Source organism: Peromyscus maniculatus, chromosome 7 (assembly GCF_049852395.1).
Source record: "Peromyscus maniculatus bairdii isolate BWxNUB_F1_BW_parent chromosome 7, HU_Pman_BW_mat_3.1, whole genome shotgun sequence".
In the NCBI taxonomy this organism is placed as follows: Eukaryota; Metazoa; Chordata; class Mammalia; order Rodentia; family Cricetidae; genus Peromyscus; species Peromyscus maniculatus.
In genome coordinates, this window is record NC_134858.1 from 13,304,539 (window position 1) to 13,376,627 (window position 72,089).

A 72,089-nucleotide genomic window follows, 5' to 3' on the forward strand; every position below is an offset into this window, starting at 1 on the left:
GTCCACAACTCAATCAGAACATTTCAAATAAACATTATTCTAACATAGTACAATCTAAAAATACACCAATTTGGTACATACAAGTTAAGGAACAATGGTAGAAAGATATTTCAAGTCTTTTTTGTCCATAATTCAGATATTATGTTTCTGTATAGCTGAAAATGTTTGCACAGTCTGGAACCTGAACCCAGGTATTAGGTAGGCATCTGTGGTGTTGCAGGTGTAGGGGCATGCGCAGTACAACGTGCACTAGAGAGGCTATGTTTTCAGAGCAAAGGCTGCAGTGAAGCCACAGTGCAGCCCGGGTGGATGTGGCAGAAGCTCCTTGGTAGTCATCTGATACTGAATTAATTTGGTTGTTTCCCAGTCAGAAGTTTGTTGTCTGTTTGCACAGACTTTCCACCAACTGTCCTGAGAACAACATTAAGTAACTGAAAAAACAGAGTTTGGAATACATTAACCCTGAATTCTACATTCTGGTTTCTTCAATTTCCTGTCTGCTTGCTGTTGGCTGAGTTATATGTCTTCTCAGAGTCCCACTTTCCTTATCTGTATAATGGTGATGACAATACTCCTCTTGCCAGGAGAAGATTGTGTGAGATAACTGTAGAAATACCTGGAAACAAAATGTATTAAAACAGTAACTTTCTTTTTCACAGGCCATTCTTATCTTCACTTTATAGAAACTTTTAGAAAGTGACAACTAAGGGCACTGTCTTTGCAGACAGATTGGTGAGTTCAAATTCTTGATCAGTATGCCTTTGTAGTAAGATTGTGATGTCTTTGTACCTCTGTTTCTTCCTCTGTAAAAGGGACAAACATGAATTCCAACCATAGAAAGATACTGTTTGAGGGACTACTAATATTTACAAGGTTCTTAGACCACTCCCAAGGGAAGGAGTCATATTAGTTGTCATTTCTAAGAATAGCAAGAAATATATTTTAGTAGCAGAATTTTAGTGTTATGAAGGCACGAACAAGTATAAAGCATTTTAAAGGAAATCCTCATGTAAGTTTCTAGGCTGATTAGAGGAAGGGCTGGTTTTGTGCTGGTCCCCCTGACTGAACTGTATTATAGCATATCTTCATCCTTGGTTTGAAGTTGGGATCTTCACCTCCTCCTCTAGTAGAATAGTTGGGATGCATGCATTACATCCCTATTAGTGGCTACTCTTCTAGCAGTTCCTGGTGTTAGGTCTCCAACTGAACCCTACTTCTGAGGTAATAAGTCAATGATCTATTTTCTGTGTTATGGATGCTAAGAATATATACAAGTACTAGACAAGAGACAAAAGTGTATGTGCATACCTGCGCATCTGGAAGCCACAGATTGATGGAGGATGTATTCCTTGATTACACTCTCACTTATATTTTGAGACAGAGTCTCATATGGACAAAGATATCTAAGATATTCCCATCCTGGAATTAGTCACTCACCTCTGTGCTCAGCCCTTTTACATGGATGCTAGAGATTGAATTTGGGTTTTTATGCTTGGAAAGGAAGCACTTTATATGTTGAACCTTTTCACCAGTTCTGACACAAAAGAATTTATTACTCATGGGACAAAAACCTCAAAAACATTATTCTGTGCCCCACCCCCATCTCCCACATGACACAAATGCAGTCATGGGCCACAGCAGGGCGCCTGTGAAGGCCATGCCTGTGGATTTCATTGCAGACATAAAGCATCAAGTCTGGGAGGCCCAGAGTCTTGCATTGCACAGTGATGGAGGCACTCAGTGCCTGTGGGACACATCCCGTCATCTTTCTAGGCTGGTTGCTGCAGAACAGCTCTGAGATGTTCAGGGTTCAGGACTCATTATTTGCCATAGCTTTGGCTTCTAGGACCTGATATATCTAACATATTATTTGATGATATTCCAGGTTCTTTTTTGCTCCTTGGGGCTTGTTAAGGTTGCAAGGAGAATTTCTCATAGTTGTCTCTAGGTGATACCATGGTGGGTACATTTTACTGCTGTACCCTTCTTTTATAATACAAGTCACTATTTTCCATGGACTATCTCTCCACGTTCAAGACTTGTATTATTACTTGCCCGAATCTGATATTTTTCTGCCCGTCATCTTGGTCCTCCTTATCCCATGTTCCAGCTCATTTCTTCCATTTTTCCTAAAACAACCCTTACCTCCTTTTCTTAGATTCGTCCTCCAGTATAAGACAGTCATTGAGAAGAAAATCAGAAGTGAAACAGGTTAATCTGTAGAAGAATAACTCTCTATAGAAAATAACACTTGATTTTAGGAAATATCTTTAGAAGACATGTTGTTTTAACTAAGGAAAAGCTGGAATGTTAGGAGTTGGGGGGTTCATGAAAACCTGTAGCTTCCTCTGTGTTTAGTCTAGGGAATAAATTCAGTTTTGGATAGAAAGCCATGGTTTCATGTTATTTGAACAGAAGAGAGATACTTTTAAGGACTGGCTATAAAGGTCATTTTCTTTCCTCTTCCCAGTACTCAGAGGCTTACAAGGTATAGTTTTTAGCTTACTAAATGCTAAGAGCAGCCTCAAGAGTGACTAACTCTTTAGGTCTCCCTAATATCAGAGGCTTTCCCCTACTAGTGAGCAAACCACTACCCCAGCCATACTTCCTGGTGGACTCACTGAGGGAGGGGAGAGCAAAATATTGAGACTTGGAAAGTAGAGCTTATGGAAGCCATTCAACAGCTTTCCTGTATCCCAACACTCATAAGGGCACCTGCACATTGGGTATCTTTGTTTGTCCAACTATATTCAAGGCCCAAGTGATTTAAAAAGAAATTGCTACATTCAAAAATGGAGAAAAAACTGTAAATGAGCACAAGTATCAGATTTCATGTTGATATTTGCATTCACCCCAAGGAGAGACTAAATTGTTATTAATGCCATTCAATATTTAGGATATAAATAGTTTGTTAACATTTGCAGATAAATAAATTAGACAAGTTTTGTTTTAAATGGTTAGAAATATCCTGGTTTCCCAAAGTGAGGCAAACAAGTTCTTCAGTAGGAAATGTTCCCTGCAGAATTCTTAATTGCTCTTACATGACAACAGTGCTACATTTTAACTACAAGTCTGTGAGGTTTTGAAGCATCTAAGAGGTTATAACCTAGTGATTAAAATTCATTCCTATTGACAATTTGGTCTGTAGAGTCTTTGCCCAAAAGAGCACATTTCTAATATTTATGTGACTTCCATTTTAACACAACCCATTTGAATAATCTCCACGCTGTCACTTTGTGCTGTTCTTTTTTTCTTACCCTCCCCCCTGCACAAGCTTTCCCTGTATATTATATATTAAGGGTGAAATTACCTGTAGTATGAGACTGTTCTTCTCTGCAATTCCTTTTTGCAAGGGCTCATGAAATCAAGGCACGTTCTTTAGCTTGATGGGGGATTGACACTTTATTATTCACAAGAAGGAAGCACAAGGGTAAGGTGTAAATCTAGGGCTTGCATTTACAGTGGGCATTTGGTAGAAGCCTAGTACTACTTATTCTTAGGTCCTTAAGAACTAATAGATCAGTTGTCAAGACTGGCTTAAAGAAAACCAGGCTGCCATTGCTCAGACGTTCATTTGTCTCTTCTTCCAGTTGACCCCTGACTCCTTTCCTTGAGTGGGACTTACCATTCCTATCTGTCTGACAGTCATCTCTGATAATTTCTCCTAGTAGTGGGAGCTGCTTAAGAATAGGATCCCGCCGCGATGGTGGCGCAAGCCTTTAATCCCAGCACTCGGGAGGCAGAGCCAGGCGGATCGCTGTGAGTTCGAGGCCAGCCTGGGCTACCAAGTGAGCTCCAGGAAAGGCGCAAAGCTACACAGAGAAACCCTGTCTCGAAAAACCAAAAAAAAAAAAAAAAAAAAAAGAATAGGATCCCTCCCTTCCTGGGTACCTGATCCAGCACCTCACATTTAACAGGCTCACAGTGATGTGCTGTAAAGTAGTGCTATTGTTGGTTTTGACCCAGGCAACTTTTGACACTCAATTCCAAATAGGGGACTGGATCTGGGGATTTCACGAATGTAGAATTGGCAGAAATGACCAAGAAGGAGTTTAGCCTGAATCTCATTGGGGCTGTAAGCCTCAGTAACAATGGTACCCAACAGAAATAGAGAAAGAAGGGTGGTGAGTGGGCAGGGGACAGGTGGAAGGTGGTGATATTCATTGCATGTCTGTGTCTGGTGTTTGAGATGCTGTGAAAGCCCAGGAAGCTGAGATAGAAGCAGATGAGGGAAACAGATGGTGGTAAGGGTCTTAAATGAAGAGCATTGTATTTTGTTTGTTCTCTGATGTAGGTGAAACCTCTATCAGATGGTATTTGATTTGTATTTTCTTTATCAGTACAAAAGAAAATTAATTTTGTAGGTATGGCCTGTCTTGACTCTTATGAAAGAGTTCTCATGGGCCAAAAGGATTGATCATTCCTGAATTATCTACTGAACATCACATGTTTATGTCATACTATGGTTTCTCCCAAACTGCAAAAAGATCTGTTGCCACTGGGACTATGGCACTTGACTATGGTGATGATCAGATGTCCCCAGGGCCTTTGATTCAGGGATCATGACTCTATAATGTAGAAAACTTCTGGAGAATACAGCATATCAACTTTCCCAAACTTGTTTTTGCACTCACACAGAAGAATCATTCCCACTCATTTTTGTCCTTTCTCACTGTCTGAGAAAAAAATAAGAATCCCCAACGGTCTTCCTTGATTTTGTTAAGTTCTTCACTGTAACGGTGGTGACTTCATTCTTCTCTCAGCCACCTCTCCAGCCATCTGTAACTATTTGCCTATGCAGAGGGCAGCTGGCTCCAGTGTCAGAACTTCACAAAGTACAGACAGACAGTGGCAGAAGTCTTACTTTGCTGATCCCCTTGTATCTGATGAAAATAAATTGACTTTCTGCTTGGGATGTTTTCTTATATAATTAGAACTGTAGAAGTTTGTTATTTACATCTGGGAATATTTCCCTGCTGGTTTTCAGTTCATTTTGTTTCTCATTAACCTTTATAAATATTCTAATCAGAAGTACTCTTTTATTTAAGAACAGTGCTTTCCTTTCCAAAGAAGAAAAGAATGTTTTCATATTGGTGTCATTTTCCTTCATCATACTTCCTAAGGGATACATTGGAAAGGGTGGTGTGACATTCTTGGAAAAAGAGTTGCATGGTGGACATGGGTCTTGCTAGCTTTGTGTCCTTGAGTAGATGGCTTCCCAGAATTTTCTGATTTTGTGCCTGCATATGCCAGAGCTGTTGAGAGGAACAAATGAGATCATTGAGTCATTGGTCTTATAGTCTTTAATATTAAATATACAGTGACTATCAGGTGCTTTTGACAGCCTATAGCAGGTGCTTAATAAACCTCTCTCTTTTCCATCCTTTATGTAGGCATTTTTAAAAGTGGTCCTCGTTAGTTTCCCCTCCATGTTTGAAGAAAAGCAACTCTTGGAATGTTGGAGGATACAACTATTTCATTTGTGCTACCTGTCTACAAAACAAAGGGTTACTTGCTGATTTTAATCATGGCCTTTCTATGAATGAGAAGCTTGGAAATGGGAAGGGTGAAGAAAAGTGCTGCTGTGTCCAGCTGTGTGTGTGTGTTAGTCTGCTGGGTATTGAAATGTTCTGCTGCCTTCCCCACTCCCAAACACTGACCCAAGCTTCAAACCCATTTTGAACAATACTCTCCCACATTGCCTTTTTTCTTACCTACTCCTCACCCTGTTTCTCACTCTCTTATGAGAAAATTCCTCAGGCTCCTTCAGGCACTGATTTCTCTTATGGCATCTTTGAAACTTGTGAGTTTATGAGACTTTTCTTTTTCTAAGAATGCCTCCAAACTTCAAGTCAAATAAACCCAGCTGTGAAGCTTCCTAAACTTCCCTAACCTAGACATGATATTGATAAAGCACAAAACAACAAATACTCTACAATATTCAAAACTGGGGTTAGTGAACTGTCTGAGCCACCAGCACAGGGCTGAGCTGTTCTATTTTTTCCGTGTGCTTAGTCTCTTATTACACAGCTACCCAGTGCTCAATGTAGTTAGATCCTTTTAGCAATAATAGAAATAGAGTCATAATGGTTACTTCAGGATGAATTATATCCCTCCTCCTCAAATTCGCCTATTGAAAACCTACCCAGAAATACCTCATGGTATGACTCCATTTGGAGACAGGCACAATAAAGCAGTGATTGAGTGATAGTGACGTGGTTAAGGTGGACACAACCCAAAGACTATGTCCATGTGAGGAGAGAAGGCTTGTACAGAGGCCTGAGGGTTGCACCTGCAGAGAGGAAAGAGTCTGTGACGACAATAGAGAAATCTCATTCCCTTGGCAGTCATGAAAGGCAACTTCAGAAGAAACCTGTCATTCAGCATCTGCACATTGGACTTCCATCCTTCAGAACTGTAGAAGTTCGTGCTTTTGTAGACTTCCTGGTCTTTCCACATGCTAGGTGTAACATACCATTCAGGGACTGTGACCCTGGAGCTTGGCTCTTATCTACTACCTCAGTCTTAGGCAAGCTCTACAAACTTTTTATGTCCCACCCTTGTGACCTGCCCCAAAACAAAAGAAGAAAAACAGAAAAAATAGAATGTCTGTTGTTTATGTACTCACTGGAGCGTGGTCAAATGCCCAGCACACAGCTCCTTAAATAGAACTGAGTCCTTCCTCACCCCAGCCAAGCCAGAAGCCATCAACTAAAGTTACACTCCAGCATCCCTACCACAATTTTTAAGAGTTCTTTCTCTTCAATGGCCTCCTATCTAGACTGTTTCTATGTCTCCCTCTCAACTGTGAGTCTGAAGTCATCAATACTACTGCAAAAGAAGCTTCCTTGCCCTTTGCAGTCAGTGACAGTGTGGATCTCGGGTATTTGGTACATGACATGTACAAAAACATATTTGTCTTAAAGATTTAGCTTTATTTTAGTTATGTGTATATTGGTATGTCTACATGTGTGGGCATGCACATGTGTATAGGTTCCCACAGAGGACAGAGCTCCTTGTACCCTGGAGCTTGAGTTATATAGGTAGTTGTGAACTATCCAACATGGGTGCCGGGAACTGAACCCAGGTCCTCTGGAAGAGCAGTATGTGCTATCAACAGGCAAATCATCTCCCTGACATGGGTAGTAGGAATTGAATATGGGACCTCTGGAAAAAAAAAAAAACAACATATGCCCTTAACTCCAGAATAATTTTTTATAGTTTTAAAATGAAGTGCATTGTATGCCATTTTTCCTAGTAAATCATGTGACCTAGGGAAGGGACGAAAAGTGTAGCATCATATCTAAGTCTTTGTGTCTGCAGGTATGAAGGCAACAAATTTCCAAGTACTCATTTGCATCCATGTTTTCATGGTGCTGAGAAATGACTTAGTTGTGACACTATCCATCTAGAATCAAAACATGTTTGTTGATCATCAAGCTTTTCTCCCTGGCCCAGTGTGGCATGTAAATAAAATGACAGGATGGTCATCAAGCTGAGCTTTGTTATCAGTACATGGACAACCAGAGAGATAGAATCAGTACCATAAGCATGCAGCTACACACACAAGATGAAGAGGATTGTTCACATGCAGATGCATCTTTTTCTTCTCCTTTCTCCTTTCCTCTGGTTTAACTTCTCTGCCAAGTGACTTTCACTTGATTAAGTAAGCCCCCAACATTCTCATAAAAGGTTCAACTGATAGTCAAGTGATTATAAACTTTCAGTACACTGGTGAGATACCTCTAGACAACACTTAGACTTTCAATAATTGATATACGGAACTTGCTTGTTAAACATAACGACTGATAAGGCTAAATTTAGGTATGTAAATAAATAAATATGTGTGTGTATACATGCATATATGTATGTAATAATGAAAAAGATGATGAATTTGAAAGATAGCAAGAAGAGGTGTATGGGAGGGTTTGGAGGTAGAAGAGAATGATGTAACTATAATCTCATAAATAGAAGAAAAAACAGTTAATACTTACCACCAGGTCTCTCAATTTGCAAGAGCCCTATAGCTCAGTATCTTGAGATGTATCAGAAAGAGAATTTTGAGGCACTTAGTTACTTTGCTTGAGTTGACATGGCAGGTGTTATCTTTTTCGGGATGATAGTCTATGGTGCTAAGAAATAGGGTCCGTTTTAAAGTGAACTTCTCACTTAGCCTTCACACTAAACCCTTGAGGCATCATTTCAAAAATGAGAAATGAAGTCTCAGTCACAAAGTAAGAAAGTGTGAGAATACAGGATGGGGTCTAAATGTTTAAGAAAAGGGCAAAACAATCTCCAGCTACCTTCTTAATTCCTACAGAAGCTTCAGGGAAGAAGTCAAACTGATGTTGCTGGGGTAGGTCAGCTGAATTGCGTGTTGGGCAAGTAAGAAGCGTGACTGGGCAGAAGGGAGTTCGAACTCTGGATCCTTTCACCATGACCTGCTCATAGTCTCTTAAGATTGTCTTCTGGAATATCTACACACATTCAGGAAATTAGGGATTACTATTCACAGGAGAGCACACACACACACACACACACACACACACACACACACACACACACACACGGCAGAGGGGATCCTTTGTAGAAATAAAATGTCTTTTGTATATATTAGATAAAATTTTAGTGAGCCAGGCATTGCCTTCCCAAGTTCTATGACAGATCTTGTGGCACTTTAACTAAGGCCACTTCTGAAATAAAATTAAAATGTGCATTTCTAATGATGGGTCAACTTTAAATTTATTGATAGAATAACCCCATTCTGAGCATTTTTGTTATTTTAAATTTTACTGCCTGCCGAGAACTCCGTTTAGAGTCCCGGACACCACTGTCCATTTCATCCTCGCATCAGCTGTAAGAAATGTATTGTTTATGCTGCATTCGTGAGAACATGGAGACTTCCAAAGAATTAGCAACCTGCTCCGAGTTTAAAACTTCATACACAGGAGAGTTTAAGTGCAGCCCAGGTCTGGCAAATTCCAGTGCCCAGACACTCAGTCACTAAGGAAACAAAACCCGCACAGAAGTTTCAGTGATACTCAATTTATTAAAGTTATAAATTTCTCCTAGCTCTTTTTATATGGGTTTTAAAAAAAATTAGTAAAAAAATTATTTTATTGATTTTAAGTCAAAGAATGTAAGCAAATATGAAATGTGAGTGACCTTTAATCTTTTGAAATATTATTCCAAACCTGAATAATATATATTATTATACTATATTAATTATTATAATTAATATTAATATAATGACTGGTTTTTGTGTGTGGCTGCTATTTGGTGGGAATAGTTCAGGCCTGAGGCTACAGATGACCATGAAAGAAAGCCATCATTGTTTGTGGTATTGTTGTCTTCCATTTTGCTCCAAAAAATTCTTTATGCAACAATCATTTTCAATAATCTTTTGTAACTGGTCAAAATTCATAAAAAAATACTTTTAATAAAATATTATCAGTGCACTGTAATAGCATCGTTTGATGACAATTGCAAATGTCAGTTACTTCAGTGTTAAGCATGTGACCCTTGTTACTCATTGCAAAATGTAGGTTCCTGTGCAAAAGGCACATCTGTTAACTTCTTGTTCTATAGTTAAAAATTAACTATTTGTCAAATTCAGTATAAGTATTCTTCCTAATGGCTATTTTAATATACATGAAAATACTGGGAACGTGATCTTCCTAGAGGAAATTAAACCTTGCATGATCTGTGTGCAAGGAATCCCAGCCTGTCATGTCTGTGATAGGCACTAATGACTGAAATAAGCCACTGAAACAGTGAGAAGGAGGGTTGAGTTTAAAGGTTATGTTGATTGATGGGAATGCCTCTAGTATTTTAAGTGTGTTCATTAAGTCCACTCCTACCTTACGAGGTTTTTCATCAGTTAAGAAATATCCAGAGGCCATGGCCATCGTACTTCATATCTGAAGACTATGCCAGGACAAGCCCAACTTTCTAAGTGCTAGAGCCTGAGGAATACTGAGTCTGACTATACAGTTATAAGGTCTTAAACTGTTGAAAAAAAGACACAGTTCAAATCCTGTAAGAAATAATAACTAAATGAAAAAGAAGAAAAAAATGAAGTTAGATTGTCAACTAGAAAACAAAATGTTAGCACAGCTTTCTATGTTTTTATAGAAATGATATTTTATTTTATTAATAAGCCTTTGTTTTTACTCATTCATAATAATATAAATAAAAATGTAGGTGTGTTTATGTGTGTGTGTGGGTTCAGCTTCAGCTCACGTGTGTGTGTGTGTGTGTGTGTGTGTGTGTGTGTGTGTGTGTGTGTGTGTGTGTGTGTAGGCCAGATGACAAACTCAATGTCTTTCCCCAGGTGCCATCGATCTACCTTTTGTTTTGAGACAGGGTCTCTCACTGGCCTGTAAATCATCAGTTAGGCTAGACTGGCTGTCAGCAAGCCTCCGGGATCCATTTGTCTCTGCCTCCCCAAAGCTGGGATTACAGGCACTCACTACTCTGCTAATATATTTGTACATTTATTGCAGGTATTGAACTCAGGTCCTAATTGTGTGCACCTAAGACAAGGACAGTACCCACTAAACCATCTCTCCAGACCAAAAATCTCTTTCATAGTGTAATATTTATACCTCTTTTAAAAAAGGAAAAATTTGTGTACTTAAATACCTCCTTCCAAATTAAAAGAGAATACAACAGATTGTAGCAAGAATACCTTCCCTTAAATGAAATCGACATAAGCTTCAGTGAGGTTGCACAGGCAGAGACATAAAATCATAAAGTACTGAGACTGTGTGTGCACTGGGCTTAGCTAGGAATGTGCTATGCTGAGAACACAGGCAGAGCGCTTGCCTTGTCATAAAGCTTTTTCATTGCAGTCAACTGACTGACAAGAAACACAGAGCTAGCTCCTAGAATGCGGTGGCTTACTGTCAATGGTGAGCCATTTAACAACGCCTGGGCCACTTCGGGGAGAGGGCATGGAGGAGAAGGAAGATGAAAAGGGGAGGTAACAAAACTAACAGCTCACACCGTATTTAAATTGCAATTTACTTCTGAACATGGAATTATAAACCAGAGCCCACATCAGCATCAAAGGGTTATGTGGACTTCTCCCCTTCATTATGGAGACTAGGTAGAAGTGAATTGAACATAAGAAACCTCATTGGGCTCTTTATTATCAAAGCCAGACTGCACTGAGACAAGAGTAATAACAAAGGACCAGCCTCGCCCGGGCTTCTCGGTGCACCTATCGCTCTGATTATTCAAAGCATAATGTACAGGGACGGGAGGGAGGAAGAGGACACCAAAATGACCTCCCTGCTCATAATAAATTATCAAGAATGAATAATATCTTCCAGGAAATGGTCACACCATTGTGAAAAGCAGGAATGAAATAAGGCATATGAGAAACTGTGTCTCCTTTTGGGATATCAGCCTGACCTCTAGCTCTACCACAGCTCATTTACTAGTCTCAGGTTTCCTTGCTCCACAGTCAGAAGGAAGAGAGGAATGAAAGCAACACATAGGACTGGGTCTCCAGAAGCACATTTCTCTCTTATCCTTCCTATTGTGAGATACACTTTACCTTATTTTAGTTGAAGCTGAAGTATATGGAGGGTTTACTATGGACCAAGTGCCATGCAACCTGTGTGACATGGATGAAGACAACTGATACAAAGTAGGGTACGAAGGTCAAAGCCCGACATTTGGGTTCCAGATCCCTTCCAGGTGGAGGGTTTTGAATTAATTTCTTGGTGTCCTTGAGTTTCAATTTTCTCATCTTGAAAACAGTACCAGGAAGCATTCACGTTAGTATTGCCCTCCTTTCCAATGGATCTTGAACAACTTAAAAGAAAGCACCTAAAGAGGTCTCACAATCTTTTTAATTTTAATAGGTAAATAAAATAATTTTTTATACATCCTGGATGCAGTTTCTCCTCCTTTCTCTCCCAGTTCCCCACTCCACCCCTTTCTGTTCCCACACCCTGATCGACTTCCCCTCTGTTTCTGTTTAGGAAAGGGCAGGTCTTCCAAGAGTATCAAAAAAAGCCCATGGTGTATGAACTTTCAGTAAGACTAAGCACCTCCCGATGTATCAAGGCTGGACAAGGCAACCCAGTACGAGGAGTAGAGTCCCAAAAGTCAGTAAAAGAGTTGGAGACAGCTCCTATTCCTACTGTTAGGAGTCCTACAAGAGGCTACGCAGCTGTTACAAATATAGAGAGGGCCTAGGTCAGTCCTATGCAGGCTCCCTGGTTGTTGGTTCAGTCTCTGAGCTCTGATGAGCCCAGGTTAGTTGATTTTGTGAGTTTTCTTGTGGTGTCCTTGACCCCTCTGGCTCGTACGATCCTTTCTCCCTGTCTTCTGCGGAATTCCCCGAATTCTACTTAATGTTTACGTGTTTCCATCAGTTGCTGGATGAAACCACTCTGAAGACAATTCAGCTAGGTGCCAATCTGGTCACAGGAGATGGCCTTTTAGGCTATATATCTGCTAATGCTAGGAGTCTTAATTGAGCCCATCCTTTTAGTCCTTAAAGATTCCTGGGCGATTCCCTTGTGCCAGGTTTTTATCTGACCCTGAGACGATTTTCTCTCTTTCCAGTAATCTCTTTCAGTACTCTTTCTTCTACCCACCACCCAACCTGATTGTTCATGTTTTTATCCTCACTGGCCCTCAATCTACTCACAAAATCTCTTCCATTTCCCCTTCCAAGGGAGATCCAGGCATCCCCCCAGAAATGTTCCTTGTTACCTAGTCTCTCTGGGTCTGTGGATTGCAGCATAGTTATCTTTTATTTTGTAGCTAATATCTACTTATGAGTGAGCACATACCATGTTTGTCTTTCTCAGTCCGAATTACCTCACTCAGGATGACTTTTTCTAGTTTCATTCATTTGCCTTCAAATTTCCTGGTGTTCTTGTATTTGACAGCTCAGTAATACTCCATTGTGTAAACGTAGCACATTTTCTTTATTCATTTCTGGGTTGAGGGGCCTCTAGGTTGTTTCTAGGTTCTGTTTATTACAAATAAGGTTCTATGAGCATTGTTGAGTAAGTGTCCATGCAGTAGGATAGAGCATCCTCTGGGTATATGTCCAAGAGTGATATCGCTGGGTCTTGTGGGAGAATGATTCATAGTTTTCTGAGAAACCTCCACCCTGACAACCAAAATAGCTGTACAAGTTTGCCCTCCCAGCAACAATGGAGGAGTGTTCCCCTTGCTACACATTCTCTCCAGCAAGAACTGCCACTTGTGTTTTTGATCTTAGCCATTCTGATAGGTGTAAGATGGAATCTCCTAGTCTTTTTTATTTTCATTTCCCTGATGGCTAAGGATGCTGAACACCTCCTTAAATGTTTCCCAACCATTTGATATTCTTCTGTTTGGAATTCTCTATTTTGATCTGTACCCCATTTTTAAATTGGATTATTTGCTTTGTTGACATCTAGTTTCTCAAGTTCTTTATGTGTTTTGGAAATCAGCCCTCTGTGGGGTTGGTGAAGATCTTCACATTCTGTAGGCTGCCATTTTGTCCTATTGATGGTATCCTTTGCCTTACAGAAGGTTTTCAATTTTATGAGGTCCCATTTATTAATTGTTGATCTTAGTGCCTGTGCTATTGATATTCTGTTCAGGAAGTTGTCTCTTGTGCCAGTGGGTTAAAGATTATCTCCTTTCTCTTCTATCAGGTTCAGTGTATCTGGATTTATGTTGGGGTCTTTGATCCACTTGAACTTGCGTTTTCTGCAGGGTGATATCTATTAATCTATTTTCTTTCTTCTACATGCTGACACCCAGTTGGACCAGAACCAATTGCTGAAGATGCTTTCTTTTTTCCATTGTATAATTTTTGCTTCTTTGTCGAAAGTCAGGTGTCCATAGGTCTGTGGATTTACATCTTCAATTCTATTCCTTTGACCCTGTGTCTATTTTTATGCCAATACCATGCTGTCTTTATCTATTGGTTAAAATATTAAGGCAACTCCATGTAGTTAAAAGGGAGGTTTATTTTGTGGGGTAACTTACAAGTGAAGGGATATGTTACAGGGTCTGGGAAAGGTGTAGCACAGTCTGGCGGTGTTCTCTGGAGAACTCTGCTTGGTCTACCTTCAGCATACAGGGTCCAGGAACCAAGAGAGCCAGCCCATCCAGATCTTGGGTCTTCAGGGGTCCTCTCTCGGTTCTGCCTTGTAGGTGTGACAGTTACTGAAGCCTCAATGGGGGTGTTTTTTTCCAGATCAAAGCTGGAATGGCTACCTACTACATCTCCCACTTTTGTCTAAATAAAAAGATTCTAACCTAATACAAGACTATATACAATAGGAATGATTATCAAATATTATCCAGGAGTAATAAGGGATAATGACCTAGATAAGCTGGAACTACAACCAATGTGAAAAATATCAAGCAAGAGACACATACTAAAATCCAGAGAAGTCTAGAGCATAGGTAAATGGCATGTTACAAAGATCATTCCTAAAGGTGTCCTATCCTAAAGAACCTGAATCTAATACTTAATATGTTCTATCTAAGACATTATATATACTAAGTTGTAACTATAACTGCTAGTCTTCAATCCCATCAAAGACCTGAGAAGGAATATAATGATACCTGAGAAATGGAAGATGGATGCAAGCAACTTTTGGGAATCTTGCAAGAGTAGACAGAGACAGCTGGCAGCCTGGACAGTCACCTAATGTTTATCAGCATTGTTGGTGCATTCAAACTGGCTACAGGCCTGGAGTATCTGACAGACCATTTTCAGAAGCAGGAATTCTGAAGGACCATCTTAACCTGTCTTGGCAGAGTCCAGAAGTCACTTTTCCTTGTGTCCTGCTTGTCCAGAAGGACAGCACTCATATTGTCAGCAGTTGAGGCAAGGACAGTTCTTTGCTCAATAGACCATTTTTTTGTTGTTTTGTTTTCAGGTTTATTGAAAATATGACAGAACCGATTCAAATGGCTCCATGTTATGTTTTGAAATTCATCCCAACTGTAAGCTGAGTGACCTACAGGTTAGAGAGGCTGCCAAAGTCCAGAAACTTCAGCATTTCCTTTGTGTCAGGATCTACCTCAATGATCTCCTGATCCAGGGCTGAGACCTCAGGAACATAATTATCTCTCCTTTCTCTCTCTTCTTTCTGCAACTTGATAGAGATGCCTCTCACAGCACCTCTCTGAATCCTCTCCCTCAGATGCGTGACATAGCCGGCTATCTAGTTGCGGAGTTTCTTGCTGGGGATAATGGCTATCTCCTCGCACACGCACTTGTTGGGTGCCAGATATTGGTTGAAATATTAAGGCAACTCCATGTAATTAAAAGGAGAGGTTTATTTTGTGGGGTAACTTACAAGTGAAGGGATAGTTTACAGGGTCTGGGAAAGGTGTAGCATAGTCCAGTGGTGTTCTCTGGAGAACTCTGCTCAGTCTACCTCCAGTGTCCAGGGTCCAGGAACCAAGAGAGCTGGTGCATCCGGATCTCTGATCTTCAGGGCCCTCTCTCGGCTCCACTTTGTAGGCGTGACAGTTGCCAAAGCCTCAGTGGGGGTTGAACTTCCAGACCAAAGCTGGACCAGCTACCCACTCCATTTGTCTCTATAGTTCTGTAGTTGTGCTTGAAACCAGGGGTGGTGATGCCTCTGGAGGTTCTTTTTTTATACAGGATTGTTTGGGCTATCCTGAGGTTTTTCTTTCTATATGTAGTTGAGTACTGCTCTTTCAAGATCTGTAAAGAACTGTGTTAGAGTTTTAATGGGAATTGCATTGAATCTGCAGATTGCTTTTGGTAGGATGGCCATTTTTGCTATGTTAATCCTACTGATCCATGAGCATAGGAGATCTTTCCATCTTCTGATACCTTCTCCAATTTCCTTCTTCTAAGATTTGAAATTCTTGTCATACAGGTCTTTCACTTGCATGGTTAGAGTTACACTAGGATAGTTTATATTATTTGAGACTATTGTAAAGGCTGTGGATTTTCTGATTTCTATCTCAGCTCATTTATTGTCTGTATATAGGAAAGCTACTGATTTTTTTTTGTTAGTCTTGCATCTACCACTTAACTAAAGGTGTGTATTAGCTGTAGAAGTTCTCTGGTAGATTTTTTTGTGGGTGGCTTATGTATTCTATCATATCATCTGTGAATAATGATAGTTTGACTTTTTTTTCCAGTTTGTATCCACTTGATTTCCTTTCATTGTCTTATTGCTGTAGCTAGAAATTCAAGTACTCTATTGAATAGATAGATATACAGAGAGCAGATAATACCACTGCCCTGAGGACCAGCCTCCAGCAAGGAAAGGTTTCATGGGGATCCATAGAGTTGTCAAACTAAGACTATTTTTTTTTTAATTCTGAGGGAGTAAGGGAAAAATACACAAACTCTCTTGATGGTTTCTTTCTGACTTTTTCTTTATTCTCCTTCTTAATTTTCCTCTACAGCTTTCCTAGTATTTTCCTTTTCTCATTCTTGATGTTTTCCTTCTGACTAACTTTATTTTTTCCCTTACAGCTTATATACCACAGCAAAATCTTTCAAGCAACCTAAAAATTACAATGTAGTTACACTGTATTTTTCAAGTGAATGGTTACAATGAATACAAGTTTTTTTAAAAGCATGTTTTCCATATCACTTACATGATTAAACATTTTGCATATTAAAGGTGAAAAACAAGTGTCCCAAGAACCCAAATGCATTCCTGTCCAAGCAATTTGTTATAGTTGAAGAGACTCTGATCAAACAAGGTATTTTTCTTAGCTAGTTCTTTTGCTGGCAGGCTACATTTGTGGTTACAAAGAAAGGACCAAATATTTTATTTTTTTGTCTCAAAGGTAATGTTATAAGAAATCTTAGAAGAATCATAAATCTAAACTTTTATATATGAAAACAAATCAGTCAGCTCTATTTTATATCCTCAGGGTGCATACCTACTCATCAACAGTTTTATATATAAATATATCAGGAAGCAGAGGGTAGAAATGAGTACAAGAAATTCTTCCTTGCTCTTGGTTACCAACCCATCCTAGAAAGAAAGACATGTCAGCTAATAATAATTGGGCTGCTTTGTTTTTGATCCCTAACCTTAATGAATCCATTGCTCGCCTATGTGTCCTTGTGAACTTTAGATTGATTTTAAGGATTTTTTTAACCTCAAAGCTATTATCAAAACATCTTAACATAACCATTTTAAACATTTAAAGTCATTTTAAGGCTTTGTTTCAGCTATGATGTACTCTGAAACCTGTGAACACATCCCCCAACATTAAGATTAAAAGAATGTAAGCTAGTTGGGCTACTGGGACTCAATTATTTTTCTTAATCATTAACCTAAGCCATAGTATATATGGTTCCTCAATAGAAACTCATGTGTTCTAGCTCTGTGACACTTCCTTGTTCTATTTTTTATCCTTTGCAACCTCTGCTTTATCAGAGGCAGGGGTAACATTTTGTTCTACCTTTACCTATGTTAATTTTCCCACTAAACTAATCTCTATTATCATCCCTTACTATGTTTACTAAAACCCCTCAATCATCAAAATCCTATTTAAATTAACATTATTATTGTATAAAATCATTGCTTCAGTTGAACAGTACAGCTTAGGAGGAAATCATCTTCATAATAACCCATAGGTAAAAATGCCCAGCTGAATGGGATAGTTCCATGAGATGATCATATTGCATTAATGGCAGTGGGGATCTCCTCACACCCATGCACACCATGACAGATATCAGAGAAAAATGGCAGTGACAAACGTATAAAAACATAGCAGTAGCAAGAGACACTCTGGGGCTGAGGCTCTTGGGACCTTGCCTATCTGAGATTCACCTATCAAGGTTTTGTTTCCTGGTGGCAGATCCTCTGAAGTCAATTGCCTTCTATTGCTTCTCTGACATGGCCACTGGCAGGACAACCTTATCTTATTCCTGATTTTGGTGGAATTTCTCTCCATTTAATTTGATGTTGGCTATCTGCTTGCTGTAAATTGTCTTTATTACATTTAGGTATGCCCCTTGTATCCCTGATCTCTCAAAGACTTTTATCAGGAAGTGGTGTTGGATTTTGTCAAAGGTTTTTTTCAGCATCTAATGAGATGATCATGTGTGTTTTTTTCTTTCAGTTTGTTTATATCATAGATTACGTTGACAGATTTTTTTGTATGTTGAACCATTCCTGCATCTATAGGATGAAGCCTACTTGGTCATGGTGTTCTTGGATTCAGTTTGCCAGTATTTTATTGAGTATTTCTGCATCAATGTTCATGAGGGAAACTGGTCTGTAATACTTTTTGTTGAGTCTTTGTGTGGTTTGGGTATCAGGGTGACTGTGGCCTCACAGAAAGAATTTGGCAATGTTCCTTCTGTTTCTATTTTGTGAGATAATTTGAGGAGTATTGGTTAATGTGAGAAATCCACAGGAGTCTGCTTAAGGAGTATTAGGGAATTCATTAGGATATAAATTGAGGAAATAAACTCACGAATACAGAACCAAGTAGACAGCTAAAGTTGTCCTCTGATCTGACCAAGAGTGAATCCACCTGGCAGCTCTATCACACCAGGAAGCAGGACACAGGGAGAAGGGACCTGGTGAACCCTCTCCCTTTCCTTTTAACAGGTCACATGCAGGGCAAGAAGCACTGCTCCCTTCAGGCTATATAGCCCAATGTCATGGGCAGAGCAAATCCCACTGCAGTTGATATTGGCTCTTCTTTGAAAGTAGAATTCTGTGTTAAAATCATCTGGGCCTTTGGATTTTTATTTTGGTTCGGAGACTTTTAATGACTGCTTCTATTTCCTTAAGGATTATTGGTATATTTACATTGTTTATCTGATCTTGATTTAGCCTTGGTAAGTAGTATCTACGAAGAAATTTGTTAATTTTTTTAGATTTTCCAATTTTGTGGAGTACAATTTTTTTTTCAGTATAACCAAATGATTATCTGGATTTCCTCAGAGTCAGTTGTGATGTCCTCCTTTTCATTTCTGATTTTGTTAATTTGGACATTCTCTCTCTGCCTTTTAGTTAGTTTGGATAAGGGTTTGTCTGTTTTGTTTATTTTATCAAAGAACCAGCTCTGTCACTGATTCTTTGTAATTTTCTTGTTGTTTCTATTTTATTAATTTCAGCCCTCAGTTTGATTATTCCCTGCTGTCTATTCTCCTTAGGTGTGTCTGCTTCTGTTTGTTTGAGAGCTTTCAGGCCTGCTATTAAGTCGCTAATATAAGATCTCTTCAAATTCTTCATCAAGGCACTTAGTGCTATCAGCTTTCCTCAGTGCTGTTTTCATTGTGTCCCATAGGTTTAGGTATGTTGTGAATTCATTTTCACTGGATTCTAAAAATTCTTCAACTTCTTTATTACTTCCTTGACCCAGTAGTAACTCAGATGAAAGTTATTCAATTTCCATGATTTTGTAGGTTTTTGTTGTTGAAATCCGGTTTTAACCTGTGGTGGTCTGATAAGATACAGGGGGGTTATTTCAATTTTTTTGTATCTGTTGAGATTTGCTTTTGGCTAAGTAGATGGTCAACTTTGGAGAAGGTCCCATACAGTGCTGAGAAGGTATATTTCTTTGTTCTTCAGGTGAAATGTTTCTCCTTTTTCTATTCTTATATTCTCATTATTGGTCTTGATATAGTGTCCCAGATTTTCTGGATGTTTTGTGTTAGGAATTTTGTAGATTTAACATTTTCTTTGACTGATATATATTCCCTGCTGTCTATTCTCCTTAGGTGTGTCTGCTTCTGTTTGTTTGAGAGCTTTCAGGCCTGCTATTAAGTCGCTAATATAAGATCTCTTCAAATTCTTCATCAAGGCACTTAGTGCTATCAGCTTTCCTCAGTGCTGTTTTCATTGTGTCCCATAGGTTTAGGTATGTTGTGAATTCATTTTCACTGGATTCTAAAAATTCTTCAACTTCTTTATTACTTCCTTGACCCAGTAGTAACTCAGATGAAAGTTATTCAATTTCCATGATTTTGTAGGTTTTTGTTGTTGAAATCCGGTTTTAACCTGTGGTGGTCTGATAAGATACAGGGGGGTTATTTCAATTTTTTTGTATCTGTTGAGATTTGCTTTTGGCTAAGTAGATGGTCAACTTTGGAGAAGGTCCCATACAGTGCTGAGAAGGTATATTTCTTTGTTCTTCAGGTGAAATGTTTCTCCTTTTTCTATTCTTATATTCTCATTATTGGTCTTGATATAGTGTCCCAGATTTTCTGGATGTTTTGTGTTAGGAATTTTGTAGATTTAACATTTTCTTTGACTGATATATAGCCAACATAGATGTGGTACCATCTGTATTATAAAGTGGTTCAACCAATAACTTTCCTTCTCCACTGGTCTGTATGACTATGCTCTGAGCTAAGACTTAGTTGCCAAGAGGTCTCTCTGTAGATCATGCAGAACTCACTGGTAATCATTGTGAGTGGCACAAGAGCCTTTCTGGTGAGAAAGCTGACTCTTTAGTCCGACAGCATGCCTTCCAGAAAGGGACTTGTTTAGGTCTGGTATTTCTTCTTCATCACTTTGTGTCTATGGAGTTTTAAATGTGCAGAAAGCACAGATTGATGAAGAAGTACCTGAAGATAGCATAATCTGTAGTGAAAGTGTTATTGATCAGGGCTAAGTAGATGGCCCAGCCTGTAAAGTACTCAAACCTGAGGACCTGAGTTCAATCTCTAGAACACACATTAAAAAGTTGACACAGAAGCACACCCCTGTAAGCTCAGTGCTAGGACCTGGAGACCAGCAAATCCCCACAGCTCACTGAGTACCCGATGCAGCCAATTTTTTTCCTTTTATTTTATTTTACAATACCATTCAGTTCTACATATCAGCCATGGATTCCCTTGTTCTCCCCCCTCCTGCCCCCCTCCCCTTCCCTCCAGCCCACCCCCCAGTCCCACCTCCTCCAGGGCAAAGCCTTCCCCAGGACTGAGATCAACCTGGTAGACTCAGTCCAGGCAGGTCCAGTCCCCTCCTCCCAGACTGAGCCAAGCGTCCCTGGATAAGCCCCAGGTTTCAAACAGCCAACTCATGCAATGAGCACAGGACTTGGTCCCACTGCCTAGATGCCTCCCAAACAGATCAAGCCAATCAACTGTCTCACCTATTCAGAGGGCCTGATCCAGTTGGGGGCCCCTCAGCCTTTGGTTCATAGTTCATGTGTTTCCATTCATTTGGCTATTTGTCCCTGTGCTTTATCCAACCTTGGTTTCAACAATTCTCACTCATATAAACCCTCCTCTTTCTAGCTAATTAGACTCCTGGAGCTCCACCCGGGGCCTAGCCGTGGATCTCTACATCCAGATCCCTCGGTCGTTGGATGGGGTTTCTGGCACGACTATTTTTTAAGCCCCAGATTCAGTGAGGATTGGGAACCACTTATCTCAGTGTTCTGGACAGATCTCTAATAAGGTGAAGTTTAAGGTATTGTCCAGGTTTGCAGGCATCTGGGAACATAATAGGGGCTGGAGAGCCCACCTGCAGGTTGGCTATTGCCGTGAGCCTCTACTCCTTGCTACAGGCAGAAAGCCTCTAAATCTCACTGCATGAATCTTGCCGCAGGACCACTTGATTGTCCTCAGGATATGGCAGCTGAGCTCACCAGAGCAAGAGAGACAATTTTCTCCAAAAACAAGTTGGAAAATAATTGAAAAATATATATAACAGCATAACAGCAGCCTCTTGCCTCCAAACATGTATATTTGTATATGCCCACTCAAATGTATACATAGGTTGGATGTGTACACACACACACACACACACACACACAACACTCATGCATTCATGTAAGATGTATGTGTGTATGCACACACATATAGCAGAGGGAGGAGATAAGAACATTGAGCAAGCTTATTTTTCTTATTTTGCTTTTAAGGTTATGAAACCTTAAGACTGCATCCTGTCCTTTGGGCTCCATACTAGGGCACACAACCCTGTCAACCTTATGGAAGGTCAGACTGGTCCTAGGAATCTCAGGAAAGACACTTGATTTTAATGTCATACTTTCCTATGCTTCCAATTCCTTCTTGTGTACATAGGCAATGCTCCTCAAAATGGAGAAGACAGGGTTCAGGGTCTAGACATTATGAAGCAGAAGTTACTGGACTATCATATATAGCCAAGGGAGAACCTGCATTGTACAAGGAAAGCAAATGACCTTCACCTCAAAGCTCTGAAAGGAAGCCAGCTTTTGTACCTGTGTACATGCATGTAGGGATGCCAAGTGAAACCAACCCAGAAAGACATGGACAAGAGAAGACCCTTTCAAAGACTACCAGTAGATTGAAACACATAATTATTTACTCTTTATTTAGCATTTAATTAAAGTTCTTAATTTCTGTGGGTGGATACAGGCTGCTGACATCATGGCATGAATAAGAGGTTTTCTTAGTTAAAAAAGGAAACTTGTCTTATAACATCTGAAGAAAATATGATGGTATTTAAAAATACCTTGAACCTGAGAAACAGAGGACTATTTATTTTTTAAACAAATATATAGACGCGCAAGTTACATCTTTTCAGTTGGAGCTAAATCTTGCTTGGTAGGGTCTACACTCATCCACAATTTTGTTGTACCAGTTGTCTTGAAGTATTTACCAGTCAATTCTGCCTTTGATTTTCTTTATTAATCTGTTACAAGCGAAGATGACATTTCTTCATTTTGAGCTGTGATTTGTATGAAGAAACTTAACAAGCAAGTCGAGAACCTAAGCAAGCCTTCTGTAATGAGAATAAGACACCAAGTACTCAAATAACTCTGTCAGAACATCCCAACACTTACCCGGTGTGTGCTCTGGAGGCCAGGAGCTTAGAAGAGCACACACGCATAGACTTCATCTCTTGTAACCATCTCCCAGCTGCAGCATTTTAATTAAATTACAGCCCATTTGTACTTCTATTTCCTCATTCATACAAACTTTGGGCTACGCTAAGGGTTGCAATCTGTAGAAAGCCCTACGACAATACCATAAATAGGTAACCAAGAACATACACATACAAAGTAAGCAAGACTTGAAATACAGGAAGAGATAAGCACATATAAACTTCAAATACATGATAGGGGTGGCTCAGTAGTTAAAAGAGCTTTCTGCTCTTGCAGAAGATTGGAGTTTGGTTTTAAGCATCCACACTGGAAGGCTCATAGCTGCTTATAATTCCAGCTCCAGAATGTAGACAAATTTCTAAACCATCTTATTAAATAAGAAACTTAGAGCCAAATACAGGGGTAAAAACCGAAGAGATCAGAGAAATAGCGAAGAGCCACTGACTGGCCTTAACTTACCACCATGCTGTAGCTTCCCCAGAGAGAGCTTCTTCATGTCTAACCTGCACTTTTATTGCTTTTCTATTCTGCCTTCTCATTGGCTCTAAGCCCAGCCATATCACTTCCTCATCACTGCTTGTCTCTACAGACCTGCAGGTCTCTATGGTTGGTACTGGGATGAAAGGCATGTGTCAGCACACTTGGCTGTATACTTGAACACACAGAGACTCTGCTTGCCATGTGATCAGATTAAGGGCATGTGCTACCACCACCTGACTTCTGTTTATGGCTCATTATAACCTCTGATCTCCAGGCAAACTTTATTTATTAACATACAAATAAAATATCACATTTCAGCACAAATAAAATATCACCACACCAGGAGATCTGCTCAACTCTTCTGGTTTCCGTGTACACTCACAGGCGTGTGTGTGTGTGTGTGTGTGTGTGTGTGTGTGTGTGTGTGTGTGTGTGTGTTTCATTTCACACAAATGAAAATAAAAATAAAATAAATATTTAAGACTCAACTAACATGCATACACTTCAGGGTTATAGAAGCTTGCACAAAATGCAATAGCCATGTCAAGGCAAAGAAAATCACTCCCAAATGGGACCACTGGGGTAAGCACCACAGAAGAGAAGGAATTTGAACTGAGTTTTAATCATGAATTCTTTAAAGCAAAGAGGAGGGAGAAAGTCACTCCAGAGAGAAGTAGCCGCCAAGACAAGGGAGGGGGTCCCATACGAGGTGAAGAGGACATGTATCAGACTGTGTGGGGGACAAGTTGGAAGGCCCCTAGGGGACCAAGGGGATGATGCTGGAGGTTAGAGCTCTGAATACTGCTATGGGCCTGTAGAGCCATGTGCATTTTTACTAGTAGTGTTTGAAAGGATAGTTTGCTTTTAAAAATTATTGTGTGAGCTTTGAAAATACTAAGAAAATGCTGTGTGGAAAACCATAGAGAGAGATGGTATCCATGGGACCATTAATCAGGGAGATGCTTAGGAACAAACTGTATAAAATAAAACTGCCTACTGTCTGGATTTGGGTTGATCATAAGCAGCTGTCTTGAGGCCCAAAGAACATATCAATAAAAGCAATGGGGTTTCCTGAAATGAGATTTTTCCCAAGATGGAGTTCTCAAACATGGGTGCTGAAGAAGTTAGAAGTTGGAAGACAGAGAGCACATACCAAATAGTTGTTATGCACCTAGACTTTGGGGAAAGGAAGACCTCATATTATAATACAAGCTTGGCCACTGCTGTCTGTGTGAATTTAAATAAAGTACTTGATCTCTTTAGAAGAATCTTCTTCTGTAGAGTTATAGTGACCACACCTTCATTATCATATTATTTGGGGAATTACGGACTTCACTTTTGCTATATGTTGTGTCTGACACAGTCATTGAAATCAGGACCCTATAGCAGCTGAGGTTGCCTCTACTGGGCCTACACAAGACTGGACAATCATCAGTCAATAATGGATTGGGTGCAGTCTGTGGCAGGTACGGTCATGGTCTTTAGTTGCATACTTAGTGAGTCTATGAGATTCCCATGGACAACTCCAACCTCATAGTCACACAGCCATCCCTAGTTATACTCAGTGCATCACAAAAATGTGTCCTGACACCCTCTGAAACCAAGCCCATTGTCAACTTATATATGAAGAGTGCATCAAGGGGTCTAGGCAAGGAACAATCAGAGCTGGATATCTGTGCTGGGTAGATCTCCTCCCGCTTTGGAAAGAAGTAAAGCAGAGGAGCCAGAAAAGCCAAAGAAAAAGACTAGAGAGAAGGAAGAGTATAGACAAGATGTTACCCATTTCAGTTTTCCAGGAAGCATTATAGAGGCCACAGAAGAGAGAAGCCTCAATGTGTTTAGTCTACCAGCCACTAGGGTGTTTGGAAATTATTGGTTCAATAAAGACTGTATGTATTTAAATTCTAGTAAGTCTGGCTAAAGCTGTGGTGTATGGATATATCTTATCTTTTGGGAAGATTCACAATATTTATTACTAACCCTAGGTCCAAAGTTGTCACAAAAACTGTGCATCAATTTTTCCTCTTTAAAACCCAAATTGAACATTTGAACATGCTATGGTATCCACTTAGATACTATTTGCTCAATTTAAATTTGGTTCTTCAGTCTTACATTTCAGTGTGTGGGCAGATGGGCAATGGGAGCTCCTTTATCTGTTCCCTGTCAGGATGTACTCAGTACAAACACATTCCTACCCACATTCCATCCCTCTAGCTTGTTCTTAGGCCCCTGCTGTCTAAGCCACTGGATGTTGTCTCTAACATTGTACATAATACCCAATTTGAGAAATAGAGACTTTCGAAAAGGAAAACTTTTAATGCACTTAAAAATAGATTAGAAGTGCCAGCTCAATAATCTCCAAAATGTGAGGCTTACAGTGTTGTTGGACGTGTCTTCCTTCAGGTGTGAGCTTCAAGTCTTCTAGGCTGGAAGGAATTGGGTGGGGCAGAGCTGGTGGGGCAGATCTGAGACTCCTTTCTTCTTCAGCTTTAGACATTGCTGAATTTCATGGTGTTTCACACACACATTTCCCTCCAGCAAAGGGAGGGTCCTGTTCCCAGTCTTCACCTTCAGCTGACTTCCAGATTCGTTTTATTTAATGATTTTTAAAATTATCACACAAAATAGTAAGCATATTTATGACTGTCACACATAAACCACTGTATCTTGTTCTTATTTGCCCCCACCCTGTGTTTCCTTTTATAATCTTTATTTGCTGTTGTTGTTGGATCTCTCCCCCTACAGAAAGAGACTCCTTTCCCCTCCAATCATCCTACACATAAATATATTTATTTCTAGGTCTGCATTTGAGAAGAAAAGTGCCATGTGTTTTCCTGAGCCTGGCTCATCTCATTTAGCACTATGATCTCTGGTTCCATCATCCATTTTCTAATGAACAACAATTTTATTGATAGAACTTGTAGTCATGTTGATTCACTTTTTTCTTTATTGATATTTATTGCCTTACTTTTGTTTTCTATACCCAGTATTTTTTCTTCACTTGATCTTTTCTGTCGATAATGCCGTTTGATCTGTCTTTTGATAGACTCTTCCATTTCCAGAATTTCTGTTTGTCTCTATTTCACAATTTCAGTTTCCTTCCTGAATTATACCCCCATCATGTAGAGTTACTCTCTCATACTACTGAATATCTCACAGATTTTGCCAGCATTCTTGTACTTACAGTGACTTCATTCTCCAGTTTGTTTGAGCCCTCTAAGGGGCCAATGAACAGCGGGATTCTGAAAACTCTCTGGCACTACACCTGTCCTCTTACATCTGACTCAGCTAAGGAAGAGTGTGGGCTTTGGAAGGTGCTATGTTGGACTACTTTCTTGTAACCCTTTGTGCTTCTCTGGTGTGTTTTGAACATCTGTCAGTCTTGATGTTCCATCCAGGTTATCTTTTTCTCCATATATTCCCTTTTCTTTTATGTTTTTCATTTTATAGGGGTGTTTTTGTATGCAGCCTTAGTGAAGGGCAAACAGGAGGCAGAAACAGAAACAATGACTTGATAAACACTGTCTTAGTCAGGGTTATATTGCTGTAATGAAACACCATGAGCAAAGATCAAGTTGGGGAGGAAGGGGTTTATTGGGCTTATACTTCCAGATTATAATCCATCACTGAAGGAAGCCAGGACAGGAACTCAAACGGCAGGAACCTGGAGGCAAACACTGGTGAAAAGGCTGTAGAGGCATTCTGCTTACTGGCTTGCTCCACATGCCTTGCTCAGCCAGCTTTCTTAGAGCTCAAGACCTCCAGCTATGTGGTGACACCACCTACAATGGGTTGGACTCTCCCCCATCAATCACTAGTTAAAAAATGCTCTACACTGTATATTACAGTATAGAGTCTACAGGCTGGCTTACAGCCCATTCTTATGGAGACTTTTTTTCAGTCAAGGTTTCTTCCTCTCAGATGAGTACAGTATATGTCAAGTTCACATAAATCTATCTATCTCAGATACCTTAGTATGAAAACATAGAAAAAAGGTACATGTGTGTCAGTTATAGCCCAATAAGATGAGAAGACAGAGCTAGGATCAATACAGCTGTAATATTTCAAGGCTAAGGTGTTAATTATTAAGAGGATAAAATCTAGGAAGAAGAAAATGATAATAGACAAAGTTGTCAGGATGAGAGGAAAGCCTGTGAGTTAGAGGTATCAGAAGTTGTACTAGGGTCTGAGAATAAGCTGTCAGAGTAGTCCACTCAGGGAAGATGAAGCTCAGACCACGACAGACTGCTAAAATACCAAAGCAAAATTAAATAAAAAATTAAGCTATGAAAGAAGGTTGAATAAAGATGGTTACATCCTCTTCAGCTTATATTTGTCCCTTGTTGACGAATATAGTTTCTTCTCCTCTGTCAGCTGTCATTTGGCACTCTACATTGGGAGTGTGGTTTTGAGTCTCTGTCTCATATAAGTTACTCCAGAAGTTACCTCTTGCTTGGGAGCCAGGCCTGGGTTGTGTTTTCTAGTCCTTGGTGTGTAGTGTGTCGTGCTCAGCCCCAGCTCGCTCCCTGGCTTCCTGTGCTGGGTGACTATATTCTCCAACACACAGTTTTCAATGTTGGAGGCTCCGAGATGGGAGGAGCTGCACATCAGGGTTTGTATTTATCTTTGCTGCTGGGTATTCTGCTTCCACCTGGACACAGCTCACTGACGGGCCAGTGACCCATAGTTCTTGTTTGAATTCATTTGTCTTTGAGTCTGTAAAAGCTTCAGGATTCATCTCAATGTTCATTTTCATGTGATTTGTAGACTGAGTAGTTGGTAAACATTGCGGGGCCCCTACGTTGGGCATGAAACAGTGGCAATTTCTCTGCTCCTCTGATTGAGCAATTAGCTGACATGGCCTATTTTAGGAATGGTTCCTTCCCAAGTCACAAGTACCTTCCAATCACCCAATCACCTGCCTCATGAGCTCAAAGCAACAAATTCTCCTTTTAAATTTTTTTCTAGAGTTAGTTTTGTTTTACTTTTCCTAGACAGCTTCATGTACCCCTTCTCTCATGGGGGAAAAGGGATGGGGGTCTTCTATCCTTCTCTTCTACTACATCCAGGGCTATAAGGTGGACTCTATTGCTTCCTTTATATATTTTTTTTCTGGATTTTTATATTCTCTCACTTTCCAGTGTCTACTGTGGCTCTCTTATGCATTTTTGTCCCCTCTCCTCTTCTTCCCACAACCAGTCAGAGACTCTGCAATTTTTCAGGGATTTGGACTGCTGCTGTTGGTCCCCTGCTGTGGATATTGTTCTGTATAAATAAAACACTGATTGGCCAGTGGCCAGGCAGGAAGTATAGGCAGGACAAGCAGAGAGGAGAATTCTGGGAAGTGGAAGGTGGAGGAAAGAGACACTGCCAGACACTGCCATGACAAGCAGCATGTGAAGATGTCGGTAAGCCACGAGCCACGTGGCAAGGTATAGATTTATGAAAATGGATTAATTTACACTATAGGAACAGTTAGCAAGAAGCCTGCCACAATCATACAGTTTGTAAGCAATATAAGTCTCTGTGTTTACTTGGTTGGGTCTGAGCAGCTGTGGGACTGGCAGTGACAGAGATTTGTTCTGACTGTGGGCCAGGCAAGAAAACTCTAGCTACAGTCCCCATTCTACTATCTTCTGATCTTGAGCTGGTTGGATGATGATAATTGGACAGATATGTAAAATACTTGCTTTTTAAAAACAATTATAGGCAGTTTTTCATATTCTTCATTTTAACAGGCCTACTTTGTGATTTTTCTATGTCATATCATTTGTCCATATCAAGCATCATTATGATTAAAAGCTCCTAATTGCTCTTGGGAGATCTTTGCTTCTAATTGTCCATGGCCTTAGAAGTTCTCTTCTTTTGTTTATGGAGTTCTCAAGTTGGTTGACAGAATATGATGCTATCGATGGCATGTGTCTCTAAACAATAATTGATTCCCTTTACACTCTTGTAGGTTATTCTCCAGGAAAAACTGTGTCAGCATTATGAAGATATTCAAGCAGCAATAGTGTGGCTCTTGAGTAAGGAAGGACCTCATTCCCCTGTTGATAATAAGGGGAACAAGCCACCTTGGAGGCCATCATGAAGGAGTCACTCACTATAGTCCAACAATATTCTAGGCAGTAAACTCCCCAAGAGGTTCTGAGGCAGACACTTCTGCTGCCCTGGGTCCCTGACACACAGAAACTGTGAAGTATCAGTTTCTCCCTGCTCAAGCTGCTAAGGTTAGGAGGGTTAATGTAGCAGAGGAAACTGATCGGATATTGACTTATACCATACCTCACATAAAAATTTTTTATCACTTTCTCATTTGTACATGCAAAATGTATTTCATTGTTGTCATTAGATTTGCTCTGACATTCTAATAGAGCAGATTTTGTCACGTTGAAACACTTGTTTCCTATGTGTTTTTCTAGTTGTTCCATCACTCCTCCTCACACTTACATGTTTCATTTGATTCTCTTCTTAGTGTTGTAAATGACAGACAGTTGGCTTGCTTAGTCCTGGTTTCAGACTAACTATCTAAGGCTGCACTCTCTTTTCATTTGCTTTGTCTACTTTTTTACTTGTTTTCTGTCTATCTCTGTTTCTTTGCTCATCTCTTCTCCTGAACAGACATTTTGGATTTTGCACCCTATTTCTCCTTATGGAACTTCTTCTCTGAATGTACATTTGCAAAATAATACCTAAACCAATATATCTTTAATTAGAATCAAGAAAACACAAGACCAGATTCACTTATTTTAAAACTGGGTATTAAAGCACAATAGTAGATCATAAAACTCATCTAATGCAATATACTCTAAGCCTTCTTTGCTATAAACCACATTAACCTACATTAAACACCATTTCCTTTCACAGTCCAATATCTACTACCTATCTGTCTATCAGCTATCAATTATCTATTTGGAGATCTATGTATTTGTCAGTCAATCATCTATAAGACTACATAAGCCAAGACGTTGGAAGGGAGATGTCTGTATTTGTACTGGAGAGCCATGAGAAAAATGTGCTAATTATTACTATGAATAATATTTAGAGCAATTTGACAAACATAGTTGATTTTTTTTCTACAAAATGTTTACACTTACATATGCCTACCACCATTTACATGCAACTACCAGATTTTATTACTAATAACAGAGGTTTTACAATACAGTGATTGTTAGCAGTTTATTGTTTGTATGTGGGGCATATTCTTATGGTGTTCATACATGTGTTTCCTCATTCTTTATACATCTCAGGGCTTCTCATTATCCTCCTATCTCTCCTCAAGTTCCCATCCCTCTGTTTTCTTCACATAACAGAATCCATTGTGTTTATCACTCTGAATTTAACCAGTTTCTCTTAATACTAAAAATTATGTGTGGTGGTATTATGTTCCCCAAAATATTGTGCACATTAATAAACTCATCTGGGGTCAGAGAAGAGAACAGCCATAATATTAAACAGAGGATAGGCAGTTATAGCACACGCCTTTAATCCTAGCATTCCAGAGGCAGAAATCCCTCTGGATCTCTGTGAGTGCAAGGCCACATTGGAAACAGCCAGGCATGGTGACTCACACCTTTAATCCTAGTAAGTGAGCCTTTAATCCTAGGGAGTGATGGCAAAAAGCAGAAAGATATATAAGGCGTGAGGACCAGAAACTAGAAGCTTTTAGCTGGTTAAGCTTTCAGGCTTTGGAGCAGCACAGTTCAGCTGAGATCTATTTGGATGAGGACTCAGAAGCTTCCAGTCTGAGGAAACAGGATCAGCTGAGGAATTGCTGAGGTGATGTAGCTGTGGCTTGTTCTGCTTCTCTGATCTTCCAGTGTTCACTCCAATAACTGGCACTGGGTTTGTTTTTATTAATAAGAACTTTTAAGATTCATGCTACAATTATGCAAAATCATTCTGGTTACAAGTGAGTAAAATTATACTTTGTATATATGTATATATACATGTATATACATAAATATATTTATATAGAGAGTATTTTATTTATCAATTCATTAATTTATTGATAGATATCTATGCTGTTTCTACCCATTTTATTAAATAAAAGGATTTCTTAAAACACCTCTCAGTATTTATACAACAAATGTTGGGTCTTGATTTCATAAAACACACAATAACAGACACAAAGACGCACATAAATCCTGACAGAATAATGGTGCAGGTTTTAGCATTTCAGTTTTATACTTACATGGGTCTTCTAAACTAAAAACAAAGAAAGTTCAGAGCTAAAATATACTATGAGAGTGACTGGACACATGTATCTTGTATATATTTGCCTCCCATGAGAGGGAATAGGATTTTTTCTTAGCAGCACATGAAACCTTTTCTAACATTGACTACTTCACAAGACAGAAATTAAGTTTCAACAAATACAAAAAAAAAAAAACTGTGATAAATCTTTGTTTCTGGTCAGACCATAATGCAATAAAACTAGAAAAAAAAACTACCTCTCAATATGCAAGATATTTTAGGAATACCAGCAACTTTGCAGACATGACTACAGACTCTGAGAATTCCTTCAGGTGATTCAGTGAAGCTAGGTGTAGAATAAGAATGAACAGTGATCAAGGGGAGGAGCTACTTGATGTACTTTTTTGCTGTTCTGTGTTAGGCATGGTGGTTTGGATGGCCCCGATAGGCTCATATGTTTGAATGATTGCTTTCCTGTTAGTGGAACTGTGTGAGAGGGATTAGGATGTGTGGTCTTGTTAGAGGAGGTGTGTCACTGGAGGTGAGTTTTGAGGTTTCAAAAGCACATACCAGACCCAGTTGCTTGCTCTCTCTGTTGCCTGCAGATTAGAATTTGAAGCTCTCAGATACTCTTCTAACATAATGCCCGTCTGCTTCCTGCCATTATGATCATGGACTAACCCTTGAAAACTATAATCAATCCTCCAATTAAATCCTTTCTTGTTGTAAGTGTTGCCTTGGTCATGGGGTCCCCTCATAGCAACAGAACAATAATTAGGATAGAAGTTGGTACCAGGGGCACGAGATTGATGTGGCAAGCCTGGCTTTGCTGTTGTTTGGAGGAATATGGAAAACTTTGGGACTTTGTAGTAGAAAAGTGGTTGAACCCCTTAATCAAGTCTTAATGAACCATCCTAGTAGGAGCATGGGAAACAGTAGTACTGAGGGTGATGTGGACTATGCAAGCCTGACTCAAGAGGTTTCACAGTGGAATAACATTAGCAAGTGGCCTAAAAACTCTTCTTGTAGTATTTTGCCAAGCAATGTGGCTGCATTTAGCATTTGTTTTAAAATTCCCCTAGAGGCTAAATTGAAGAGTTGTGGACTAATGGCACTAGCAGGTGAAATTTCCAGACATATGTTATGTGGTTATTATTGGCCACTCTTATGCAAATCTACAATGAAGTAAGGAAAGAGAAATATAAAATGTACAGTTTGGGAAGAAAAGCAGCACCTGGAAAGTTATATTGGAACCAAATCTTGTACTCAAAGAGAGGCAAAATTTAATGAAAGACCTGTTTTGAAATGGAATAAAGGGAGTGGTATCCTCAGGGCAAGACCCCCCTCAGCTAAGCTTCCAACTTACAAAAAATGAATTCAAGTAAAGCTTAAGCAGCAATGGAAACCATCAATAAAGGAAAGTGTATGCAGATGTAATTCAAGGAGGGGGCAGGCTATCGTACCCTCAAGCACAAGAACTTGGAATCTTTGGCCTTGTGATTCTGGACTTAGAGTCAAGAACACAGGGAATATCTTGAGGACTCTCTCTACAGGGTTAAAGAAAGCTGCTGAGGCAAGGTATGTGACAGAGAAGTCGCTGCATGGAGGCCCAGAGAGGCCATTGCATGAAGCTGTGAAGGTGAATCCTGCCTTAGAGACCCCAAGATGCCAGAGGTGCCAGAGCTGTGAAATTCTTGCCAAGGATAGCTTCAGACAGGTGTAGAGGCAGTCAGAAAGACAGAAGTGTGTTGAATCATCAAGGATGGAAGGGAAGAGTCATCTAAGCCCTCAGACATCAGACATAGAGCTGCAGAGAGTTTTCCCTGTTGGTTATCAGTCTTGATTTGGTCCAGTATTTCCTCACTATGCCCACTTTCTATCCTTTTGGAATGGTAATATATATTCTGTTCCAAGTATGTGATCTGCTTTTTTATTTTTATTTTTTAGGGGTTGCAGTTAAGAGATCGCCTTAAGTCTGAGAAGAGACTTTGGACTTTTAAACAGATTTGAGACTGTTATAGCTTATGGAAACTTTTGAGGTTGAACTGAATGAATTTTGCACTATGATGGCTAAAAGCCTATGGAGACTGTGGAGTGGAACGTGGTGGCTTGAATGAGGATGGCCCCCATAGGCTCATATGTTTGAATGCTAGTCAGTCAGCAGAACCATTTAAGAAGGATTAGAGCCGGGCGTGGTGGCGCATGCCTTTAATCCCAGCACTCAGGAGGCAGAGTCAGGCGGATCTCTGTGAGTTTGAGGACAGCCTGGGCTACCAAGTGAGTTTCAGGAAAGGTGCAAAGCTACACAAAGAAACCCTGTCTCAAAAAACCAAAAAAAAAAAAATGCTTAGGAAGTGTGGCTTTGTTGAAGAAAGTGTGTCACTGGGGGTGGGTTTTGTGGTTTCAAAAGCTCTTGCCAGACCTAGTCTCTCTCTCTCCCTCCCTCCCTCCTTCCCTCTACGCTGCCTTCAGATCAGGATGTACAGCTCTCAGCTACTGCTCCATCACCATTCCTTTCTGCTTCCTGTCATGTTGATCATGGACTAACCTAAAATTATAAGAAAGCTAGCGGTTAAATGATTTTTTTTTTTTATAAGATTTGCCCTGGTCCTGGTGTCTGCCTTGGTCCTGGTGTTTTCTCACAGCAAGGGAACATAACTCAGGCAGTGGGTGGATGAGTCACGTAGAGCTCCATGCTCCTTGTACTCTAGGCATTTTCATTATCCTCTCAGTCTAGATTGAGACACTTCAGTAATGTACTAAGCCTAATTGTGGAAGAATAAGAATTCAGTGGCAGGTAATATGCCTCCAGAGCTTGAATTTTAATTTATTCTAAATGTAATATTTATGATATTATTTTAAAGATATTTATAATTTATTTCTATGAATTTTAATTAAGGAAAAATAATAGAAGATGCTCTTTAATTCTAGCATAGAAGATTGAGCCAATAGAGACAAATGTTAATTAAAACATAATAACAAAACAGTATCTAGGTTTATAGGAAAAAGTTTCTCATGCTAGAAACGAAGAATTTAAAATAGAAAAATAGTGAAAGGGAGAATGTAGGGAACTGGGGGACTGTGCATAGGACAGAATCAACCCGGATCTTGGGTGGCTTTTTCATTAAGAGACACACAGACATGTACAAAGAGCACATGGTTCTGACCACATAGCCTGGCTTGGTTCATGGGACTTTGACAATTATTAATGAATCAATGTAAAGCATGACAAATGAGCATGGTGCTTTAATGACCATAAGTTGATGGCAGTGTTTCTGTTATTAAAAAGTCACCAGACAGTGATTTATCCAGCAGGACAGTCTGCTGAGTGATGTGTATGATGCTGTGAGGTATACTGGAAGAATCCATGCTTGTGAACAAATAGCATGGGTGACTTGTTCTCTCAGTTCTAGATGATCCTGAAGGACATGCACCATGTGACTACTTGACAGTAGAAATGACTATAGTGATTCTTACAGAAGGTTGAATGAACTCAGCCTTCAGATCACTTTCCACACTATTAAAGTCAGTGCTTGTGATGGAACCTTCTCTGCTTCCTCTTGGAAAACATCTACATCAGTGTTCCATCATCAGGTTTGGAAACCAAAATTACTGTCTCCCTACAGGGACCATGAGAATAGGCATGGAAGAATAGCTTTGAGATTGGATTGAATTCTGTCAGAAAAGGAAGATTAAAAATGCCCAACTTAAATTTTGGTTAAAATTCTGGAAAGCCACATTCTGATTCTTTCTTGATCAGCATTGGTTCAATGATTCCTTAAATAATATTCTTAGGCAGTTTAAAAAGATTCAGCTAAGAATAGATTACTATTTAGCACAAGATGGGTACATTATGCAAATATTAATAAATCATAAGCCTTTGAGAAATATGGAGAAAATCAGGTCTAAACTCTGACCGGTTTTTAGGCAATGTCCCCACTCCTCTCCCAGGTGCCTGCCACCAACAGCAACAACTTTCACAAAGTAATGAATTTCTGTCATTCTGGAGGCAGTAACTTCAATTAGAAATCAAAGTGAAATATTGGTTCCGAGGGAGGGAAAGAAATATTTAACTTGGAAAATTTGCACTTGCCTTTCAGAGGCTGCTGTGCTCAAAGGAGAGCGGTGTCCATCCTGGGGCACTGGTGGCTTTTCAGAAAGCTGCACAGTGCATTGCTATTATGAATTGGGGCTATTTATTTTCTTCTTTAGGATTTCATGTATTTCTGCACTGATGGATGAATGTACATTGTGTGAAGTTCTTACTGGAGTCTTGAGCTGCAATGAAACACATGCACACGTGTGTTGAACATGTTTCGTACCAGCGCCCTCAGAAAAGGTAATAAATACAGGGTGGGAACTTGGGAGCAGCCCCAGCCTGCAGACTCTTAGTAACAACCGGACAATTTCAAATGAGCTTGGTAGAAACAGAGCCCTTGTTTCCTCCCATGCATTTCACACATCATAAAAATATGATTCTTTTTTTTCGATGTATATATGTATTTTATGTATTTATCTTCAGGAAGACGTCAGACATACCCAGAATTCAGCTTAACTTCCTTCCTAGGCATCTCTCCATCCAGTGAAATTAGCAATTGAGACCAACCATCTGCTGTTTGCGGAATTCTGGTGGCACAGGCAATAAGAGCTGCATGTGGTCTCTATTGGATTCCACCCTCTGCTCTTTTCCACCCAATTTTAGTCTATTTTAGTACCCTTTGTGGTAAAAACCTAAAATAATGGGTGCAACAATTTCCCTGAATTATGAAAATCTTTTGATCAGACTTCTGGATCTAAGGGTGACTTATTTACCTCACTTCTCACAGTTCCACATTTTCACCCAAATGTAATGGCTTCCATTTTTACATACATATTCTGGTTTTCCATCTCCTGGATATTCTCTTGTTCTTTTGTTTTCCCATAGAAAGAAGCATGTGAATGAGTGAAGGAGGAGGAACCAGAGATGCTATTTCACAGTCCTGGCTGTCTTGCATCCTTAAACTTTAGAATTCTTATTAAGGTATATTCTCTCATGGGCTTTTAGCTATTCAGAGACAAGTTTAAATATTAATATAAGGTGTTCTGGCCAAGCTCCCAAATCTCTACCGATTTCTTTATATAGATATTTTTGAATCTGAAATTTCTTCTTGATTTTCTTTTTTGTTCTCTGTCACCTGAATCAATGTGGATTCTGCCCAAGTAACTTCGGGTTATTTTGCCTTTCAAATGAGCAAACACCTTTTACTGACAGCATGAAGACTTCTTTGATCTTTATCTCAAATCCATACACAAAACTGTTTTTAAATGCCAGAAGAGTTACACAATAAGAAGAGGGTTAATGTCTCAAACTCAGCAACCTCCCTGACTATGCAGATCTGTAGCCTGTGTGGGCTGTTCCCCTGGGCAACAAGATACATGCAAAGCACTGCCTTGGAGCCTCTGCCTGGTGAAGTGGATTTTAAGTATTCCCTATGTAACTATGAACAGTTGAGAGTTCAGAGTTTTATGGTTTATTAAAATGTATCTTCATGGGAAAGATGTACCATTTTCTCCTACAGGAATTCCTGTTACAAACAAGATACAATAGCATATCAAAGGCAAACAAGAAAATAATTCACATTAATAAATGTCAGAGACCGAAAGCCTGCAGGTTTGCAGGGGAAATTCTTTAAGATCTCACATAAGGAAACCACAAAAATTAGCAGCTACCTTGTTGAAGCTTATCTGGGATGTCATGAGCATCTCAGCGATGGAAGGGTGATTGGCAGCTTCCACACTGAGGTCTGGAGTAAAATGGGAGCTCCCTCCAGTGCACAGAAGCGTGGAGTTAATACTCTGCAGCTTTTCCTTGTCAAGGTGACTTTGTCTATCGAAAGTAGTCCAGATCCAGAAAACTGGCCAACAGGTGGAAATCACTGCTTTAAATGACACTGGAACCCATGTGCGAGTCTCGGGTGTCTGGCCTTCAAGTTTGAAAGGAGCTTTTCACTCCTTTCTCCTCCAAGGGATGCTTTGAAGATGACCACCCTTTGCGCATTCGTGCTACTCAGGAACTGGAATCTTTTGGACGACCAACTCTCTCAACACTTTCTTTGCTGTTTCCTCCAGCATCTTCATTGTAAAAGGAGAAGCTGTCCTGTCGTCTTCATGGGTATACATGAAAAGCCCTGCAGCCCTGGACACCAACGCTCTTAGATGTTAAGCCACGCCCAACACAGGTGCAAAGCTTTGCTTTTTGATTCTCTCTTTTCTTTTTCTCTTTCCATTTTTGTCCCTTTCATTGACAATTTGCATGTTAGTGAGTACTCTACCACTGGCCACAACCCAAGCATTTCTATTGTTTATTTTACATTCATTTTCCTATGATTTTTTTTAAATTTCATAGGTGTATGCACTGCAGTTTGGTCATATCTATCCTGATTGCCTCTTTCAGTTCCTCTAAGCTTCCCCTCAATGGTTTATCTAGAGTGACCTCTTGCCTCTTTTTCCACTGAATATATATATATATTTCCCCTTGATTTTTTTTAATTTCTTTTTTTAATTTTATTTTATTTTACAATACTATTCAGTTCTACATAATAGCCACAGATTCCCTTGTTCTCTCCCTTCCTGCCTTCTTCCCCTTCCCCCCAACCCACCCCCAATTCCCACCTCCTCCAGATCAAGGTCTCTCCGGAGGACTGGGATTGACCTGACAGACTCAATCCAGGCAGGTCCAATCCCCTCCTCCCAGATTGAGCCAAGCGTCCCTGCATAAGCTCCAGGTTTCAAACAGCCAACTCATGCAATGAGCCCAGGACCTGGTATCACTGCCTAGATGCCTCCCACATAGATCAAGCCAATCGACTGTCTCACCTATTCAGAGCGCCTGATCCAGTTGGGGTCCCCTCAGCCTTTGGTTCATAGTTCATGTGTTTCCATTTGTTTGGTTATTTGTCCCTGTGCTTTATCCAACCTTGGTTTCAACAATTCTTGCTCATATAAACCCTCCTCTTTCTCACTAATTAGACTCCCAGCGCTCCACCCGGGGCCTAGCCGTGGATGTCTGCATCCAGATTTCTCAGTCCTTGGATGGGGTGTCAGCTGTGTGGGTGGATATTTTGCCTTCATGTACATATGTGCACCATGTATGTACAGTACACACAGAGGTCAGAAGAAGGCATCAGATCCCCTGAGATTGGAGTTACAGATGGTTGTGAGGCCCTAGGTAGGTACTGGGTATTAAACCAGTATATTCTGAAAGAGGATTCAGTGTTCCTAACTCTGTGCCATCTTTCCATACATCACTATGATCCCCTGATTTTACCAATCCTCTGAATCCAATTAGTGATGCCAATATGTACATGACTGTAAGGTCGTTCATTGGACCTTACTAAGGGCTTATATCCCTGAAGAAAATGGCTTTCCGGCCGGGCGGTGGTGGCGCACGCCTTTAATCCCAGCACTCGGGAGGCAGAGGCAGGCGAATCTCTGTGAGTTCGAGGCCAGCCTGGGCTACCAAGTGAGTTCCAGGAAAGGCGCAAAGCTACACAGAGAAACCCTGTCTCGAAAAACAAAAAAAACAAAAAAAAAAAAAAAAGAAAATGGCTTTCCATCTCTAGGTAGTCTTTTAAATTTTGAGTGAGGGTCTCTTTATGTTGCCCAAGATAGCCTGGAACTCACTCTACAATCCAATTTGGTCTTGAACTTTCATTTACCATATTCCTGGTTTAAGTCTTCCGTATAATCAGGATTCCAGGCTTTGCCACCAGGCCTGATGTCCTTCCTTTAAAATAGTACCAAATGCTGTCACCTCCGGTATCTACAGCAGTGTCTTCACAGTGTGAGTGGTGATAGAGTCATGCACCACTGCTGCTCATCAGCTGCGCTGCCCTGCAGAGGAGGCCTGTACTTCCTTTAAAAACTGTGCATGTGGCCATGCCTGGCTGATGACCGAAGAAGGTAATGAAGAGCCCTGCGGCATCCCGAATCCAAGATGCAAGTTGAATTTTATCTGAAGTTCTGAACATATGTTTTTTTCTGGAAAGGATTTTGCTTTCAAGACCTCAATGTAATCATTTTGTTCTTGCGCTTGTGTATTCTTCTTTTCTTCCAAGCAATACTTACTCTGACAAACCAAGATGGAAAAAAAAGGAACAACAACAAAATAACAAAAGCAACAACAGCAAAAAACAGCTTTGAGGCCAAAAACTAGTCAATGTTTCTAATTGGAGTAACAGATACTCATTGTGGGGAAATGGACTGTGAGACACAGTGTTCTTCAAGATTTGAATGCTCTAATTATAAACTAAATATACAGCTAACAATAAGAAATGGTAATTACCATTCCGGGGATATGAATACCTTTGGTAGGGGTGGGTAGAACTACCTGGATTTGGCCTTGGGGTAGCATGGGGGAGGGGGATGACACTGGAAGGTTTATACCACAATAAGATGGAAACAAGGTGTGTTGGAGATTGCCATGGAATGGTTCATATAACTGTATAGTCAGGTGCTGCAAGCCACAGGAAAACGGAATGGAATTCAGCTACTTTCACAAAAGCTACTACTTGGAAAAGGCAAGGACTTCTCCAAAGATTAAGCCATGGCTTAAGAAGTCTTGGTGATATTCTAGCTTTTGTATATATATTAGCTGGTTCCTATGACGATTTTCTTGTAATGCTATGTGTGCTTCCAAGAACTCCTAACAGTGTATTTATCTAAAATACCGATAAAGCATCCAAGGCCAAATGAAACAACACTTGTCTCCTAGGTCAGGAGGACAGCTTTATTTCTTGTGCAGTTTGGTGTGAGACCCTTCTTCCTTACAGCCTTACTAACAGACTCCTAATTTCTTACCTAACCACTTTTAGGAATGTAGATTGAGCACATAAATTCCTTTCTTGACTAACGATCATTAGCACTCATTTGGGTTGTAAAAAAAAAGCCTGACAGCCACTGCCTGAGGAAAATTCCTACCTGCCTTTATGACCCTGTAGGAATTCAAGCCTGGTGACCTTTCTCTGCCAGAGGATCACTATGGCTTGGGTTTATAACTGAACACCTCAGAGACTGAGGGGAACTGAGGTATAAGAAGAACAAAGCGAGGATATTAAGGATTTTGGCTAGAGAGGATTTTTGACTAGAAAACTGGAGGTCAAGATGGAAGATAAGGAAGAGCCAGACAGGAAAGTACTAGATGGGTAAGAATGAGATGTGAAGGCCCTAGATGAGGCAGAACTGAGATAGGAGAATTAAGATAGAACTTAGAGGGAACAGCAGATAAATGTAGAGACAAATCAGTCAACAAAGGAACCAGGCTTAAGTACAGAATTGTAGCTGTGTAGATAGGATTTTATCCCAGAGGAATAAAGTTGACAGACAAAGAGCTTGGTGTACTTAGATTCATTTCCTGAAAATAATTCTCGCTGTTTGTAGTTTCCCTTCTGAGCCCCTGGAAAGTATATTATTAAGGCTGCTCCTTTATTAATATACAAGAGTCAGGGTTCTCTGATGTGCAGCTATTTCCTCTAAGTTGAAGCATTAGCCCTGGAGAGGTGAGGAAATTCTGGAAGCTCACTAAAGTTACAAGACTCAAGAGGCTTCTGCGGAAATTAGATACATGAGCATTTAAAGAGAAGAGCCTCTTCAGTGGAACTGCCTGGACATTGAGTAGGGAGCTCCAGCATGCAGCGTTTGAGTCCTTGTCCTTGCTAGGGTAGGATATTTGGGGATCCATTTGAGAGTCAACTCTGTTCCTATAAGTTACTCCACTAAACTTATTGGTTCATTAAGCTAGGCTTGAGTGACATCATTTCTTTGGCCTGTCATCAGTGTCTTGTCTGAATGAATAGATGCTTGTTCATGTCTCCCTTGGACATGTCACACAACATTCCTAATTGAAACTTGATGAATAAAGGCAGCAGTGCAAGAGACCTGAGTGAGGTCCCCAGTGATGGAGAGAAAACAGATAGAGAAGAGCTCTCACGACCTTGGATCAATAGATGAAGAGCTATGGGGTCAGAGAACAGTTGCATTTCTGGGACCATTGCCAAATCTAAACTTTGTTGTCTTGAGGACACTGTTTTTTGCTTTCTTGTGAGCTACATGTGACTTTAAGATGTACTGGAATTATTCATGTGTGAATGTAAACTCTCTCTCTCTCTCTCTCTCTCTCTCTCTCTCTCTCTCTCTCTCTCTCTCTCTCTCTCTGTGTGTGTGTGTGTGTGTGTGTGTGTATTAGCATGTGCATAAAATAACACAGGGGAAGTGGAAAACACCATTTGCAAAACAATGTGCTATTCAGTAGTCAACAAATATTTGGTAAGCCCTAATTTGATGATAGACATAGTGATGGGCTATAGGGAAAGCAGGGATATTCAAAGCAGACATGATCTGTCTTCATTGGGTTTATAATCAGCGCCCTAGACTATCTCAGAGCTAAATTTGAGGGAATATGACATTTGGAGGCTGTTTTATTCCTTGCACAGCATATTGGCAATTGTCTGGTGGGCTAAGCTAAAAGTTACATTTTCATAAAAAATCCCATTTCTTTGCACCGAGACAGAGCATTAAGAATTTAGGTGAAGTCATAAACGTTATCGGCACAGCAAAGCTGCAACAAGACGCATAGTAATCGAGGCCACAGGGAGAGCTTAAAATGCCACTGATTTATTGTGCACACAGGCTCCAGAGTTCTGTGATGATAAGAAAGCACTGTGGAGGCAGGGCATAAGACCAGCACTGAATCCTCTTCCAGGAGAAGCCAGGAGCTCCCGAGAGGCTGTGATCTGCACCTCCTTAGAAGTGTAGTGTGTGTGTGGGGGGGGGGGGGGCAATCGTGGAGTCAGACAGAATGGTGATACAGGCAAGAGGGCTAAGGCTCCAGAAAATCAAGAACACGTTCTTCCTGACATAGTAGCTATTTCAGTTTTGTGCTCAGGAGAAGTGAATGTCTTTTGGTCAAACTGTCTCCTTAAAACATGGGGACATAATTAGCTTACGCTAAAAGGAAGGTGTGCTTAGATAATTTCAGATGAAGTAGGAGAGACATAGGAAGAGAATGAAGCTAAAGAGAAAACCGGAGGAGTTTGGAACAAACTCATAATCCCAGAATTTGAAAGGTAGAAGCGGGAAGATTAGGAGTTCAAGGATAGCCTTGGCGACATAGGGAGTTGAGGCAAGCTTGAGCTACAAAGGACTGTCTCAAAATGAATAAACCAACACAAATGACCAACAACAAATCCAAAAAGCACAAGCAGATTCCATATGTGCACAGAGGCTTCCATTTAGTCCCAGAGGGATTCAAGTGCCTCTGATGCATGGCCATGGCAGTCACCACTGAGTTTGATCACTTCCTGTGGGTGTTATTTTGTCTTGTCCCTGTTCATTTCCCCTCAGTTCTTAGCAACAACTACCTTAAAATGAAGAAGTGTCTGCCTCTTTCTAGAAGCAATAGGATAGGAAATCACTCTGTAGCCATGTTTCCCTGATTTCCCTGCAAGGGATGAAGGAAAGAAACAATAGACCATCACTTCCAGAGTGTGTATTTGTTGCTCTTCATAAGGAGTAGTGTGGACTGGAACATCTCAGAGCTGAAAATGTATTAAAACCCTGAAGCTAGTGGAAAGCTCCTGTCCCCCTGCTCTGACGTTTCCATGTTGACGTCCTTCTGTGCTCAGCGTACCTCATCTTCTCAACACGTGCAGCCCATCTTTTGCATGTTTCTGGTTATGGCCCTGTGAGGATAACACCTTGGGAGACACGGCCTCCAAGATGCTCAGGGCCCCCATCACATTTGGTTAGTAGACAGCAACAGCTGGAGATGAGTGTCAGAGGAAGGCGTGATTCTACTGTCTTTGGCTTTGAGCTATACCTTCCAGAAGCAGCAAGCCCCTCTGGGACTGCATTTCCTTTCAGCTGCTTCCCACAAGGTGGGAGCTTCCACTGGGCCTGGCTGCTGTTCCTTCCCCTCCTTTCTGTGCAGGCTCTGGGTGGCAATGGATTCCACCTGTTGTTGGTTTCTGGGTTTCCCATACTTCTTTCAGATCTTTTAATTTTGCCCATGCTTCTGTAGATAAGTTCATCATTAAAGTCTGAGTGGTATTCTATTTCCTGTCAGGAACTCTGGAACTCAGAGACATTGCATATGCTATGGTACCTCCTCAAAAGTGTGGTGTTGGGCTTTGATGAATGTGTCTTCAGGCAACATGGATACAAGAGGGCTAAGGCAGACATTGTTTGTAATTAGTTTTTTGACCTTATGCCTCAGCTCCATCAAATATCAGATACTAAAGATGCTAACGATCCTTTTAAAAGGTTACTTCTACTCTAGTACCAGTCAGACATCACATTCTTTCCATCTCCAAGGCTCTCCCTCAGTTCTCATGCACTATGGTGATCTGGTTTCCAAAGTGGCCATATCCCACAATAATGTACCCTACTTCTCTAGGCTCATATTTTCTTCTCTCACAGAACCAGAACCAGTGTGAATTCTTGAAACTTCCAAGTCACATCAGGTCTCTCCCTGTTCAGACATTTCTCATGGTTCCCATTACATTAAAATAGTACAAAACAGGATGGAGAATATAGTGGATAAAGTCCTTGCTGTGCTCACTAACTAACCAACTGGCTAGTTAGGTAAAGACAGCTGGTGAGCTCTGGATTCAGGAGGAGAAGCTGCCTCAGGAAATAAAGTGGAAAGCAATTCAGGAAGACAAGTCACACCAACCTTTGGCCTCTACCTGCACACACACACACACACACACACACACACACACACACACACACACATACACACACGATTTTCAGAACCACAGCTTCTTAAATGCCTTGCATGGTTTCTGTAGTTTAATACCCTACAGCCTCGTCTATGCAGAACTATCATTATCCTGGGTTACAAATTGGGAAATTTAAGGAAAAGGAAATTCAGTAACTTGCTGAAGTCTATACCCAATTAGGAAGTGGCCCTGCGAATTCTGAAATCTGGCCAGCTGGCGCTTCAGCCCATGTTCTTAACTGTGAAGCCGTACAGTGTCCTAACACTTGCTGTCAAATCCTTTCATTTCACACTCAGAGTTTTGAATGAGAGAAAACACTGCTTTGAAATGTAGGCACATGCCTACCCTCTGCTGTGGGATTTACTACGCCCTAAAGACTGACTAGGAGACCAGGACACCCAGACTACAAATTGCTTTCTGGAATGCAGAGACTTTGGGAAATCCTGAGTCCCAGAAGTGCTGAGCCTGCATCTGGCATAACTTTACAGGCAGTTTTCCCCTCAGATTTTCACTATTAATTAATTCAGAAAACATATAATAAGTGCTTCTGCCCCACAAAAACGCCTCATATGCAGAGATGAATGGAATGAGGTCCTCACTTTTAGTGAGCCCAGGCCAATAGATTACCCACTGTACTGTATTCATTTCAGTACTTTTCCTATGCTCATTACAATAACATGGAGGAGTTGTTTTCTGAAGGAGGACTCCATCCTGGCTGTAGGAGTCAATGTTATCAGATGTCCAGATTCTCTCTGTCAAGGCTGTCTCACAGTGACTTCACAGGCTGTTCTTTGACAATCCCTTGTGGAAGGCCACACCATGGATGCTACCCCTTTGCAGGTGCTTGCTAGCCTTTCAGGTCTGGTCTTGCCTCTCAGTGTGAATCCTATTTTGACAACCAACACCCTGGCCAGGCTGCTCCTCGCTAGAGAACATCTTGTTCCCATACCAGCTTCACTGTCACCAGCCCGGAGTGAGAGCCGAGGTTCCCGGCACTGACTATGCCTCCCTGTCTGGTAATTCAATCAGTCTCATTCATCTTTTCGGTTTCTGTCTCCCAGCCACCCCGTTCTGTCTCTTTCAAACTATTTCCCAAGCACCTGCAAATCTGTGTGGCAGCTATGCACAGGATCATCTTGCAGCCACGTGTGGTAAAGTGTCTCTATATCCAGCCAAGAAACGCACCCTGTTTTGATTCAGTTTCAGTGTACCATAAATTTATGTGGAAGTGTGTATTATCAACTTCCTATCCCCTCTCCTCCTTTCTTGCTAGATTTCTCACTGTAAATTTAAATAGCCCTGCTTCGGGTCCCTTTCCTCCAGATGGATTAGTGTTCAGGAATCCCTGCTAAACGCTTCTTTGGTCACTTCCTCCTTGTATTTCGAAGTTCTGAAGCCACTCTACGTGACCTTCTGTCCTTCATGGTTTTTCTGTGCCTTTCATTTTTGGCTTGATCTGCAGATATAATCAGAGTTCTAAATCTTTCTGTTTTATAGAGTGCATCCCACAATGGCAGTTCCCTCCAACAGCAGGTGGATAATGGAAACACAGGAAGAGAGTGTGGCTTCCGTAGCCCCATGCAAAATAAGGAGTTAGAAGAATGAGCGAAGCCACAGAAGACAAGACACAGCAGCTGGGAGTGTGACCTCACTCCTACAAAAATGACCCTGAAATTTGCTGGCTTGTGTTTCACAGATGGTACAGCAGCACCTACTAATAAAACTCCCAAAACAGAATCCAAAGGGCAAAGTAGTGAGGGGCGGTCTCCATTCAGGAACACACCTGTGGAGAGGCAGCGCAAACAAGACGAAGGTCTGTGATTTCATATCCAGAAATGAACACATCTGCCTGAGTCTGGGTTTTCCTGGGAAGAACCCCGCACTGAGAGGGGGTATTGCTGGGGAGCGCTGCCTGGAAAAATGCCCAAGGGAGTGAAGGAAGCAGGAAGCCGCAGGGCACAGGCTGACTCTCAGTGTGAGAAGAACCTCCCATGTTTCCATGGGGTGAAGACTCCTGCAGGACACAGGCTGACTCTCAGTGGGAGAAGAACCTCCCATGTTTCCATGGGGTGAAGACTCCTGCAGGACACAGGCTGACTCTCAGTGGGAGAAGAACCTCCCATGTTTCCATGGGGTGAAGACTCCTTTGTGGGACTCAATGCTGGGCCTTCACTTCCTCACATGGGCCAGGGCTGGAGTCTGGGTGTCTTCTATCCTTTGGGCCAGTTTTGTCCCTTGTCCACATCTATAGTAGTATATTGTTGTTGTTTTCAGGGAAATTTTATCCACTTAGATTTTGTCTTCTGTCATTTGTGTATACCCCAATGCCTCCAGCACTACTTAGCCTTCATTTCTAATATGAACAGTCACCTTTCATAGTGAATATGTCTTGCAGTGGAGTCTATGTCTTCTCCCGATGCAGGCTTACTTACTGAAACACCACACCACATGCCCAGTCTAACGAAGAAGGAGTGTCTGGGGTTGCCTGCAAGCTTGCACAGTTCATGGGCCAGCAACATTGATATCAACTTGGAGCTTGCTAGAAATGCTGAATTCTACATGTGAACCAGGCTTTCTCGGTAGGATTCTCTATTTTAAAGAAATTACTTAAGGATAAGAAATACTTGTACATATTGAGTGGAGAACTCATTTTATTTTGTTTATGATCCCCTTGGCAACATCATATTGACCACTTGAACAAATTTTGCCTTCTGTTGTCGTACAACTGATACTTTAGATCCTGCATTCTTATCCTAAGATGGAGCACATTTCCAATGCTTGAAGTAAAAACTCCAAGGCTCTGACATGGTATTCAGGCTTCCTCTTCTCTTTTCATTTCCTGCAGTCTGTCTCCTATAAGAACTCTCCAGCCTTTCTGTCTACTCCTAACTCAGTACACAACTCACACAACTTTGCCAGCTTCTGGGTTATTACTTCTGAAATAGTCTCTGGCCTTCTAAATTGCCTACAAAAATCTTAGCCTTTAAAATTCAACCCTCATGCCTTATCATCCCTCACAGTTCCCACTTAGGCAATCCTACAGTGGATGCCATCTCTATAAACAGTATATATTTGTGTGTACATATGTATTCGTGTGTGTGTTCAAGAGTGCATTTGCACATATTTGTTTGGAAGACAGAGGTCTTTCCATTTTTTTTTTTTTTTTTAAACAAGATCTCTCATTGGTCTTCGATCTGTCAAGTAAGCTAGGCTGGCTGGCCTCAGGGCTTCTTCTGTACCCACATCCCAGCACTGTATGTCACCCTACCCTGCTTTTTATATATAGGTTCTTGAGATCAAACTCAGGTCTTCATATTACTAAGCAAGTCCTTCAACGACTGAGCCATTTCCCTAACCCTGAAGCCTAGTCTTAGTACTTAATAATAGTCATTGTAGCAGGAATCTTAAAAGTTCTTATTAATAAAATCAAACCCAAGGCCAGTTATTGGGGTCAATGCTGGTAGGTCAGAGAGACAGAACAAGCCACAGCTATCTCACCTTGCCAATTCCTTAGCTGGTCCTGTTTCCTCAGACTGGAAGCTTCTGTGTCCTCATCCCAATGGCTCTCAGCTGAACTGCTGCTTAAAAGCCTGAATGCTTAACCAGCCACATATTTAACCAGCCAAATGCTTCTAGTTTCTGGTCCTCACGCCTTATATATCTTTCTGCTTTTTACCACCACTCTCTGGGATTAAAGGCGTGTGTCACCATGCTTGGCTTTTTCCAATGTTGCCTTGAACTCACAGAGATCCAGAGGGATTTCTGTCTCTGGAATGCTAGGATTAAAGGTGTGTGCTATCACTGCCTAACTAGTGGCTTTTCTGTTCTCTGACCCCAGATAAGTTTATTAAGGTACACAATATTTTGGGGAACACAATACTACCACAAGTCATAGCATATAATAATAGATATGCATATATAATGTATCATATCATTATATTATATACACAAATCCACATTTAAATGAATACATACTAGCTATGTTTTTATATACCATGTTCTATTATATCTAGGCTACCTTACCTCTCAGGTAGGCTTTGCTACTGCTACATGGTTCATTTTCCTGTTAAGGTCCAGTTATGCTGAGCATCCCCAATGGGGGGGGCAGCTTTCCGCATGGGTCTTGCCAACCAGGAATCTTGCCTATCTACACAGCATGCCTCCATCCTCCTCTGACTAGCTTTCTGTTTCCTGCTGCATGGGTGGAAGGAGAGAGATCCATTTCCCTTACTGTCTCTGAAGTGACAGAGTTGATCAATGAGTTCCTGTGCCTGCCCCAGAAAGCCAGTTTGATTGTCCTCCTGTGACCTAGCTGACAGCATTCAGCCTTTTATAGACTGGATAGTGAAGCACTCTTCAGAGCTCAGTTTCATCTGTTTATGGTGGTATTCCAGCCATATTTTTTTATGTCTGCTGTTGTTACATTGTTGCTATCGTTAATAATCTCTGGCTAGTTTATTTTCTGTGGATTTATAATGGCTTCACATCATGAAAATAAAAAAGAAAGTAACAATATAGTAAACCTCAGATTCTAACGAGCCCAGAATGAATGCATGCATATATTGCAGGTTAGTCAAGCTCTACTGAAGCTGACACTGATGGATCCCAGTGCTGTCCATGCCTACAGAAGGGGAAAGAGGCGTTTGCTGTCACAAGGGGAAGGCACATTCATGGGGCATGAGGCATGTTGTTCACAGCAGCAAGAACTAGGGCTTGGGGTTCAGTGCTCTCTTTGACTCTGTAGCTACTTGGGTTTTAATACTTATGATTAAGAGGGGCACTATAACATTTCCTATGTTGCCTATGATTCCAGCTGAGGCCAGTAGTCATAGTTTTAGAATTCCATGCTCTGTGATTTCCATGTCCAAGTATGCATACTAGATTCCTTCAAGCTCAGAAAACACTAATAGTCTTAGCATATATATCTTGCTTAAAAATAAATTCATTTGTCTAAATAGGAACATGACAGTCATAGATGCCATCCAAATAGATGAAAGGACAATCCTTTAGAAAAGTGCATTTTTAAAAAAACAATTTTCAAATATATCCAGATTTCAACCTGATTAACATCATTTATTAGACTATGTTTGAAAAATCATTTTGAAGAATTATAATAGGAACATACACTTTAATGGAGAATTACTTTTTATATACCTCTATATTGGTATCTCCTCATAGGAAAGTCCAGATCTGAGGCTTTTCATTGATGGAAAAGTTATTTCTTACTATTGAAGACTTGCAGGTAGGACTGAAATCTTTTGCAGGGAGAAGGCTTAATGTGATTGTAAACTCAAGCAAATGTTTTGAGGTGGAGATGAGCCACATTTTTGGTGAAGACCTTATGGCCAGTTCCATCTTCTGCCATTTCCAGCAGACAACCCCTCGGACCTCCCTCCCACACTATGGCTCTCCTTTGAGTCCCCTCCTGCAGTGCTTCAGGGTTGTGTTTGTTTTTCCTACAGAATGGTAAGGTCCATGTGATGAGTCCGTCATCACCATCATCCAGCATTGTCTTTAAGCAAAGCTAACATTTAATAAACGCTGACAACAAGTCAACCACTATCTGCCTAATTTTGTGAATTGTATTAGATAACTGTAAATCTTCCTTTCAAAGTGAGAAAGCAATCTTGGCATCATTCCCACAGCAGAAGCTGACACACAGATTTACATTACAACCTTCCTGCTTTTAGAGGTGTGGAGTCAGCTCCCGTCTGTTGTAGGTCTGTGAAACAACCAACCATATTCCATTTGCTACCTTCTAAAACCCCAACTTAGCCTGACATCTAGTCCCTATATTTCTGCAAGAATAACCACTTAAAGTGGGCTCTACAAGAGGAGGATTTTGATTAAAGAGTCAACAAAGGATGAGTTGTAATTCAGATACCAGAGAAAAGGTGTGATTGGAAGGCAGTCTTTGTCAGTGGTTTGTCTCATAAAAAAAAAAAAAAAAAAAAAAAACCAGAATCTTATACCTGAAGGTTATCTTTACTGTTGTGTGGTAGATCACCACAGTATGAATTAATTTAAGTCAACTAAATTTTATGCCATTGTATACCAAGGACCTTAGAAAGTTATTTGAGTATCTGATCCTGTGAGTTCTCCATGAACACACAGCTAATTATTTTTTTGTTTTTCTATAACATGAAATGTGAAGGAATGAAACTCCCAAAGAAAACAAAATCAAAGAACAGAGAGCTGAATCCCATTTCCAAGCTCACCATTCTCAATCTGTACTTCTTTCTGGATATACTGTGGCCATTTATGGAAGAACCAATCAGAGTGAATTGAAATTACGAAGTCATGTCCCTTTCTGGAAAAAAAAATACAGTATAATATACCCATGGATATGGCTATCAACACAAGATCATTATGGGTGCCGTGCCACTACATGTTAAGCTGACTTTTTTCATTCTATTTTAGTCCTAAGAATTTAGCCATCATTTTGTCCAGGGCACTGTGGAGATAGGGTGGGTGTGAGTTCTAAATGAGGTGGTACGTATAAGCTTTATTTGTCTGAGGAGTGAATGAAATTGGCATTACAGTCTCAATAAAGATATTAACATGGCATTGCCTTGGGCAGGATTCTGACCCAGGGCAGAGCTCTAACTGAAAGCACAGATCTGATAAGGGCAGTGTTCTAACAAAAGACAAGTATCTTTCCCTGGGCAGAGTGAGTTCTGACCCAGGGCAGGGATCTGACACAGGGCATGGATCTGGGTTCTGACTTGGGGCTGTGCTCCAATGCACGGCAGGGCTCTGAGCTAGGAAGGACTCTGACTCTGGGTACAGCTATTACTTAGGGCATGGCACTTACCCAGGGTACTTCTCAGAACATAGGGCATAGATTTGATCCAGGGCATGGCTCTCACCCAGGACAAGGATCTGACCTGGGCCTCTGACCTGGGGATGCATTCCACACTCTGAGCAGAGTGGCAGTTCTAAGTCAGAATCCTGGATCAACTTTGAGGCTACCACCATGAATCCTCTCATCTCTCAGAAATTCCTACAGAGGCTCCTGTGGGAAGTTTGGCCAGCTGGGTTTGGTTGACCAAGTGGCATAATTAACCAGGAATGCTCAGAAGTAAACAGGATTTCAGGAGAAACAAAACCATTACACAAGACTGGACCTCTCTCAGAAACAGCATGGGGAGCTCTTGGAATGGTTAAGTAGACCCAAAATATTTTGGGTCTGTAACTCTATATGAAAAATTTTAAGTTAGAAAAAATTTAATTTAAGTTGGTAAGATTGCTTTTCCCCGAACTCTGGTTTATATTAGGCAGGGTTTCTCCTAAATTCTTTGGGTTGCATTAACCTCCTTTTCAGTCAACTCCCTGGAGACAGCATCAAAGCTGACTGGTTGAGAAGAGGATTTTCAGCTCACAGCTCCTCTTGGGGCAATGGCCATACTGACCATGGAGAGCAAGGCTTCCTCACCATCTACTGGTTCTGCAGTTCTTCCCTGCATAGGGCTGGTACCTAGCAGGGAGAGGAGAAAAAGACTTACTCCAAGAACTAGTGTTGTGCAGCCTGGTGAGCTCCCATTCTGAACTAACTATATATTCTTCCTCAGCTGTTCCTGAAAATAAATGGGTATTTAAACTGATCATTCACTTCCTGATTGTCCAGAACTCAAGGAAGAGTGTCAGTAATTATTCTGTTCTGTTTACGAGCTTCTAAATCCCCATAAAAAATGAAAATATATTAAAAATCAAAATTTTAAGTTCCCATGGAACATGGAAAGATGAGTCTGCCCTTAAAAAGCTGACCTCACACTTGTTAAAAAGACCCTCCTCTCTCTGGTTATATGAGTGGAGGAGGGATTACCAAAGAAAACTGTGAAATTATCTCCTCACAGATGCCATTCAAAACCATGTATTTTGTGGGAGGGGGCAAGAAGGAGTGTTGGATCATGGGTTACTATCGACAGATACTGTGATTAGTAACAAAGTTGATCCAAAGGGTCCTGTAAAACTACATGCAGTTAATTACATCCCACAGCTCTCTCCTTTCCCATCTCATTATTTCTGAACATAATTATTTACATACTGAATTTTCCTTTTTGGTTCAGTAAAGAAAGCCTGGTTTATAAAGGTTTGGGAGGCTTGAGATGCTCAGGAAAGAGAAAACAGCAGGATGGAAATTGGGGATTAATAGCCATTTCTGAGACTTACTAGGTTGTAGATAGAGAAGAATGATAAAGGACAGGGTAGACTTTTGTGTCTCTAGGATGTGTGACAGGCACTCCCAACAGCCAGCCCAGGGCTCTGAGGTGTGGATTCAGGAACAGAGATGTATCAGGACTAGAGTCAAGGAGGTTAGGACTCACCAACATGTAGATATTTTGTTTTGTTCTGGTGGGTTTTGATATATACATGTGATCCATGCATCGCATCTGCTTGTGTGTGTGTGTGTGTGTGTGTGTGTGTGTGTGTGTGTGTGCGCGCACGCACATGTGCCCATGCATATGTAGAGGCCAGAGGTTGATAAAAGATGTCCTCTTCAGTTGCTTGCCACAGTATTTTATAAAGCAGGGTCTCTTACTCAACCCAGAGCTCACCAACTTGCCAGGCTGGCTGACTAGCAGGCCCCAGGTCCTCCTCTCTCTCTGCTTGTTCTATGCTGTGCTCACAAGGCACACCCAACATGCCATGCTTTTAGTGTGGGTTCTAGTTATGGAACTCAGTTTCTCAGGTTTGGGTGGCAAGTGCTTTACAGATTAAACTATTTCCCTAGACCCTCTCTTCTGATATTTTTCATGAGGCCAATAATTTTTAGTTTTATTCTGTGGTTCTTCTTTTTTTTCAATCAAGAAAATGTTTTCATTCATTTTACACACCAATCAAAGATCCCCTTTTCCCTCCTCCCACTCCCTCAGCCTCCCTCTCCCAACCTACCCTCCAGCCCCCACATAAGAAGGCAAGGCCTCCCATGGGGAGGCACATGCAGTAGAGGCAAGTCCAAGCCCTTCCCCCTTCCTCAAGGCTGCATGAGGTGTCCCATCTTAGGTAGTGGGCTCCAGAAAGCCTGCTCAACCAAGTTATTTGCTTCTGGTTTTTTGTTTGTTTTTGTTTTGTTTTGGGTGTTTTGTTTTGTTAAGCAGTTATTGTGCTATTCAATGGTTGTCCTGTGATGGATGCTGGAAGTCAGATGTTGTTCTCAGATGTATCAGTTACTATGGCAAAATAGGTGGCAATGCAATTTAAAGGAGGAAGGGCTCACAGTTCGAGGGGACATGGTCCAGCATGGTGAGGAAGTACAGCGTCAGGAGAACGAGGCCACTGCATGCAGTGCACCTGTGGTTGAAAGCAGAGAGACTGGTGCTGGTGCTCACCTCCTTGACTCCTTCTCCCTTTTTACTTCGTCAAAAGCCCCAGCCTAGGGGATGGTGCCACCTACTTTCAGAGCAGACCTTCTGTTTGTTAAACCACTCTGGATATACCTTCAAAGTCACCTCTGGAAGTGCGTTTCCTGGGTGATTCAAAATTCAGTTGACAATAGAGATGAAGCATCACATCAGCCGAGGGAAGCAGAAGTGAGAAAGAACAGCTTTGAAATGGCCAGCAAAAAGAGCACACAGTCCTGCTTGGCACTTCAAAACACTTATTGCTCTAGGGTCAACATCCTGTGATTCAATGGATTGAATTAAATTGAACCAACTTGAATTCTCAACATGATGGGAGTAGATATAAGACTAATGAATGTCCTCATAGTTGAGACAAAGAAAGACATCACCTTATTTTACTGTTTAGAGTCATAAAGAATGCCCTAGCCCCAAAGTCGTCAAATGGCTCTGTGACAGTGGTGCTGGAGTCAGGCAATGGTTTCAAGGAGAGATTTGCTGAGACTCACTAATGAAGACATGAAAATGTCAAAACACAATCGAAGCATTCACACACATTCAAGGACGCAGATCTGGAAAAGTGCCTTCCTCAGGAAAATGCTACAGTGTACTCACCCTGCAGAATGATCATTGCTGGTATATGAAAAATGGCTCCTGGTTGTAAATTGAAGGGGAATTGCTCACATTGGCCACAGAGGGCCTTGTGCTTCCTGCCAACAGCCTAATCTCTTTTAGAGATTATGCAGCATTAACAGAAGACATAAGACTGGGTGTGTTTCCTCCTGGCCCTGGAACTAAAAATGTCAGTTAGCAATGAAGGTCACTGAGATAAGGCACCCATTCCAAAGCAGATTTCTAAAAGTCATTCTACGTGGAATTGTACCCAGAACTCCTAAATGTAATTTATATAATGAATAGTGCATCTTCTCTGGGAAGGTGCATAATTTAGTGAGCAGGTGGTTCCTTTGTGAGATCAGAGTGTGGTGCTATTTGCACTGGGTGTATTGCTATCTCTCTATACCAGAGGACAAGAAGTGTTGATTGCTATGGATGGTGGTGAGCTAGGGATTCAACTCTCACATGTTCCTATGAAAGAGTAATCTTGTGCTGTAATCATGTGTTGTGGGGATTTTCCCAAAAGGATATGAACAAATATCTGTGCATCTCAGGTACCAAATAAATCATTCTACAAAAGTTTCCCTTGGTGGACCAATGAGTTATTGAACTTACTTACAGGAACATAGGTGAATCAGGCAGTTAATAATTGTTAAGACGGTCCCAGCATGAGTGATAACACCAAAATTGCATCCTATGAGTTCTGTGTCCAACTTGCAGGCAACTACTTCCAGTAATTGTTACTGCTTCTATATCCCTGGGGGTGTCCTGTGGATCTTGTTAGTTTGTTTTAGGATCCTCTTGAACCGTGTAGGTTTTGTTTTGTCTCCTGAGTCTCACAAGTATCTATCCTCCCTAGGGTGGGAATGTTTTCATTCTGAGGAAAGAACCACATGATACCATGCCAACCAGCTGTGTATGGAATGGCTCTGGATGGCAAACTGCACACTCACTTGCTTGTTAATATCTCAGGGTAGGTAGACTCAGTCCAGGAAAATGACTGAGACTGTGGAGTGCAGTCAAGGTTTGTGATGCCATGTGTAACAGTCAGTCTGTAACACTGACCACTGCTGATCTCTAATGTTTCTACCAATAGCCAGCTGCTGTTCGTGTCTCTGAAGTTTCAAAAGATCACTGCAAGAAGGGTGTTTCTTACATAATTCAGACATTATGAAGCCATCCTTGGCTAATTCAGTTCTCTATTCATGTTCTGTGCATTCTTGTCAATAAAAGAGTTCATACAAGTAATTTTTAAGGCTCCTTCCAGCTGTAAAGTATGAGCTAACCAGATTTACATTTTTTTGTGACTATTTACTTACTTAAAAAAAAAAAAACTCTAAAATTAAGTATAAGCTGCCTAGATAGGCACAGGCACATTTGCTAGCAATATTTTATTTATTGTGAAATGTGGCAAAGCATGGTTTTGTTGATGTATATTTCTTAAATTCTAGTTTGCCCTAAAAATATAATTTCTATTTTTGCTTTAATTTATAGGAATGTGAGCTTTAAAAGAAGGCATAAATCATTTAATTTTCAGTCAATCCTCAGCAGAGCCCACAGCTAACTGAGCATGCATAAACATTTCAGGAGGTAACATTCTTGCTAGCCAAACATAAGTGAGTGGCAAGCCTTCAATCTGTGAGTCATGCTCTGAAATAATAAGTATTGGTTTGAAAATTGCAAGCTCATTCTTTCAAAATAGTTATTTAAGGAAAATAAAAAGTTCTTGCCATATCAAAATTCAGTAAAACATATATTTTAAAATTTCAAATAAGCCACATATGATGAACCAAATGAATGAGGCCTCATTTTGAAGGGAAGGACGCCCCAAAAGGCAGCCTTCTGATAACAGTAATATGAAAAATACATTTTCCTTTCACCCCAGAAAGTTCAATTTACTTAGCTCTGGGTAAGGTCCTCAAAGCTTAAAAATCCTGCTAACTGAGTACACTTTCCAGGTTGTATCATGAGACTGAGCTCTGATTTATGTTGGTCTAAACAGAACTGAGGAGTGATAAAGCTACTCCGGAGATATCAGTTGCTACAAATATTTCACACTGGTGAGGAACATTAATATTCAGTTTTTAGAAAAGTATAACAATCTAAATGAATTTACATCAAATATAATAAATTATTTACTGGAGTGTCTTATTCCCTAGGCTTGTTTTGAATAAATGTCTACAGTGTGTCTAGCAGGACCTGGGAAATGTCTCTCTAAAGCAACCATGTTGAATTAATTAAATTCTTTCAGCCATAAAAAATTAAGTAAAAAGAGAAACTAATGCAAAAGGAATTAAAAGGAGAATACATTTAACTCCCAAGTGTTTAAATTATTTTTTATAGTTTCAAGTAACATTTCTTAGAAAATGGAAAATAAGAAAACAGCTTCATGTTTTAGTAACAAAGGGGTTAGCTGTCCAAGCAGATCATGTAGGCCATGTAATAAGTGACTCTCTAGTCTCTATGACTTGAAGAATTGAGACTTTGCCCTGGGTCTCAGAGGGCCTACCAATGGTGTTCGGGTTCCTTTCCTTTTTCTGCACTCCAACCCATCTTAGTTCGCCTCCCATCCCAAGGCCCATTTCCTTGATAATCTTCACTGGTCTTGTTTCTCAGCTTGTTCCTCTGATGGCGGCAACCAAGGTATGCCACAGAAAGAAACTATATGGTTTAAACTTGTAAATCCTTCTTTAAAAATGTCATATAGCAATAAGAGAGATGTGTATTACCAAATTTCTATAATTATCTTATTTTCTGCTAGTATGCCTTGTCTCAAATGAAAGAAAAAAGTCAGTACCCCAGAGATGCCATCCCAGACCACTCCATATAAAAATTATTTTATCCTCCTTATACCTAGGGTAAGAGGAATCAGAATTCTGAAGGACTGCCAAGTACACAGTGCTAAGACCCTCTCCTTACCCAATGACCTCATAGAGAGGACTGAGAAGAAAGACCCTACACTCCATTTCCCCCTCTTCCTTCATTCCCCATTGAGAGATCACAGAGAAGAGCTTCAGAGGCCAGGGAAGTACTCCCTGAACTTACTGAACTCTGTATCTCTTTACCATATTTTCTTACTTGTAGCATCCTGGATGGTTTATTATGTATGCTAACTATGTTTTATGGTGGGAAGAAAGATTTACGTAATCAGGGGCTTTACTTTTTTACTTCTGTAATTTTCTGGAATGCTACTGGGCTCATGACATGCACTCATTAGGCAAGCGTGAAGGGAGGAAGAGAAAGAAGGGGGAAAAATAGTAGGCAAAGCAAGACAGCAAGATAGTTTCTGTACATATCCACTGTCAGAAAGATATGGCCTTCCTGTTGGATGCATGTGCAGTAGAAAGCATGGATAAGGTTCCTAGGATTTATTGTGTAAAATGATTTTTAGATTAATTTTTCCTTTATTAAATCTGCAAAAATACTTAACACAAAACATTTAATGTGAAGGAAAATATTATATGTATAGCAGATAAATTCATGAAGTTGGAACAGGTAATAAAATGTTCATGTAGCTTTTGGTTTTATTGTCATCTGTAAAAATAAGAAGGTTATTTTCCAAAGGTTACAAACAGACCTGAACAGCAGCAAACACTTGACTGCATCTGGGACCTACTAATCAAAAGCTGCTGAGTATGCCTGTGAGGGATTTTCTTGACCAGATTCTTTTAAGCAGGACTGTCCAGCTTAAATGTGGGATGCAGGAAGAAAGGTTTGCTTTTTGTCTGGCCTTTGGTGTCAGATTGGGACTTCAGAGACATCCAGCCTCCTGGACTGAGCAAATATTGGCTTCTTATCCTCTTCAGTATAAGATAACAAAGTGGACTAAAATGTGTAAGCCAATCTGATAAATTTTTATATAGTTATGCTCATTTCTCAGTTTCTGTTATGTCACTAACACACACACACACACACACACACACACACACACACACACACACACACACACACACACACACACTCACATTATTTAGACATCTATGTGTGTGAAAACAGGCCATAAAAATATACTAACTAGATGATTAGCCTGGAGTTTGGGTTGTACTGAGTTCACAGAGTGAGAGATTCTGAATAAAAACAGCTAGAACATATTGTGGACACCAGGGTCCCCAACTCAAGAAGGATGAGGACTGGCCTACTGGATTACTGAGAAAAGACAGATTTGAACCAAGGAGAAAATTAGCATTCCAAAACTTGTTCATTAACATAATGTGAGGGCATTTTTTTTTAAAAAAATCATTTACCTCTTTTTTTCCTTTAGGACAGGGTCCTTCTATGTAGCCCAGATTGGCCTTGATCTACAATTTTCCTGCCTCAGCATCCCACATTCGAGGAATATGGGCTACAACCACCCACCAGAGTCAGTCTCCTTCTCAGCCTCTAAATGGAAATGAGAGTGTTTTCCTCAGAGCTGTGTAGGAATTAATCAGGGTAATAAATACAAAGCTCTTGGGAATATTTCGTAACTTAGCAACCATGTCTTTACTTGTTTTCTGTGTTAATAATAATTGACATTATTAAGATTGAGGGCATAGTCACGAGGGTGTCTGGGTCTTCAGTGATATTAAGAATCTTATCCATTGTAACCTTGAATATCTAAGAAGAAGGAAGATTTTTGAAAACTTTTACCAGCAGTGAGTTTGGACTGAGAAAGCAAATAGGTAATGGCTATGAAGACAAGGACAGCTCCAGTTTCTTCCAGGACAGCCACTCTTCTCTTGCTTTACAGGAATATGGACAATTTCTAAAATCTGCACTAAAAATTTTGTCACCTGGCATATCATACTTGCCAAATATAAACTGATTTATTCTTTAAATGTGAGTTTTGTTTTTGTTTATGAGCCAAAAGACAATGACTAGGATTCTAAACAGGGCAGCAACAGAGTACTTGACTTGAATACAGTGATCCTCATCTCAGTGCAGAACTATGAGCCAGACTTCTAGAGTGGAATTGCATCTTCAGGGTGGCATATGTAAAGACAATTTCCAAGGATTTTTTGCATACATATTTGTGTTCAGTGTGTACATTGTAGGTGGAACATTTCTCTCCCACCTGCCTATTCCTAAATACCTGGTAGCTGCTTCCCAAATAATTGACTCAAAGGCTTAATATTACTTACAAAAAGATTGGCCAGTAGCTCAGGCTTACTAATAACTAGCTCTTACACTTAAATTAACCCATAATTCTTATCGATGTTTAGCCAAGTGGCTTGGTACCTTTTCTCAATCTGACCTTCTCATCTTGTTTCCCCTGCATCTGGCTGGTGACTACTCTGCCCTTCGTTTTTCCAGAATTCTCCTAGTCTGCTTGTCCTGCCTTTACTTCCTGCCTGGCAATTGGCCAATCAGCATTTTATTAAACCAGTTCCAGTGACAAATCTTCATAGTGAAAAAGAGAAGTACTCCACAGTACATACGTGTATTCATAATTACATGTGTGTAGATACATATGCACACACATGTGGATACCATGAGTAAAGGCCAGAGTTTGCCATTTGTTTTCTTTCTCTTTCCAACCTTACATATATTGAGGCAGGGTTCCTCATTTGAACCCAGAGCTAGCTAGTTATTCTAAGCTAGCTAGTGAACATGCTTCAGGGATTTCCTGTCTCTGCCTTTTGAGAAATGCCATTGCATGGCAGCTGCCACACTCACCTACTTATGGAACATTGTGGGTGCTGGGGATTTGAACTACAGTCCTCATGCTGGTATTTTACCAACTGTATGCCATCTCTCCAGTTTTTGGCTTCTCTCTCTCTCTCTCTCTCTCTCTCTCTCTCTCTCTCTCTCTCTCTTCCTTTCTGTTTAATTTTGTGCAAAACAGGATATTACTATGCTAATTACTATATCATTACTATTGGTTTGTTACTATTGCTATTACTATTACTAATATTACTATTAATTACCTGTTTCCTAAGTTTCCCAGATTGGTTTCAAGATTATGATTCTTCTGCTTCTGCTTCTGAATTGCTAGGGTTGTTGACTCCCGATGCTCTTCTACTGATTGCCCTTAGGAAGCCTTCTGTCAGGAGCAACATGGTATTACTTGGAAATTCCTTTGTTGGGTCTTAACTCTCCTGTACTTCAGAATGAGCAGCATTTGGACACAAAAATCTTACAGGGTGGTTGTGTTAAAGGGTGTCATTACAATGGAGTCTTGGGAGGCAGAAGACATTCCTGTGGTTCACACAGAGGTCTTTTGAGGACACAGCAGGGCGGTGTATGTGTGTGTGGTAGGGAGTGGTTCTGCAGTTACCAGCTCCTTGTTCTTGGTCTTCCTCATCGCAATAGTGAAGAACACTGCTGCTTTTTAAGCAATCTAGTCTGTGATATTTTATGAGAGCAATCCAAGCTAACTGGCACTACCACTCCATAAGAATTAGATCTTTCACACTGTATAGAGTCAAATTGAAAAAAATATAGACATTAAAGAGCTCAGATCCCTTCCCTCTGTGCTAGTGTTTTCAATAGCACCTGTCGCTCAACAGTGGCATCATTTGCAGATGAGGAATGAATGTTGACTGAGAGTTCTCATCTCAGACCTGGGCTGCAGCCTCTGAAGCAGATCATATGATGATATAAACTCAACTCTTAGAAATATGTTGGGGAGTAACTGACTGAGAAACACATGGTAATGCATGTACACATATTTGCATGTGTGTGTGTGGGTATTCACATTATCAATAGAGTATACATGTGTAGATGCCAACATCTTAAGAAACAAAACAACAGCAAAAAAGAAATGAGGGGCAATAAAGAGGAATCAATAAGCCTCATACATTGTTCATTCATGGAAATATACAGGAATCCCATGCTGTAAACTTTCACTATAAATGAGAGGGTATATAGGAAGCTCATCAAGAATTCTTTCAACTTTCTTTTCTTCTCTTTCTTCTTTTGTTGGACTAATATAGCTATGCATGATTGGCTGCTGACATCTACCATAGCCTCAGAGTCTTCTAAAACACTGTGGTTGCTTTCCTTGTTAGCCTCGGGAGGAATTGAAGAAGCTGCTGTATCCACAAAGCCTCTCAAAGAGCCTAGCATTAAGGGAAAATAATATAGAGACACGAGAAATTGAAAGGTTCCATTATCTTTCTGGAACATTCACCGAGTAGCTTGAGAAGCCTGCATTAATCTCTTTGCTTCATCCGCAGTGTGGTCATGACTCGATCTGAGCTCCAGGCCAGTCCAGGGACACTGCCTGTCCAACACTTGTCTACAGGCAAGGGATCTATGCTGGGCAACTGTGAGCTAAGCAGGGTCTTAATTGATAGCCTGGCTGGAGTGTGGCTGGGCTAAGAGAGTGCTGGCTTTAACAAATGTTTCACTGCTGTGTGATGTGAAGAACAGCCAGTTTCTCTCTTAAATCATAACTCTAGAAGGCAGCCTCAGCTAATAGGGATTCAGCATGTCAGCTTATCGAGATTCATGTTAAAGGAGGCCTGCAACAGTTCCACTTGACAATGAGGTGAGAGAATGGCCAGGCTGAAGAGTGTACAAGCATTTCTTTCTTTTCCCACCCCACATCTGCCTTTCTGCTTTTCTCATTACCATGACCTCACAATTAAGGTGTGATGTATTCAAGATCCATGGTCTCTTTCAGCCCCTGTTTGTCTGGGCCTTTTCCTCCCTTTCTGTAAATGCTAGTGCCCCTTAGAAAACACAGGAATAAAGCTGTTAGTAAATTCATGAAATGGAGAGAGCAAATTCGCAGAGTGGTCCTACATGCCAGCAGAGTGCTTCTTGATGAGAAAAGTCAATGACTGACCTTGCATTCCAATAATAGACCTCCTGAGAGACAAAGATATAAACCAATCCAGTGTCCCAATGGCAAGCTTCCTGAGGGCATTTTCTTAGCATAAAAGAACTTTCTAAAGGTGTCTGCCTTTGAAAATACTTTGTATTTTTGAATGTGCATTAAATTTTATTAAGTGTAAAGGAAGTTGTTTCTACTTTGATGTGTTTAAATCTATATTTTAATGCAATATGAGCCGATATTGATGGATACATCTTGGCCTCATTTGACTGGGAGCCAGTTATGCAGCTTATGAAGCAGGCTTTAGAAAGTTTCAATTAAAATGTCGAAGGTATTTAAATAGTAAAACCATCTAATAGTTATTTATGAACATGAGCCTCCTCAGCCGAGATGCCCACACACAGAGGGAGAAATTAAATCAAAAGAGATGAATAAGTGGCTGGTGTGCCTGGAGAAAGTGTACAGATGTGTAAAGATAATAAAAATTTAGGAAGAGCATGGAAGGGGCAGATAAGTGAGGTTATTAAGCACAGCAGGTATACAGGGATTCTAAGTTGTGTGTTAGAGCTCTTCCTTTAAGGAGTTTCAGTTGAACAACTGGCCAGTCATTTTTTTCCAAGTATTTATAGTGTGGCAAATACCAGAGGTTCACTAAGTGCTCAGCATGTGATGATACAGTCCCTGTCTGAAGATTCCTCTCTCTGGGGAGTGAATCATAAAAGCTCTTTAAATATCACACACTGTGAAGGTTGGAGAGCTAGCCCATTGGTATAGGGGTTAGACAAAGGGTTCCCTGCTACAGTGAATACTGTCTGTATGTGTGCTTGCATGTGTGTGTGTGTGTGTGTGTGTGTGTGTGTGTGTGTGTGTGTATGCGAGAGAGAGAGAGAGAGAGAGAGAGAGAGAGAGAGAGAGAGAGAGAGAGAGAGAGAGAGAGAGAGAGGCATTTTGAATCAGTCAACAAAGGTATTAAGGTATTTAGCAGTTGAATTCTTCAGTCTACACTAAGGAAACTGAACATTTCTGTGAAAATCATGCTAGTTGCTGTATCATTATTGTGACCAACCATGTAAGATACATAACTTCAGAGAAGGATCCATTCTGTTTATTGTTGGACAAGGTGTAGTCATTTGAGGCAGGCAAAGTATGAAGGAGTTCACAGGAGAAGGAAGATGGAGTTTCCTCTACCAGGGCATCCAGAAAGCAAAGAGCGGGGATTCTAACACTCCACTAGTTTCCTCCTTTTGTCCTTTTTCTTTCCCTCCGGCGCTCAAGTCCATAAGCTGGTAGCATCAACAGTTAGATGAGTCTCTGCCCATCACCCATCTTCTTCAGGAAAGCCCTCAGCAGTGTGTCTCACGGGTGATCCATATTCTTGTAAGCTGACAGTAAAAATGAGCCACCACAGAAACTCATCCTTACTTTCTATTTATCCTGTTTGCTCTTATAAGTGTAAGTCTTGAAAGCTATCATTTGGATGCTATGTTATGGACACATGTTGTCTGGAAGTGTTCAGACAGCCCAAGACCAATTAATGTAAACTCTTCACCAAATCAGCTTTCTGCTGCAACTTTGCATTAGCATGCAATGCAGATTTCATAGAGACTACATCACTTTTAGCATGAAAGCAACAATCCCTACTTCTCAAGATTTTGAATGAACACTTACCAGTCTCTATGTTAAGTACATGAACTAAATCTTTAGTCTCATGGCATCGGACCCCTTCTCTCAGCTTTTCTCTTTTAATCTTGAGTAGCACGTTCTGTGAAATATGCATTATTTTCCATTTTATAGATTTGAAGAGTGAGCAGTTGAGAAAGACCTGTTGTCACAGAAATCATTTCTCACACTTTAGGTCATGCCATTGGTCATAATTTCTATTAGGAGTAAAGATCTATAAAATCCCAGATCCTCAGAATAAAAGGAATTTTATAGCTACTCTTCCCATGTGCATAATAAAAGCTTACATGGGGATTTGGGCTGGGATACACCAACTCAGTTTGCCATTTTTATACAGAAATTTTTTGTTCATTTTACATACCAACCACAGATCCCACTCTCATCCCTCCTCCTGCTCCCCCACAGCCTTCTCCCCAACCCTCCCCTCATCCCCTCCTCCAAAAAGGTAAGGCCTCCCATGGAGAGCCAGTAAAGCCTGGCACATTCAGTTGAGGTAGGTCCAAGGCCCTCCCCCTCCATCAAGGCTATGCAAGGTGTCCCACCACAGGTAATGGGCTCCAAAGAGCCAGTTCATGCCCCAGGGATAGATCCTGATCCCACTGCCAGGGCCCCTTAAACAGACCAAGATACACAACTGTCTTGATTATGCAGAGAGTTCAGTCCCATGCAGGCTCCACAGCTATTGGTCTAAGGTTCATGAGTTCCCACTAGCTTGGTTCGGTTGTCTCTGTAGGTTTTTCCATCAGGATCTTGATGCCCATAAGGGAATGAGATGATCGAGCTGGAACAGGGATGAAGTGGGAAAGCAATGAAAGAGATATCTTGGTAGAGGGCGACATCATCAGAGTAGGGAGAGACCTGGTGCTAGGGAAACTCCCAGGAATCGACAAGGATGACCCTAGCTTTGACTACTAGCAATAGTGGAGAGGGGGCCTGAGCTGGCCTACCTTGGTGATCAGTTTGGTGAATACCCTAACCATCATCAGAGCCTTCATCCAGTAACTGATGGAAACAGACGCAGAGATCCACAGCCAAGCACCAGGCCGAGCTCCAGGAGTCCAGGTGAAGAGAGGGAAGAGGGATTCTACCATCAAGGGTCATCAGTTTGTCATTCTTATGCTTACTCATTTTACCCCCAGGCTGTCCAGTGTTAACCACAGCCATTCTAGCATGTTCTACGACAGAGAAGCCATTGCTTCCTGAGCAGCCTGTTCAGTTGTATATTTAGGATGTGAAATTTCTTCTTTATAACTACTAAAAAAATTGATTTTCCTTTAGCTTCAAGTCACTGGCAGTAATTTCAACAATTTTATCCTCCGGAATCATCTAGAATACTTTAAAATTTGCCCACATACAATCCTTCCCTTATGTGAGTGTGCCTATGCTAGATCGATGCCTCAGCAGTTTCTCCTCCCCACGTACGATCCTCAGCTTCCCATTCTTACTCTTCCTTCATGTCCGTCTTACTGCTGTCCAGTCTCCTCACTGTCTCAACAACTCCCAAATGGCTCACACTGGAACATGTATGTCACTCTGTTTCCATGATCCTTTCAGATGAAGTGCGTGTTTGCTTATGGGCTCCAAGCAGTGTTTAGTTCTGAGAAGGGCAGAAGGGAATTTTCTTGGGGTCTCTTTTGAGACCCACAGTATTTTCAATCGTGGGCTGTGGTGCTTTCTGTACAAGAGGATTAAAGATGCCGTGGGACCCAAGACCAAAAGGCAGTTTGTCTCAGGTTTCTTTTCTATGCTGTCAGTGTCAGTATCAGTAAGGATACAATAATTTGACTAAATAATTAGATGACTAAATGAATGACTAGCCTGCTATTACAATGTTTGAGAGGACCATGCTAGCTTTCTAAATAGCACAGAACTAGAGGTAACTTTGGAGAACAGCCCAATCAGCTCAAGCTTTCAGACACAGCAAAGACCTGAAATCAAAGTTTGCTTATGGTCACATAGCAGAGAAAGACTAGACAGACCTCAGGCCCTCTTACTCTCCTGTGGTAACTGAACAGGCAATGCTAGATCTCTATGAGGGTTTTTTCCTCAAAATTCTGAAAGCCAGATGCCAAGTACCAGCTGAGCTCTAGAAAAAAACATAGCTAAGCTCGTTTTGCAGCTCAGTCGCTGTTTTTCAGCCCAGAGAGAACCCACTTGGACAAGGCTGTTTCCACAGCAGCTTCAGGACACTGCAGCTCACTGCTGTACAGTCAGGCTTCTCCAGGACCCACATAAAGCTCAACTATTGATTCAGCATCTCTCTCTAAGATCTCCTAAGCTGCGCTGGGAAAAGACTGACAGATGAGAAACAGCCGAGGATATGCCCAGAGAACGAGTCCAGGGAAATGAAGTGCTGGCAGCACAATGAAGTAAACCTAATGTTCGTTCTGCTCATGCACAGACAGGAAGGATGTGGAGGCCATTACATGTCTTAGAAAACAGAGCAGGGGTGAATGCCAGCTGCTACCTTCTCCTGGGGGTGCTGTGCATAGAGGTGTCTGGTCTGATCACAGGAGAATTACTGCTCATTCAGTAAACTGTACTGGTGCACATCCTCCTTTGAAGATAGCAAGCTGGATTCTTGTATACCATTTCTTGAATTGAAATCACTTATAATATCAGCGCTCAATTGGATTGTGATAGACAGGTCCACCCTGTCTCCCGGTACTAACTGCTTGAATACTATTTCCCATTGTTAGTACTGGCTGTGTGCTATTCACTCCTCCTCATATGATGCTACCCCACTCTACTAATAAAAAAATCCTGGCTCTGAAGACGCTTATTTTAAAATCAGATCTCTATAATATTAAACCCAGTGTCTTAACTGAATCTTGTACCCTCTGTTTGGGTAATGAGCTAAGAAAATCAACCTTAATCCATGTGCAACCTCTCTGCAAGGAACATGACCGTCTTTCTTCAAAGATCCTTAAAACTCATGGTGCTTCTTCCTCTTCTCTAGCTTCTTTTCTTGATTCTTTTAAGGTTTCCTCTTCTCAGAGCCCTTGCTGACCTCTCCGTCATTTTTAAGTTTGGGTGGCACCTCCGTCTCGAGCCTTGCATTCATTTAATACTTGCTTAAAATTACTACCGGGTGGTGAGTCGCCTGAGGTGAAAGCCGAGAGACTGGTAGAGGCAGACACTCCCTGTTGATGAGACTATTAAATAAAAGGTGGGGCATGTAACATGTGGGGGCTATTTCATAAGCAGAGGATGGTTTAAAAAATTAAAGTATCTTGGGTAGAGATTTTATTCCCATTAATATCCCCAAGCAGAGTCTGGCTTGAAGAAATGAGCAGTAAATGTGAGTGTAAAGGACACAAAGAGTTTTCAATCCCAACCAAAATAACACAAAGTTGAAAAACAAAACTGAGGGAAAATAAATGAAGGTATTTCAGGAGGAGGACCATGGCCAGAGAGGAGTGGAACGCTGCATTGAGAGAGGCCTGGTCCACATTCAGTTTGCCACCCCTGGGGTTTAGTCTTGGTGGCTAAGCATTGTTACCAAAGCTCATTTTCTTAAAGATAGATAATAAAAATCAGCAACTTTAGGGGCTAGGGCTGTGCAGGTAGAATGCTGGTCTAGAATGTAGAGTCCTGGGTTCAATCCAGCACCACACAAAACCAGGTACTGCATACCTGAAAGCCAGCACTCAGGAGGTGGAAACAGAAAGGATATAAATTCAAGGTCACCTTTGGTTACGTAGCAAGTTTGAGGCCAGCTTGGACTATGCAGCACCACATTAAAAAACAAATAAACACGCAAAACCAAGTAACTTTGTAAGTCTGTTGGAAGAATTACTGTGTGGAAGAGCTGGGTGCTTTGCTGAACATGGCACCCCAAAGTGGCAGCCAGTTTTGCATAGGCACACAATTCTCTTTCACCAAAAGTATGTGAAGATTTTGCTATTGCAGTACATCCACTGAATTCTCACAGCAGAATTGTACATGGGAGGGTGGGGTTCATGATTATAATTCAATGGCATACAATGTAGAGGGCATTTTTTGGTTAAATTCTAGGAATTTGTAATATTTCTTCTTTCACATGTAAAGTCAACAGCTATGAATGAGGAATAGTGTAAAAATTCTACTGGTAGTATTTTTATTCTGTGCTTTCTTTCTATATTATGAGCTACTTATGGCAGAAACTCTCTTTTCTCTATTTTGCCTTAAGCTGTAACATCATTCTTGGTATGTCATAGATACCTCATATTTTCAGTTCTAATTATAACTGTTAAAAGACTTTTTATAAAGCACAATAATGTTTACTGTATGTCTCTCTGAGGTCACTCTAAATGTAGGTGAGAATTAAAATGGTAAGGGAACCTGCCCAAATTTCAGATTTTTTTTTAGTGTTATTACCTTCAAATACCAAGATCTCTTCAAGTAGCACTTTTCCAAACCTCAAAGCACCCAAGAAAGCACCACTTTCTCTGTAAGCTGCCCTGCACCCAGTTTATGAGGAGCTTACTGTTCTCTTTCCAGTGTCTACCAGTGTCAGGGACACATCAGGAATTATTGATGTGCTACCAATATTGTAGAACATAATCCTAAGAAGAGTCCTAGCTAAAGATAAGTGTGTCATTTACCTTCTTTATAAAAGAGGGACCTTTTTATTAATCATGTAAATTATGCAAAATAATGTCTGTGCCATACTACATACACATGCCGTGTTTGTTTGAATCCACCCTCCCCAATATTCTCTTGGTCCCTCTTACTCCTCTCTAGTCCTTTTAGCTTCCTTTTTGATCCTGCTTCTGCTTTCCTATTCATATCATTTCCTTTCTTTCCTCTGTCTTCTCCAAATGAAATAAAACATTGATTCTTGTCTTTATGACTGGCTTGTTTCACTTAGCATGATGTTCTTCAATTCCATTAATTTTCCGGAACTTACACAGTTCTGTTCTTCTTTATAGTTGACTGATATTCCTTTGCATCTCTACTGCTATACTGCTTTCTTCATCCAGTTACCTGCTGGTTGGCATCTATGCTTACTCCATGGTTCAGCTGTTATGATCATTCAAATGAGTACCTATGCGGGCACTTCTTCTGTGTCTGATATCTGCTTGGGGTATATATCTAAGAGGGCCCCAGATAGACCAATCTCATATTTCTAATGGAGCTCTCACACTTCACAGTGCACTAGGATCAGGTGCTTGGGTGTGATGCAAGTCATCAGAGAAGGAGAAGCCTCAACTCAAAGGGCTGTAATTTGTAATTTGGCAGAGAGCATATGAGCTACTCATGAAGCACAAGTGATTAAGCAGGGTCCAGATATGGCTCATGGGTCACTGAGGAGATGGTCTCTGAAGTCCAGGCAGCAATAAGGATATCAGGAAGCTCCACTAGTATGAGGTGTGTCCTATAGGTCCCAGGTGTCAAGGAAGTTATGAAGGCTCAATTCAGAAGCAAGAGTGGCATTGAATTGGAGATGGATGGGTGCTTCCTCCCTTTAAGACAAACCCAGCTCCAGCATCTCCCCATTGTACCCGATGTTCATCACTTCATCTCACCACTTATCAAGGATGTTTATGTTCCTGTCTCCCCAACTGAACTGTGAGCATCTTCAGGACATGGATCATGCAGTGTGACTATTTTTTTTTTGAGTTTGTGACCCTAGAACTTAGCTCACTGCCTGACACATGCTTATTTGTTCATTACTTTAGTAACTGCTGGCATGAGTTGACAGATGGTTAGATTTATGAATGATTTCTTTTATTTCTCCAATTTCTCTTCTGTATTGAGAAGAGATATTTAACACCTTTTGGCACAAAAGTAAGAAACTCCTATGTACTGGGACAGGCTTAAACCTAAATGAGGGAAACACATGGTTCCAGACTATGTACAAGGCAAACCATGAAGTCTGGGACCTCTTGTGGAGAACTTCAACTTTACTAACTGATACTTTGAAATGGATGAATCTGTCATTCTGCTTAGTTTTTTTTTTTAAGTTAAATTTTATATAAACAGCTTTTCAGGATGATGTTGGAGCTAAGAAGGAGAAATAAATTATGTTCATCATGAGTTAAAGAAATTCTTTTGTTTATCCTTTCCAGTTTGATATTAATGAGGCTCACAGAGCCATTTTCTTTTCATTCCTCTAGACTCATGAGTGCTGAGTACTTCGATTCATATCACAGAGTTACTGCAGAGTCATCTAGAGTCAGAGCCTCTTACCAGGGGGTCCCTTAATTTCGGACACCAGGGATAAATAACTAATGCCTCTTATAAAATGGGATGTGACTCATGTTCAGTAGTCACATGTATCAGGACTGTTAACACATAGAAAGTTTTCAGGATAGCTCTAAATTCTCAATCTGTGTCACAAAATTACTTCTCATTATTCTCAATGGGTTATGTTTTTATATTGCTTAATATAATTACTAGCCATAGGAAAAAATATTAATGCAACTAACAATGAATGCTTTGATTTGATATGTGTTCTCTGTGGTATTTGGTATTAGTGATATGGGAATAATTAATAATGAAAATGAAACAATTTCAGTCCTATTGAATGACGAGGTCCCTACTCCCTCCTCACATCAGCTCTTGGAAGGAGTTATCACTTCCACTGGGAAATGAAGAACAGATGCCTTCAAAGGTGGGTGAAGTAATGAAGTTAGCACTATAAGTGCCAACAGTTCTTTTAACTCATTTTCCTGTAATTATGATGTCTGGGCTTTAGGACTTTGCCATCTATCTGCAAAGATGGATTTAATTTTAGGACTAAGCAAGATGGTTAATGGAAACGCTTCAGTACAAAAACAAAACATTTCTCTTTAGCTAATGCAGATAGTAATGTAGAGGTGAGTGTACTGACCCTAACAAGATTAATTTTAAAAGAAAAGACTCTTTTGTTTGTATATTAAAGCAACTTTAAATTCCCCATTGCTGTGGATATTGCTCTATATAAATAAAACACTGATGGCCAGTGACCAGGCAGGAAGTAGGTTGCCAGGCAGGAAGTAGGTGGGACAAGGAGAGAGGAGAAGGCTGGGAAGCAGAAGGCTGAGGAGGGAGACACTGCAGCCACCACCAGGACAAGCAGCATGTAAAGACTCTGGTAAGCCACCAGCCACATGGCAAGGTATAGATTTATAAAAATGGGTTAATTTAAGATAAAAGAACAGTTAGCAAGAAGCCTGCCATGGCCATACAGTTTATAAGTGATATAAGCATCTGAGTGATTATTTTATAAGTGGATTGTGGGACTGCGGGGCTTGGGGAACCTGGAGAGAAGCCCTCCAACAACACCCCATTATTAAAGCAAGAATGGTAGTGCAGGCCTACAATTCCATCACCTGGGAAGAGGACGTAAAACTACAAGGAGTTCAAGGTCATCACCAGCTATATATTGCAAGCTCAAGGCTACCAGGGGGACCATGCTGCCAAGCCAAAATACCAAACAAAAATTCTCCACACACAGGCTGAATGAAGACATGTGCCACAAACACAGCTTCTCTTAACTTCTTCCGGGCCTCACTTCTTTCTTTCCTGTCTCTGCTGTTGGCTACTACTCCTGGGTTCATTCACATGTAAAACTGATGGCCCACCTGCTCCCAGTTAAACTTACAAATAACAGGTGCAAACCTGGTTATGGAGCTACCACAGAGCTCAGGCACAGCTATCAAACATCTCCCTTTTCTGCAAGCCATGGTATGTTTTAGCAGTTGTTCATATGACTGTGTTACTCATGAAGAGATGTGCTATAATCAGGCCTATTACAGGAGTGCTCTTGGTGATGCTGGAGGAGTGTGCACTGAGATCTGAGTAATAAATGGGCAACCACATTCTATATGGAAGAACGATCACAGAGTAATTCACACAGCTCTTCATCTAGCATCTGATCACAACCTCTATTTTGTTTTCTTGCTTTTCTTGTATCATTTTACACTGCCCTTTCTCCTTCCGAGTTAATCAAAATGTGCTTTTCAAAGATCTGTTGTTGGGGCTAGAGAGATGACTCACTGGTTAAGAGCATGTATTGCTCTTGCAGATGACCAGGTTCAGTTCCCAGCACCTCTGTTGGACAGTTTATAACTATCTGTAACTCTAGGTCCAGGGAATATGACATCCTCTTGTGGGCACTGCAAGCACATGCACAAACATGCAAACACAGGGTCTCTCTCTCTCTCTCTGTTTCTCTCTCTCTCTGTCTCTGTCTCTCTCTCTCTCTCTCTCTCTCTCTCTCTCTCTGACACACACACACACACACACACACACACACACAATTTTAAAAAATATTACAAAAACTAAAATGTCTTCTTTGTTTCTAAAGCTTTTTCTCGGTTACCACCTTACCACCTTACCAGGACTATGCTGTCGCCTGTTCCCTGAGCTCCTTGAAAGTTTAACTTGTGCTAGTGTCAGGATTAATGAGCCTTACAGTCTGGTTCCAACTAGAGTTTTACAGCTTACCACCAGAAATTAATACAAGTTCCATATATCTAGAAT

At 40.7% G+C, this 72,089-nt stretch overlaps 1 long non-coding RNA gene across 1 annotated transcript; it reads right to left on the reverse strand.

Moving 5' to 3' along the window:
- Positions 1-3,918: 3,918 nt before the first annotated feature.
- Positions 3,919-12,935, reverse strand: LOC121830745 (uncharacterized). The gene is made up of 3 exons (XR_006073949.2): positions 12,813-12,935; positions 11,564-11,758; positions 3,919-5,255 (listed from the first exon to the last, which is right to left on the reverse strand). It is a non-coding gene; the product is annotated as an uncharacterized LOC121830745 (long non-coding RNA).
- Positions 12,936-72,089: the final 59,154 nt, after the last annotated feature.